The sequence below is a fragment of the Rutidosis leptorrhynchoides genome, chromosome 5 (assembly GCF_046630445.1).
Source record: "Rutidosis leptorrhynchoides isolate AG116_Rl617_1_P2 chromosome 5, CSIRO_AGI_Rlap_v1, whole genome shotgun sequence".
Lineage (NCBI taxonomy): Eukaryota > Viridiplantae > Streptophyta > Magnoliopsida > Asterales > Asteraceae > Rutidosis > Rutidosis leptorrhynchoides.
Window position 1 is genome coordinate 418,779,009 of NC_092337.1, and position 72,089 is coordinate 418,851,097.

The window sequence follows — 72,089 nt, forward strand, 5'->3', positions numbered from 1 at the left end:
TCCGAAAAAGAAATGAGAAAAATGAAGTTACAAGGTATAAAGCTAGACTTGTAGCTCAAGGTTTTTCTCAAAGACCGGGAATTGATTATGAAGAAACTTATTCCCCTGTTATGGATGCAATTACTTTTAGGTACTTAATCAGCCTGGCAGTTTCTAAAAATTTAGAAATGCATCTCATGGATGTTGTGACTGCTTACCTATATGGATCACTTGATAGTGATATATATATGAAGATACCTGAAGGATTTAAGGTACCAGAAGCATCAAATGCAAAACCCAAAGAAATGTATTCGATTAAATTACAAAGATCTTTATATGGGTTAAAACAATCGGGATGTATGTGGTATAACCGATTAAGTGATTACTTGATAAGCAAAGGGTATACAAATAACCTTACTTGTCCTTGTGTTTTCATTAAGAAAACAACATCCGGATATGTGATCATAGCTATTTATGTTGATGATCTAAACATCATAGGTACAAATAAAGAGATCCATGAAGCCATTCAACTTCTAAAGAAAGAATTTGAAATGAAAGATCTCGGAAAAACCAAGTATTGCCTAGGTTTACAAATTGAGCATATGCCTAATGGTTTACTTGTACATCAAACAACATATACTGAAAAGATTCTGAAACGTTTCAATATGGACAAGGCAAAACCATTAAGTACTCCTATGGTTGTTAGATCACTCAATGTTGAAACTGATCCATTTCGTCCATGTGAAGATCATGAAGATATTCTTAGACCAGAAGTACCATATCTTAGTGCAATTGGAGCTCTTATGTATCTTACAAATTGTACAAGACCTGACATTTCTTTTGCAGTTAATTTGTTGGCAAGGTTCAGCTCTTCTCCTACCAAAAGACACTAGAATGGGATCAAACACATATTTCGATGTCTTCAAGGAACTACTGATTTAGGATTATTTTATTCTAACGAATCAAAACAAGATTTGGTTGGTTATGCTGATGCAGGTTATTTATCTGATCCACATAAAGCTAAATCTCAAACTGGATATGTATTCCTAAATGGAGGTACTGCAATATCATGGCGTTCTCAAAAACAAACACTTGTTGCTACATCATCAAATCATGCCGAAGTGATTGCATTACATGAAGCTACTCGGGAATATTTTTGGTTGAGATCAATGAAAAAATCATTACTGATTCTTGTGGACTAGAACGCGATAAAAGTCCAACAATTATCTATGAAGATAATGCAGCTTGCATAGCACAGATGAAAGAAGGGTATATCAAAAGTGACCGAACCAAACACATACCTCCTAGATTCTTCTCATACACTCAAAATCTCATTAAGGACAACGAGATTGAAATGAGATATGTTCAATCCAGCAAAAACTCTGCTGATCTTTTCACGAAAGCACTTCCAACTACTATTTTCAGAACACACGTTCATAACATTGGCATGAGACATGTTCAAAAGATGTAACAACCGAAGCGATGTCTATTTGAGGGGGATTCAACTCCATGCTGCACTCTTTTTCCCTTAGCTAAAGTTTTTCCCACTGGGTTTTCTTTAGCAAGGTTTTTAACGAGGCAGTAACTTACAGTTGATCTTCAACAAACAAAATTGCTATCCAAGGGGGAGTGTTATAATATATAAATATATATATATATATATATATAAATGGATAGTCAATTATTGATACACAAAAGTAATATTATTGTATTACCTAAACTTGTGATATTTTTGCTATAAATAGCCATGAATGCAAGCATTAAACTTGCACCATTTTTCACACTTACAAAGTGTTTCTTTCTTTCTCTCCATTATCATCTTTGTTCTTACACTTCATTATTAGTATTCTTAATCAAGAATCAAATCACTAAAGGTAGTTATAAGCCTACTGAATTATAACATCAAGAATCAAACCACTAAAGGTAGTTATAAGCCTACTGAATTATAACATGTAGTATATTTAACACTAGAAGCATTTCATGTAGACATCAGGTCTTAGAATTAATTATTGCTCATCCTAACTTGTTGTATATCCATTGTAACTTGTATATCCATTGTAAGTGATGTTCTACGTAAAGGTATAACAAAGGGATTGTTAGTGTATATAAATGGGATTTATGTATTTTGTGTTGAAATTAAACTTTTTTATTCAGTTGGTCCCTGTATTAAACATTTAAACCTTTGATTTGTAAAAATTTGCAATCATCATCCATCCATCTAAAATCCATTAAAAATCCGTTAACTCTTGACATATGCATTGCATGTGAGGATAAATTCGTCTTTTTACTCTTTTTCTTAATCTGGGCAGATTCATTTTTTTTCTAAAACATCCTAACCCTAATTAACATGATTTAGGTTAATAAAACAAAAGCGTTATGAGTAAAACTAAACATCTGGTGATGATTGACCCATTTTACTTGTTTCACTGTAAGTTATTTTTTTTTCTGCCCATCTGTTTAATAAAAAAACACAACCCGTATAAACTAATCGACCAATTAAATATATCAAAGCTGCTCCATCTAATAGCGTAACTTTTATAACTGGCCTTTTATGATAATACCATATCCTTTTTCTTGTGTGGATTTTTGCAATTGGGGTTTTAAGGCCGACTTTGTTAGAGTGCAGCAACAACAACAAGAAAGTCAAATTACCATATTTGGTAATTTGACTTTTCGGGATCAGAATTCTAAGTTCATCATTTCCTGTTTGAGACAAGTCACATGTTCAACTAGAAGCCAACTCAACGGATTAAACAACAGCCTTATTTCCTCATCTGTACATGGGGGTTCCAAAAGCATAATTGGATCTATCCCATTATTAGAAGTAGCTGTTATAGGGTGTTCATGTATAAAACACAAACCAGCTGATAGTATTCTCCAATTCAATTTGTATCAAATCAATCAATAATCAATAAAAAGATCAGATTAACATTTCAGATTATCTTTTTATCTTTTAAAACATGGTATCAGAGCTAAAGAAGTGTTGATCCTGGATCAAAATGCCTCTTTTTTGCTTCAATCATTTACCAGAATCATAAGCTGCCATGTCTATGTTTGACGGCAACTCAAAATTAAAGAAGCAAAAGAGCTTCTTAAACAGAACTACCATGTCAAAACTTGACGGCAGTTTTGTTAATCAAACTTTGAAACCTGTTCAATTAAATGTCATGAAGAACAGTTACCTGGAGGCTTTGTGTCACCGGAAACCACCAACTGTTGCCAGCACAGAAAAAATCATAACCAACCACCATCAACCACTTCAAGAACTCAGTTGTGTCTATTGTGGAAAGAAACGACACACAATAATCCAGTGCTTCGAGCTTATCGGTTATCCCAATTGGTGGAATAAACAAGAGCAAGATGGAATGGTGATGGCGGTGGCAGACGTGACCGGCAACAGAAAAGGTAATCCGAATTCCCTGCTTCAACCACATAAATCGACCAAATGGGTGAGGGTCAAACCCTCAAACCCTAATTTAGTTAATCCATGTGTTAAATCGAAAAAGAACCCAAATCTGCTCCCTAAAACCGTTGATTTTCGTTCCCAAAATCGGTTTAATTATTTACAAACAATCGAAGAGATTGAACATATTTTTCCTGTACCCGAATCCATAAAGGAAAAAGGGGTGAAGAGTATTAACCTCAAGAAAAAGAGGTGTAACGATTTAGGGATAAGAGTTTTTGGGAGAAACAATTTGGGGATAAATGATATTGGGAGGAACAAAGGGGACGATACAACATGTATCGGTCAAATGAATTCCAGTCAAAATCTTTTAAAAGAAAAAAGAGATTATTTGGGCTTGAATCCATGGCAAACGAATTTAAAAGAAAAATTAAAAGTCTTGGGCCAAAATACTATTAAAGGAAACAACTTGGGCCAAGATGGGCTGGTTGCTTGTAAAGGAGAACTTAATACAGTTTTTCAGACCCAAAATCATGATATGAACAAAAAAATTAAATCAGGCCAAAACTTTTTTAAAGATGAAATTAAAAACTCCCTGGTTTACCGGAAAAGCTAATATGATTTCAAACAACGTAAAGAATAACTAGTGGATTTTTGACTGTGGTGCTACTCACACCATGACGTTTGAAAAATCGGATTTTTGTTCCACATCAAAACCTCGGGTTAATAATATTCAAACAGCTAACGGGGGCATTGTACAAGTAGAAGGGGGAGGGAAAATCGAGATTACTCCGACTATGAAATTATCCAATTGCTTATATATTCCAACCCTATCTCACAAATTATTATCCGTTAGTCATGTTACAAAAGAATTAAATTGTTCTGTTGTATTACACCCCACTTTCTGTATCCTCTAAGATATCATGACTGGGGTGATCATTGGACGTGGTACCGAACGGGGCGGGTTATACTATGTGAACGAAGTAACTCAACAAGGTACCGTGATGCTTACTCCTGGGACACCTACGAGGGAAGCTTGGTTGTGGCATAGGAGGTTGGGTCACCCATCTGCCGGATACTTACATGCCTTATTTCCAAGTCTTTTTTCGTCAAATGTTACCTTAAATTGTGAAACTTGTGTTTTGGCTAAAAGCCACCGAAGTACTTTTAAACCTAGTAATACAAGAAAAGATGCCCCTTTTGCATTAATTCATTCGGATGTTTGGGGTCCTGCACCAGTCATTGGGGGGAAGAACTTCCGATATTTTGTCTTATTTATGGATGACCATTCACGCATGACATGGATTTATTTTTTAACCCATAAATCAGAAGTGTTTGAAAAATTTTCCCACTTTTATAAAATGATACAAACTCAATTTAACAAAAACATCCAAATCTTGAGGTCCGATAATGGGGGTGAGTTTGTGAATACTTCAATGAAACAATTTTGTGAAAATAAAGGGATTATTCATCAAACATCTTGCGCTCATACTCCCGAACAAAATGGAGTAGCCGAACGGAAAATTGACTACTTTTAGAAATGACAAGAGCGTTATTAATTGAATTCAAAGTTCCGAAGAGTTTTTGGCCCGAAGCCCTTGCTTCCGCTACCTATCTCATCAACCGTTTACCTACCAAAGTTTTGGGCACAAAAACCCCTAAAGATATACTTTCTCAATTCCATACTCTTCCGACTTTATTTAGCATTGAACCTCGCATATTTGTGTGCTCGGTCTTTGTCCATATTCCAAAACATGAGCGTACCAAACTTGATCCATGTGCGGAAAAATGTGTCATGGTAGGCTATGGAATAAACCAAAAAGGATATCGGTGTTACAGTCCCAAAAGACGTCATGTTTTTACCACAATGAACTGTGATTTTGTTGAAACTGAATATTTTTACAATAATGCCCAACTCACGAGTGAGGGGGAGAATGAAAGTACTGACACTCTCAGTTGGATGACATGGGTTCTACCTCAAATACCTGAACCACCTCAAACACAAGAGCCCGAACCAACACAAGACCATGAACCCACAGAAACTACACCAAATCTCGAACCAACACAAGACCATGAACCCATAGAAACTACACCAAATGCCGAACCAACACAAGACCATGAACCCACAGAAACTATCCCACCAAACTACGAGACTACTGAAACCTCCTCGAACGATGAACATCAAACCGATGAGGAACAAAATGACATAAATTCTGATGAAACCACCCAACGATATGTCTTACCTCAAAGAGTCAATAGAGGTATCCCACCTAAACGATACTCACCTGAAAAAGAAGCACAAAGATCCAGATATCCTATGGCTAATATTGAAATGTCCCGTTCATATTGATTATAAACGTTCCATATTAATTGATTTCGTTGCGAGGTTTTGACCTCTATACGAGACGTTTTTCAAAGACTGCATTCATTTTTAAAACAACCATAACCTTTATTTTATCAATAAAGGTTTCAAAAGCATTACGTAGATTATCAAATAATGATAATCTAAAAGATACTGTTTACACACGACCATTACATAATGGTTTACAATAGAAATATATTACATCGACATATGTTTCTTAAATGCAGTTTTTACACAATATCATACAAACATGGACTCCAAATCTTGTCCTTATTTTAGTATTCAATAGCGGAAGCTCTTAGTATTCACCTGAGAATAAACATGCTTTAAACGTTAATAAAAATGTTGGTGAGTTATAGGTTTAACCTATATATATATCAAATCGTAACAATAGACCACAAGATTTCATATTTCAATACACATCCCATACATAGAGATAAAAATCATTCATATGGTGAACACCTGGTAACCGACATTAACAAGATGCATATATAAGAATATCCCCATCATTCCGGGACACCCTTCGGATATGATATAAATTTCGAAGTACTAAAGCATCTGGTACTTTGGATGAGGTTTGTTAGACCCAATAGATCTATCTTTATGATTCGCGTCAATTAGGGTGTCTGTTCCCTAATTCTTAGATTACCAGACTTAATAAAAAGGGGCATATTCGATTTCGATAATTCAACCATAGAATGTAGTTTCACGTACTTGTGTCTATTTTGTAAATCATTTATAAAACCTGCATGTATTCTCATCTCAAAAATATTAGATTTTAAAAGTGGGACTATAACTCACTTTCACAGATTTTTACTTCGTCGGGAAGTAAGACTTGGCCACTGGTCGATTCACGAACCTATAACCAATATGTACATATATATCAAAGTATATTCAAAATATATTTACAACACTTTTAATACATTTTGATGTTTTAAATTTATTAAGTCAGCTGTCCTCGTTAGTAATCTACAACTAGTTGTCCAACGTTAGATGTACAGAAAAAATTGATATATATTATCTTGAATCAATCCACGACCCAGTGTATACATGCCTCAGGCTAGATCACAACTAAAAGTATATATATTTTTGGAATCAACCTCAACCCTGTATAGCTAACTCCCACATTACTGCATATAGAGTGTCTATGGTTGTTCTAAATAATATATACACATGGGTCGATATGATATGTCAAAACATTTGCATACGTGTCTATGGTATCCCAAGATTACATAATATATTAGAATACATGTATAATACAATATAAGTTAGCTAGGATATAATTAATATAGATTCGTTACCAATTTTCACGTTGCTACAACAAGAAAAATTATCCAATATTGTTTTACCCATAACTTCTTCATTTTAAATCCGTTTTGAGTGAATCAAATTGCTATGGTTTCATATTGAATTCTATTTTATGAATCTAAACAGAAAAAGTATAAGTTTATAGTCGGAAATATAAGTTACAAGTCGTTTTTGTAAAGGTAGTCATTTCAGTCGAAAGAACGACGTCTAGATGACCATTTTAGAAAACATACTTCCACTTTGAGTTTAATCATGATTTTTGGATATAGTTTCATGTTCATAAGAAAAATCATTTTCCCAGAAGAACAACTTTTAAATCAAAGTTTATCATAGTTTTTAATTAATTAACCCAAAACAGCCCGCGGTGTTACTACGACGGCGTATGTCCGGTTTTACAGTGTTCTTCGTGTTTCCAGGTTTTAAATCATTAAGTTAGCATATCATATAGATATAGAACATGTGTTTAGTTGATTTTAAAAGTCAAGTTAGAAGGATTAACTTTTGTTTGCGAACAAGTTTAGAATTAACTAAACTATGTTCTAGTGATTACAAGTTTAAACCTTCGAATAAGATAGCTTTATATGTATGAATCGAATGATATTATGAACATCATTACTACCTCAAGTTTTCTGGATAAAGCTACTGGAAATGAGAAAAATGGATCTAGCTTCAAAGGATCCTTGGATGGCTTGAAAGTTCTTGAAGCAGAATCATGACACGAAAACAAGTTCAAGTAAGATTTCCACTCGAAATAAGATTGTTATAGTTATAAAAATTGAATCAAAGTTTGAATATGAGTATTACCTTGTATTAGAAAGATATCTTACTGAAAATAAGAAAGATTTCTTGAGGTTGGATGATCACTCTACAAGATTGGAAGTAAGCTAGCAAACTTGGAAGTATTCTTGATTTTATGAAACTAGAACTTGTAGAATTTATGAAGAACACTTAGAACTTGAAGATAGAACTTGAGAGAGATCAATTAGATGAAGAAAATTGAAGAATGAAAGTGTTTGTAGGTGTTTTTGGTCGTTGGTGTATGGATTAGATATATAGGATATGTAATTTTGTTTTCATGTAAATAAGTCATGAATGATTACTCATATTTTTGTAATTTTATAAGATATTTCATGCTAGTTGCCAAATGATGGTTCTCACATGTGTTAGGTGACTCACATGGGCTGCTAAGAGCTGATCATTGTAGTGTATATACCAATATTACATACATCTAAAAGCTGTGTATTGTACGAGTACGAATACGGGTGCATACGAGTAGAATTGTTGATGAAACTGAACGAGGATGTAATTGTAAGCATTTTTGTTAAGTAGAAGTATTTTGATAAGTGTATTGAAGTCTTTAAAAAGTGTATGAATACATATTAAAACACTACATGTATATACATTTTAACTGAGTCGTTAAGTCATCGTTAGTCGTTACATGTAAGTGTTGTTTTGAAACTTTTAGGTTAACGATCTTGTTAAATGTTGTTAACCCATTGTTTATTAAATCAAATGAGATGTTAAATTATTACATTATCATGATATCATGATGTATTAATATATCTTAATATGATATATATACATTAAATGTCGTTACAACGATAATCGTTACATATATGTCTCGTTTCAAAATCATTAAGTTAGTAGTCTTGTTTTTACATATATAGTTCATTGCTAATATACTTAATGATATGTTTACTTATCATAATATCATGTTTATATATATATCCATATATACGTCATCATATAGATTTTACAAGTTTTAACGTTCGTGAATCGCCGGTCAACTTGGGTGGTCAATTGTCTATATGAAACCTATTTCAATTAATCAAGTCTTAACAAGTTTGATTGCTTAACATGTTGGAAACACTTAATCATGTAAATAACAATTTAATTTAATATATATATATATATATATATATATATATATATATAAACATGGAAAAGTTCGGGTCACTACAGTACCTACCCGTTAAGTAAATTTCGTCCCGAAATTTTAAGCAGTTGGAGGTGTTAATGTATCTTCTGGAAATAAATGCGGGTATTTCTTCTTCATCTGATCTTCTCGTTCCCAGGTGAACTCGGGCCCTCTACGAGCATTCCATCGAACCTTAACAATTGGTATCTTGTTTTGCTTAAGTCTTTTAACCTCACGATCCATTATTTCGACGGGTTCTTCGATGAATTGAAGTTTTTCGTTGATTTGGATTTCATCTAACGGAATAGTGAGATCTTCTTTAGCAAAACATTTCTTCAAATTCGAGACGTGGAAAGTGTTATGTACAGCCGCGAGTTGTTGAGGTAACTCAAGTCGGTAAGCTACTGGTCTGACACGATCAATAATCTTGAATGGTTCAGTATACCTTGGATTTAATTTCCCTCGTTTACCAAATCAAACAACACCTTTCCAAGGTGCAACCTTAAGCATGACCATCTCTCCAATTTCAAATTCTATATCTTTTCTTTTAATGTCGGCGTTGCTCTTTTGTCGACTTTGGGCGGTTTTCAACTGTTGTTAAATTTGAATGATCTTCTCGGTAGTTTCTTGTATTATCTCCGGACCCGTAATCTGTCTATCCCCCACTTCACTCCAACAAATCGGAGACCTGCAATTTCTACCATAAAGTGCTTCAAACGGCGCCATCTCAATGCTTGAATGATAGCTGTTGTTGTAGGAAAATTCTGCTAACGGTAGATGTCGATCCCAACTATTTCTGAAATCAATAACACATGCTCGTAGCATGTCTTCAAGCGTTTGTATCGTCCTTTCGCTCTACCCATCAGTTTGTGGATGATAGGCAGTACTCATGTCTAGACGAGTTCCTAATGCTTGCTGTAATGTCTGCCAGAATCTTGAAATAAATCTGCCATCCCTATCAGAGATAATAGAGATTGGTATTCCATGTCTAGAGACGACTTCCTTCAAATACAGTTGTGCTAAATTCTCCATCTTGTCATCTTCTCTTATTGGCAGGAAGTGTGCTGATTTGGTGAGACGATCAACTATTACCCAAATAGTATCAAAACCACTTGCAGTCCTTGGTAATTTAGTGTTGAAATCCATGGTAATGTTTTCCCATTTCCATTCTGGGATTTCAGGTTGTTGTAGTAGACCTGATGGTTTCTGATGTTCAGCTTTGACCTTAGAACACGTCAAACATTCTCCTACATATTTAGCAATATCGGCTTTCATACCTGGCCACCAAAAATGTTTCTTAAGATCCTTGTACATCTTCCCCGTTCCAGGATGTATTGAGTATCTGGTTTTATGAGCTTCTCTAAGTACCATTTCTCTCATATCTCCAAATTTTGGTACCCAAATTCTTTCAACCCTATACCGGGTTCCGTCTTCCCGAATATTAAGATGCTTCTCCGATCCTTTGGGTATTTCATCCTTTAAATTTTCCTCTTTTAAAACTCCTTGTTGCGCCTCCTTTATTTGAGTAGTAAGGTTAGTGTGAATCATTATATTCATAGATTTTACTCGAATGGGTTCTCTGTCCTTTCTGTTCAAGGCGTCGGCTACCACATTTGCCTTCCCCGGGTGGTAACGAATCTCAAAGTCGTAATCATTCAACAATTCAATCCACCTACGCTGCCTCATATTCAGTTGTTTCTGATTAAATATGTGTTGAAAACTTTTGTGGTCGGTATATATAATACTTTTGACCCCATATAAGTAGTGCCTCCAAATCTTTAATGCAAAAACAACCGCGCCTAATTCCAAATCATGTGTCGTATAATTTTGTTCGTGAATCTTTAATTGTCTAGATGCATAAGCAATCACCTTCGTTTGTTGCATTAATACACAACCGAGACCTTGCTTTTATGCGTCACAATAAATCACAAAATCATCATTCCCTTCAGACAATGACAATATAGGTGCCGTAGTTAGCTTTTTCTTCAATAATTGAAACGCCTTCTCTTGTTCATCCTTCCATTCAAATTTCTTCCCTTTATGCGTTAATGCAGTCAAGGGTTTTGCTATTTTGGAGAAATCTTGGATGAATCTTCTGTAGTAACCAGCCAATCCTAAAAATTGACGTATATGCTTCAGAGTTTTTGGGGTTTCCCACTTTTCAACGGTTTCGATCTTTGCCGGGTCCACCTGGATACCTTCTTTGTTCACTATGTGACCGAGGAATTGAACTTCTTCCAACCAAAATGCACACTTTGAAAACTTAGCATACAGTTTTTCTTTCCTCAATACTTCTAGCACTTTTCTCAAATGTTCTTCATGCTCTTGATCATTCTTTGAGTAAATAAGTATGTCATCGATGAAAACAATGACAAACTTGTCAAGATATGGCCCACACACTCGGTTCATAAGGTCCATGAACACAGCTGGTGCGTTAGTCAATCCAAACGGCATAACCATAAACTCGTAATGACCATAACGCGTCCTAAAAGCAGTTTTTGGAATATCATCCTCCTTTACTCGCATTTGATGATATCCAGAACGTAAATCGATCTTCGAATAAACTGACAAGCCTTGTAGTTGATCAAATAAGTCGTCAATTCTCGGCAGTGGATAACGGTTTTTGATGGTAAGTTTGTTCAACTCTCTGTAGTCAATACACAACCTAAATGTACCATCCTTCTTCTTGACAAACAAAACAGGAGATCCCCATGGTGATGTGCTTGGTCGAATGAAACCACGTTCTAATAGTTCTTGCAGTTGGCTTTGCAGTTCTTTCATCTTACTGGGTGCGAGTCTATAAGGAGCACGAGCTATTGGTGCAGCTCCTAGTACAAGATCTATTTGAAATTCAACAGATCGATGTGGAGGTAGTCCCGGTAATTCTTTCAAAAATACATCGGGAAATTCTTTTGCGACGGGAACATCATTGATGCTCTTTTCTTCAGTTTGTACTTTCTCGACGTGTGCTAGAACAGCATAGTAACCTTTTCTTATCAGTTTTTGTGCCTTCAAATTACTAATAAGATGTAGCTTCGTGTTGCCCTTTTCTCCGTACACCATTAAGGGTTCTCCTTCTTCTCGTACAATGCGAATTGCATTTTTATAACATACGATCTCTGCTTTCACCTTCTTCAGCCAGTCCATGCCAACTATTACATCAAAACTCCCTAACTCTACTGGTATCAAATCAATCTTAAATATTTCGCTACCCAGTTTAATTTCTCGATTCCGGCATATATAATCTGCTGAAATTAATTTACCGTTTGCTAATTCGAGTAAAAATTTACTATCCAACGGCGTCAATGGACAACTTAATTTAGCACAAAAATCTCTACTCATATAGCTTCTATCCGCACCCGAATCAAATAAAACGTAAGCAGATTTATTGTTAATAAGAAACGTACCCGTAACAAGCTCCGGGTCTTTCTGTGCCTCTGCCGCATTAAAATTGAAAACTCTTCCGCGGCCTTGTCCATTCGTGTTCTCCTGTTTTGGGCAATTTCTAATAATGTGGCCTGGTTTTCCACATTTATAACAAACTACATTGGCATAACTTGCTCCGACACTACTTGCTACGCCATTACTCGTTCCGACACCATTTGTTCCTTTCGTTCTGTTAACCCCTGGTCCGTAGACCTCACACTTCACCACGCTATGACCATTTCTTTTACACTTGTTGCAAAATTTGGTGCAGAACCCCGAGTGATACTTTTCACACCTTTGGCATAGCTGCTTCTGATTGTTGTTGTTGTTGCGGTTGTTATTGTTGTTGGGATGATTGTTGTAGTTGTTGTTGTTGTTGTTGTTGTTGTTGTTGTTGTTGTTGTTGTTGTTGTTGTTGGGCCGTTTGTTATAGTTGCAATTGATGTTGCAATTGTTGGGATAGTTGTTGCGATTATTGTTGTAATTGCTGTTGTTGTTGCATTGGTGATTCTTTTCACCGTTTTCCTCCCACTTTCTTTTGACTTGCTTCACATTGGCCTCTTCAGCCGCCTGTTCTTTAATTCTTTCCTCAATCTGGTTTACTAGTTTATGAGCCATTCTACATGCCTGTTGTATGGAGGCGGGCTCGTGTGAACTTATATCTTCTTGGATTCTTTCTGGTAATCCTTTCACAAACGCGTCGATCTTCTCTTCCTCATCTTCGAATGCTCTCGGACACAATAGGCACAATTCTGTGAATCGTCTTTCGTACGTGGTAATATCAAATCCTTGGGTTCGTAACCCTCTAAGTTCTGTCTTGAGCTTATTGACCTCGGTTATGGGACGGTACTTCTCATTCATCAAGTGCTTGAATGCTGACCACGGTAGTGCGTAAGCATCATCTTGTCCCACTTGCTCTAGATAGGTATTCCACCATGTTAACGCAGTACCTGTGAAGGTATGCGTAGCGTACTTCACTTTGTCCTCTTCAGTACACTTACTTATGGCAAATACCGATTCGACCTTCTCGGTCCACCGTTTCAATCCGATCGGTCCTTCGGTTCCATCAAATTCCAAAGGTTTGCAGGCAGTGAATTCTTTGTAGGTGCATCCTACACGATTTCTTGCACCGTTAGCTGCATTGCTAGATTCGGAGTTATTGTTGGTATGTAGCGCAGCCTGTACTGTGGCTATGTTTGCAGCAAGAAAGGTACGAAATTCCTCTTCGCTCATATTCATGGTTTGTCGAGTAGTCGGTGCCATTTCCTTCAAATAGTCAAATGAAACAAGTTAATCATACAGAATATTATGAGTAGTCAATAGTATCTCGTAGCATAATATGAACTCATTTATAAAAGCTTTTTCTTCATATTAGCATTTTATAAGTTTAAATTCGAGTAGTACCTACCCGTTAAGTTCATACTTAGTAGCTTATATACAATTCAACTACTACAATTCTATATGAAAAACTGATTATAATAATATTTCGCGTTCAAACTTTTACACAATATTTTACAAACTTACAATACCGCTTATTTTACATATAGCATGAAATATAGCACACAATAACTTTGATACAAGATAGTTGTGAAGATAATTCTAGCTAGTACACAAGTCGTTCAGTAAAGGCAATAAAGACACGTAATTCATACGTCCAGAAACAAGTCATGCATTCTGGTTTTACTAGGACTACTTCCCATCCTTGGTCTTGTGGAACATAACCGTTATGGCCGTTGATAAGACAACGTGTTGTAACGTCGTCAAAGGGACGAGGGTTACGTAATGTCCAACAGTCCCGTAACAATCTAAAAACCTCATTTCTTACCCCAATTACCGGCTCCGTCACTTGTGGAAATGTTTTATTTAATAGTTGTAGCCCGATGTTCTTGTTCTCACTTTGGTGAGAAGCGAACATTACTAACCCGTAAGCATAACATGCTTCTTTATGTTGCATGTTAACCGCTTTTTCTAAATCACGAAGTCCTATATTCGGATATATTGAGTCAAAATAATTTCTTAACCCGTTGCGTAAAATAGCATTTGGGTTCCCCGCAATATATGCGTCAAAGTAAACACATCGTAACTTATGGATTTCCCAATGTGATATCCCCCATCTTTCGAGCGAAAGCCTTTTATAAACCAAGGCATTCTTGGAACGTTCTTCGAATGTCTTACAAACCGATCTCGCCTTAAATAGTTGTGCCGAGGAATTCTGACCGACTCTAGACAAGATTTCATCAATCATGTCTCCGGGTAGGTCTCTTAAAATATTGGGTTGTCTATCCATTTTGTGTTTTTAAACTGTAAAATAGACAAGAGTTAGATTCATAAAAAAAAAATACTCATTAATACAAGCAATTTTTACATATATCATAAAGCATAAGCACACTATATTACATATATTACACCACACGAATACAACTATCTTATTCCGACTCGCTCATTTCTTCTTCTTCTGTTTTGGTTCGTTTTGCCAAGTTTCTAGGGATATATGATGTTCCCCTAATACGAGCCGTCGTTTTCCACATTGGTTTAGAAAAACCTGGTGGTTTAGAGGTTCCCGGGTTATTGTCACAACTTAAGAAATACGGGTGTTGACGATACATATAAAGTTCATCGGGTTTGGAATCAAATTTCTCTATTTTTATGCCCTTTCCCTTATTGTTCTCTTTTGCCTTATTAAATTGTGTTGGGGTAATTTCTATAACATCATCGGAATCCTTGTCGGGATCCGATTCATCGGAGAATTGGTAATCCTCCCAATACTTTGCTTCCTTGGCGGAAACACCATTGACCATAATTAACTTTGGTCGGTTGGTTGAGGATTTTCTTCTACTTAACCATTTTATTATTTCCCCCACTGGTTCTATTTCTTCTTCCGGTTCCGATTCTTCTTCCGGTTCCGACTCTTCTTCCGGTTCCTCTTCGGGAACTTGTGAATCAGTCCACGAATCATTCCAATTTACATTTGACTCTTCATTATTATTAGGTGAGTCAATGGGATTTATTCTAGAGGTAGACATCTATCACATAATATCAAACAAATTAAGAGATTAATATATCACATAATATTCACATGTTAAAAATATATAGTTTCCAACAAAATTTGTTAAGCAATCATTTTTCAAGTAAACACGGTCGAAGTCCAGACTCACTAATGCATCCTAACAAACTCGATAAGACACACTAATGCAAAATTCTGGTTCTCTAAGACCAACGCTCTGATACCAACTGAAATGTCCCGTTCATATTGATTATAAACGTTCCATATTAATTGATTTCGTTGCGAGATTTTGACCTCTATATGAGGCGTTTTTCAAAGACTTCATTCATTTTTAAAACAACCATAACCTTTATTTTATCAATAAAGGTTTCAAAAGCATTACGTAGATTATCAAATAATGATAATCTAAAATATACTGTTTACACACGACCATTACATAATGGTTTACAATAGAAATATATTACATCGACATATGTTTCTTAAATGCAGTTTTTACACAATATCATACAAATATGGACTCCAAATCTTGTCCTTATTTTAGTATGCAAAAGCGGAAGCTCTTAGTATTCACCTGAGAATAAACATGCTTTAAACGTCAACAAAAATGTTGGTGAGTTATAGGTTTAACCTATATATATATATATATATATATATATATATATATATATATATATATATATATATATATATATATATATATATATATATATATCAAATCGTAACAATAGACCACAAGATTTCATATTTCAATACACATTCCATACATAGAGATAAAAATCATTCATATGGTGAACACCTGGTAACCGACATTAACAAGATGCATATATAAGAATATCCCCATCATTCCGGGACACCCTTCGGATATGATATAAATTTCAAAGTACTAAAGCATCCGATACTTTGGATGGGGTTTGTTAGACCCAATAGATCTATCTTTAGGATTCGCGTCAATTAGGGTGTCTGTTCCCTAATTCTTAGATTACCAGACTTAATAAAAAGGGGCATATTCGATTTCGATAATTCAACCATAGAATGTAGTTTCACGTACTTGTGTCTATTTTGTAAATCATTTATAAAACCTGCATGTATTCTCATCCAAAAAATATTAGATTTTAAAAGTGGGACTATAACTCACTTTCACAGATTTTTACTTCGTCGGGAAGTAAGAGTTGGCCACTGGTCGATTCACGAACCTATAACAAATATGTACATATATATCAAAGTATATTCAAAATATATTTACAACACTTTTAATACATTTTGATGTTTTAAGTTTATTAAGTCAGCTGTCCTCGTTAGTAACCTACAACTAGTTGTCCAACGTTAGATGTACAGAAAAAAATTGATATATATTATCTTGAATCAATCTACGACCCAGTGTATACACGTCTCAGGCTAGATCACAACTCAAAGTATATATATATTTTTGGAATCAACTTCAACCCTGTATAGCTAACTCCCACATTACTGCATATAGAGTGTCTATGGTTGTTCCAAATAATATATACACATGGGTCGATATGATATGTCAAAACATTTGCATACGTGTCTATGGTATCCCAAGATTACATAATATATTAGAATACATGTATAATACAATATAAGTTAGCTAGGATATGATTAATATAGATTTGTTACCAATTTTCACGTTGCTACAACAAGAAAAATTATCCAATCTTGTTTTACCCATAACTTCTTCATTTTAAATCCGTTTTGAGTGAATCAAATTGCTATGGTTTCATATTGAACTCTATTTTATGAATCTAAATAGAAAAATTATAGGTTTATAGTCAGAAATATAAGTTACAAGTCATTTTTGTAAAGGTAGTCATTTCAGTCGAAAGAACGACGTCTAGATGACCATTTTAGAAAACATACTTCCACTCTGAGTTTAATAATGATTTTTGGATATAGTTTCATGTTCATAAGAAAAATCATTTTCCCAGAAGAACAACTTTTAAATCAAAGTTTATCATAGTTTTTAATTAACTAACCCAAAACAGCCCGCGGTGTTACTACGACGGCGTATGTCCGGTTTTACAGTGTTCTTCGTGTTTCCAGGTTTTAAATCATTAAGTTAGCATATCATATAGATAAATAACATGTGTTTAGTTGATTTTAAAATTCAAGTTAGAAGGATTAACTTTTGTTTGCGAACAAGTTTAGAATTAACTAAACTATGTTCTAGTGATTACAAGTTTAAACCTTCGAATAAGATAGCTTTATATGTATGAATCGAATGATGTTATGAACATCATTACTACCTCAAGTTTTCTGGATAAAGCTACTGGAAATGAGAAAAATGGATCTAGCTTCAAAGGATCCTTGGATGGCTTGAAAGTTCTTGAAGCAGAATCATGACACGAAAACAAGTTCAAGTAAGATTTCCACTCGAAATAAGATTGTTATAGTTATAGAAATTGAATCAAAGTTTGAATATGAGTATTACCTTGTATTAAAAAGATATCTTACTGAAAATAAGAAAGATTTCTTGAGGATGGATGATCACTCTACAAGATTGGAAGTAAGCTAGCAAACTTGGAAGTATTCTTGATTTTATGAAACTAGAACTTGTAGAATTTATGAAGAACACTTAGAACTTGAAGATAGAACTTGAGAGAGATCAATTAGATGAAGAAAATTGAAGAATGAAAGTGTTTGTAGGTGTTTTTGGTCGTTGGTGTATGGATTAGATATGTAGGATATGTAATTTTGTTTTCATGTAAATAAGTCATGAATGATTACTCATATTTTTGTAATTTTATGAGATATTTCATGCTAGTTGCCAAATGATGGTTCCCACATGTGTTAGGTGACTCACATGGGCTGCTAAGAGCTGATCATTGGAGTGTATATACCAATAGTACATACATCTAAAAGCTGTGTATTGTACGAGTACGAATACAGGTGCATACGAGTAGAATTGTTGATGAAACTGAACGAGGATGTAATTGTAAGCATTTTTGTTAAGTAGAAGTATTTTGATAAGTGTATTGAAGTCTTTCAAAAGTGTATGAATACATATTAAAACACTACATGTATATACATTTTAACTGAGTCGTTAAGTCATCGTTAGTCGTTACATGTAAGTGTTGTTTTGAAACCTTTAGGTTAACGATCTTGTTAAATGTTGTTAACCCATTGTTTATTAAATCAAATGAGATGTTAAATTATTACATTATCATGATATCATGATGTATTAATATATCTTAATATGATATATATACATTAAATGTCGTTACAACGATAATCGTTACATATATGTCTCGTTTCAAAATTATTAAATTAGTAGTCTTGTTTTTACATATATAGTTCATTGCTAATATACTTAATGATATGTTTACTTATCATAATATCATGTTAACTATATATATATATATATATATATATATATATATATATATATATATATATATATATATATATTTGTCATCATATAGTTTTTACAAGTTTTAACGTTCGTGAATCGCCGGTCAACTTGGGTGGTCAATTGTCTATATGAAACCTATTTCAATTAATCAAGTCTTAACAAGTTTGATTGCTTAACATGTTGGAAACACTTAATCATGTAAATAACAATTTCATTTAATATATATATAAACATGGAAAAGTTGGGGCACTACAAATATAGCACATGGAAATCTGTCAAAAGAAGCTCATCAATTTAATTCCGCAATTTACTCTGAAAATATTCCAACTTCCGTTGAACAAGCTCAAAAATCAAAAAACTGGAAAGAAGCAATGGAGGTTGAAATGAAAGCCTTGAATGAAAATAACACGTGGGAAAAATGTGTCATGCCTGAAGGGAAGAAACCAGTGGCATGTCGATGGGTATTTACGATAAAATATAAGCCAGATGGAAATATTGAAAGATATAAAGCTCGACTGGTTGCGAAAGGATACACTCAGACATATGGGATTGATTACTCCGAAACCTTCTCACCTGTTTCGAAGATTGATACCATTAGAGTTCTCTTTTCTATCGCTGCAAATGAAGATTGGCCACTTCATCAATTTGATGTGAAGAATGCTTTTCTACATGGCAAATTAAAGGAAGAAGTCTATATGGAAGCACCACCGGGATTCACTGACAACTTCAAAAACAGGGAAGTTTGTCGACTTAAAAAGGCTTTATATGGGTTAAAACAATCCCCACGGGCTTGGTTTGGGAGATTTACGTTATTTATGAAAAAATACGATTTCAAACAAAGTAACTCGGATCATACTCTCTTCTTTAAACGAAAAGGAAAGTTAATTATATGTTTAATCATTTATGTTGATGATATGATAATAACTGGAAATGATAAAGTGGAAATTTCTAACTTAAAAATTAACTTATTTAAAGAATTTGAAATGAAAGACTTGGGCAGAGCTGAAATATTTTTTGGGGATTGAGGTATTACGATCCCAACAGGGAATATTTATCTGTCAAAAGAAGTATGTTCTTGATTTTCTTGCAGAAACAGGTATGATTGATTGCAAATCAGCTGATACTCCAATGATTCCAAACCAGAAGCTATATATGGAAGATGAAGCTGATCTTGCTGATAAAGGGCAATACCAAAGGATGGTGGGAAAACTCATCTATCTTGCTCATACTCGACCTAATATAGCACATGCAGTTGGAGTTGTGAGTCAATTCATGCATCGACCACAGGTTCATCATATGGAAGCTGTAACGAGAATCATCAGATATTTGAAGAAAACAGCGGATCATGGAGTTGTTTTCAAAAGAAATGGACATCTAAGAACTCAAATATACACGGATGCAAGTTGGGCTGGTGAGAAAGGAGATAGAAAATCTACATCTGGATTCTTCTCATTAGTCGGGGGCAATCTTGTGGCATGGAAAAGTAAGAAACAAAAAGTTGTCTCACTTTCAAGTGCCGAATCAGAATTTAGAGGAATAGCCAAAGGAGTAGTCGAAGCACTATAGATCCGAAAACTTTTGACAGAAATTGGGTTCCCTCCAAAAGAAGTCATTCAAATCTTATGCGACAACGAAGCCGCCATTGGCATTTCAGAAAATCCAGTTCAACACGACAGAACTAAGCATGTTGAAATCGACAGACATTTTATTAGAGAAAAGTTAGATGCCGAAATTATCTCTCTTCCATCAATCAGATCAGAAGATCAGGTAGCCGACATCCTCACCAAATCAGTCAACGGAAGACTCTTCAGCGAAGTTCTCGGCAAGTTGAACATTAGAAACCTCACTATTCAACTTGATGGGGAGCGTTAGAGTGCAGCAACAACAACAACAAGAAAGTCAAATTACCATATTTGGTAATTTGACTTTTCAGGATCAGAATTCTAAGTTCATCATTTCCTGTTTGAGACAAGTCACATGTTCAACTAGAAGCCAACTCAACGGATTAAACAACAGCCTTATTTCCTCATCTGTACATGGGGTTCCAAAAGCATAATTGGATCCATCTCATTATTAGAAGTAGCTGTTATAGGGTGTTCATGTATAAAACACAAACCAGCTGATAGTATTCTCCAATTCAATTTGTATCAAATCAATCAATAATCAATAAAAAGATCAGATTAACATTTCAGATTATCTTTTTATCTTTTAAAACAGACTTGAACGTTGAATCAGCGGAGTAGCCTTCAGGAGATGACGAAGAAGATGGTTAAAAAGACGGTTTTACTCTTACATGCATTACACATGTCAAGACTTAATGGACTAATTTAACAGAAGTTTGAAGGAGGGATGCTGATTACAAATTTTTGAAAAACAAAAAATTCTAAAAGTAAAAAAAACCTGAGGGACGCTGTTAGCAATATGGGGTATAATACATGGACCAACATAGCAAAAAAGCTATGAAATTATGCTAATTTTATGTCGGTATTCAAGAAAGGTAATATGTACAGAGCTTTTTCACGCGTTTTTTTTTTTCTTCTTTTCCTCAATGGAGAGTTTAGCTTTACACATGTAGAGTCACGGGACACCACCATTATGGAATTTTATGTAGAAAATACTCTTTAAGATTGTATAGGACACCACTAAATTTAACTACTCGAATCACATATATTTTTCGAATTTGTAGTGTTTGAAAGCAATGACCACTAAAATAACATTTAAATATAACTAACACTGACAAAAAAAAATAAAAAAATAAATGGGGATTGCATTGAATTATGAACATGAAATCAACACTGCTTTTCCTCCTTGTTTGGCTGGTTTGGCCCGTGTTCATTTGTGTCTTCTCTCCTTCGTTGGTTTCTTTGTGTGTTCTCTCCTTTGTTGGTTTCATCTTGCTCCAAAATTTAGAAGTGTTAATACTTTAAAGTAATACTCCGTATATTATTTGGTGCCAAATAAAATACCTAGCGTACCTTAAAAATTATTTTAGGTGTTTCGTAACAGGTTGGACATTTTAGGAGAATTGATATTCTAAAATACATACGAGTTTAAGAAAAATATATATAACATAACTACAAATTTCCTTCCACCCATTTTAGTTCTTAACATCAAGTGGAAACAAATTTTGTGTGCTTTTAGTTCACCAACTTGAAATCAACAAAATCAAAATCAAGCCATCAAATTTTTGGTGTTCATCATCCGTTTATCAAGCCCTAGTGAGAGTTTCACCTCCATCTCAAAATCGAATGCAATGGGCTACTGATGATTTTTTTGGATGTGTAATCTAAATATATTTGTTAGAACTGTAATAGGTAAAGCTTCAAGTTGAATTGTCTGGTCATCTTTTTAAATCATATCAGGGAGTTAGACATGTGATTTCCCAAAGATAGTTACGATTTTTTTTTTTTAGTTATGAAATACCTTTGACTCCATATAGTGCTACTGATAGTCGTCACAAAACACTTAGTAGTAAAGGCATAACAAAGGTTCGCTGCAATGAAGCCGAAAGTCTGGCGGCGATAACCTAACATTTTCATTTATCCAAAAAGAACATCTTCAACTCGGGGAGAACATAGTTATAATGATAGTCATCATAAACCACTTAGAAGTAAAAGCATGGCAAAAGTTACAAGACACCAAAAGTAAGAACCACGAACAATTGCAATAAAGTCGAGGTCTGATGATGATAACCTAACATTTTCAAAAAAATAAAAAACATTAATCCAACACGCATAAACATCTTCAAGTTGGCACCAATCCCACTAGTGGCCACCATCTTTAAGTTGGCATGATCTGCATAAAATTGGGTTAGATCAACGAAATAACTCTAAAAATGCATGAAATCAACATTCAAATAAATAGAATAAAACTGAAAGCAGCTAAGTAGGCAGAGTTTAATCACACAAGTAACATGTTCAAAAACTGAAAGCAGCTAAGTAGGCAGAGTTTAATCAACAGTTAGTTGGGGATCACCCAGGGGGACTTAACCACCCCCACGATATTCTCCCACAATTGATATACCCGCCCCCCAACTGCGTGCCCAGGAGAAATTGTGTGGTTAATATGTAGCCAACGAGGGTCGAACTCCTGACCTCCCCTAAAGGAGGCAGACCACCAACCGCTGGACCACATCACAACTTCATCATATAACTAAATTATGATTTCTATAAAGGACAAACAAGCTAAGTCTGTAGGTAAACCATACCGAACTCCTCCAGTCCTGTTTAAGCCTATAAACAAAATTAAGTGTTTCAACTAAAACAGTATAACCTGATCATCTAGCCACCTGTAGCAACTATGTACAGACAGAGTCAAATATGGAATCACTAACTTACAAGTGTTGAAGAAGATGATGATGGTTGTGAGGGCAGAGAATGTTTGAAGCTGGAAACATCTTCAGATGTTGAAGACTCATTTTTCCTAATTACATCACCAATTTTTTTAATAAAAATTTTATGTGAGGCCGTACGAGCAATCAACGCTTGTACTTGTTCAAGCGGGCGAGAGTAGCGTGCTTCCATTTGATTCCTCTGTCGTTTAGGCAACCTATCTAATAAACATCTGACATGCTCCTCCTTTGAAATCAAGGGTTCGAGATCGTCAATTTCTTGATCAAACATGTCACTCCATTCTCCAAAACTAGCCCTAAACCGTGCCATTAATCTAGCCACAATCTCCACCGTTTGACCCCTCTCGGATTCAATTTGAAACATTTTTTTCTTGGTCCAAAATTGTATATCATCCACAAGGTTCTCAACAACTGCTTTTGTCTTATCGATAGCCCGAATTCTCTCAAAAATTATATTGTCCTGCTCTAAAGATGCTTGTAGTTCCTTCATAACATCTTCAATGTCTGAAACTAGTTTGGCCTTTTTCTTCTCCTTATCCTCTTTGTTTTTCATTGCTTGCGTAGGTAGTTCCTGCAAGCAAATTTACAAGATTATCACTTGCTCTATCCAATATTTATAACTCACATCAAATCCACTCTCTCTTTGAACCAAAATAATCAAAATCAAATACTAATAGAAAGGGTATAGTTAAGACATGAGAAATCTGCTCGTCTTTATTTAGTAATGTGAAAAAGAATGATAACTTTAGTTCATCATCTGCCACAACAAAGATAACTTTGGTCCCAGTTAAGTTTTATAAATGTAAATAAGTGGGGCGAGTGAAAAAAATGGCAGTAGATCTCTATCTAAAAAACAAAGATAACCTCATGCAACTACCCAACATTAAAATGTGATAAGACAAAAGGTCCATTAAAACAGTCTATTATTCAAATGGATTCATACAGTTGGCATTTAGTCTACAACCTATAAGATGCTAGGAGCTGTTAATTAACAGGAGAACCACTTTTTCAGATGTCAACCAACAAACAAGAGGCAACAAATAATAAGTTTCAAGTTGTAATAAGAAATCCAGAGTCTCAACATTAAGATGCTAAAGACTACAATAATAATACATAGAATATAGTAGTTGTCAGAATAACTGAACCTTGAGTATCAAATCACAGACTTTAATAAAATCGATACGTGAAAAGTATAAATAAATAAAATACCAAACTAATGTAAATACCTTCATGATGAATGTGGCGTTTGGAGAGTTACTCAAGCAAGAAATTTCTAGCTTCAGTTGACATTTTAATATCGCAGGTATCCCTCGTGCTAGAGTCTATATTCAACCTAATCAAGTTGCTAAAAGGCGAAGGCTGAGCAGATAGTAACTCCGGGAATGAGGAAATACACTGCACATATAAATAGAGGTAATTTATTTATTAATATATATTAATAAAAATACACAACAATGATGTATACCTTCACTCCTATTAAAAACTTTACGCATTAAAGAAGATATTTCAGGGCATCTGGTCATTTGAAAATAGACCTTAAAAGGCATGTTCAGAAATTACCAAATCAGTTATGACACGGTCAGTCAAAAGCAACTCTATTTACTTATGCTAATAAGACAATGGTGACAGATTGTCACGTAAGAATAATCAGACAATTAACATATCACTATAGCTGATACTACATCATTGTACCTCAACAATGTCCAAGTTAAGTGTAAGAAATCTGGCACTACAGAGCTGTTGAAGCACGTTAATAATACCACGAGCTTTTTCCTCCTTATACGCCATTTTCGGACAATACATGTGCAAAATGAAAGTCACTTTGTTCACAGAATGGAAATGGTTTTTAAGCCACTTTGGAATACTATAACCTTGGTAGTAGAATGATGAAAGTCCAGATGGAATGATCAAGTCCTTCATGTCGCAATCATTTATAGTGATAGTATCAAGTTGAGGTGCAACCACATTAATAACAATCGAGTCTTCGCCTTTAATAAGTTTGAGATTAGAAAGTCGAGGTGTAATAATGTCAACAACCTTAGCCTTGACCTTAAAACTTTCTAAAGTGAGATTTTGTAAGTTCACACATTTGGTGAAAAGATCAATGGATTCACGTCGATCATCACACAGAGAAATATCATCAAGAAACAAAGTCGTTAATGCTGGAAAATCCCATGGTGTTTTGGGTGTAAGGCAAGGCGTAAAAAAGTAGGTTCTGAATGTGAGATTCTTAAGAGTCTGAGAGCTAAAGAGACAAGGAGGAAATTCATGGTGCTTCGTGGGACTACTAACAACAGTTATTTGTTGAACATTGTGAGAAAAAGCATAACTTACAATCTTTCTCACAAAAACTTGAGTAGCTGCTCCATTAAATCTTAGATTTACAGAGGAAACTTCTACTTGATGGTTGCGTTGAGACAAAACATGTTTCACGAATTTTGCAAACTTGGGTAAAGTTTTAAATTCGTTACTTGAAAAGTTGAGACAGGGCATAAATGTCCATATAAGCTTCCATCTTAGAGACAACAATAAACACGTTTGAACAATAAATTTAGTGTCAAAGCGAGAGAGGATTTGATGAATGAGCTCAAGGGGCAGGCTGCTTAATCTATCTTCATCGAGCGTTACTCTAACATTAGAATGGTCAAAGTCCATTTACTCGATATAACAAGTGGACAACCTGCAGTTCACAATGTATAAATTCATATCAATCACTTGGATGACAAAAATATGACTACTATTGATGAAAATGCAAACAAATCCAACAAAATATGTAACACAAGTCAGCATACAGCAACAATCGTGCACTTGAATATTGCTACAAATACAATTACTGTTGGTCTTATCATCAGATGTCCTCCCTCAGGAGAACAAAACTATTTTTTTGTTCTAACATCGAGAAACATCAATACATTATACTCACTTTTGTAGGTGTTGTTAAGTAATACACCTCTATTTGTAAACTTCAACACTCTTTTTGCAAGCTAATAATGGACTGTAGTATATAGCAACCACATACCTCATTAACCTCACTGTCGTGAGGATACTGTAGTTATTGTCGTATTTAATATATAGCAAACAAAATTAAGAATATCAAGTGACATAATTATTCTGTTTTATATAACCGTGGTCATGTTATTGCAAGGATCATACGAGTAAATAAATGCCCCAAGTGAGTTACGCGTATTATATTTTACCACTAAGGTATATCATATATCATATTATCATCCTTAATGATAAGAAAATTAATCAACAGAGGTAAAAGAGTAACAAAATGCCTTAAAAAAACTCAATATCTATGTAGCTTAAAAACTCGATAACAATCATTCAAGTACTGATAAAATGATGATTAGTACACGATGGTAACCCTAAGCATTTCAAATGTATATAATATCGAAAAGAATGCCAATTTCTATGTCGTAGAGTAATTAAGCAGATGTAGAATTGATGAACTAATGCACGGTTTGAGAAGAAATTACAAGTGGAATGAAATGGCGATTTAAAGGTTAATCGTGGCTTAATTATAGGTCATCCGGCTAACAAAGAAAAATGGTAACTGCAGTTGATTTACCCGCCTCTTATTTTTCTTTTTGAACAAATCCCGCCGTCGGTTAATCGGGTTGATAACAAGATCGACACAATACGGGTCGGGTTGTGACTTTAAATTGGGTTTGAGACTTAAGATTCGATTAGCGTTGTTTGGTTAGTTGGAACAAGTTCTCAACAAAATTCTAGAAATGATAATTAGCACGAAATTAACTATTGTACGTTTTTGGTAAAGAGAAATGTATATGTATATTTTACAATTGCTAAATTATTATTAATTAGTTGTACAAGTAACTGAGTAATAATTGCTCCTTAATTCAAATTCAAATAAGCAGTATAAAATATGAGAAATGCTAATGACAATCTTTAGTGTTGTCATTAAAAAGTTTTTTAATGCAGAAAGAATTGTACATATGTAAGTTAGAGGGTAATTTTTTTCATGGAAATATATACTTATTGAAAATGTACAATGAAAACATGTGTCTAAATTTCTTAATGACACGCCTTAGTTTTGTCATTAACATTTTCCATAAAATATTTGAGAATTGCTAATGTGCTCAACTATGAACAGCGGGGTTGGTAATAAAGTAAGGTCTACTTCCAACGTGGGGTCATGAGTTCGAATTAACAAAATTGAAAAAATTAATTTCGTCGTGGTCACGGAGACTCATCCACGATGACTTCGGGCTGCCATGAAGCAAGTAGCCTCCTCGAGTTTAGTATTGTTCGCAAAACGAGTCGGAAACCAATGTATACAAAAAAAATGTCTCTATAGCAAACAATAAAAAAAGGTAAAAGGTAGAATATTTCCGTGTTTCGGCCCGAGCCCCGAGATGGCGAGTAATCCGACAACATACTTTGGTGTATGCAGCCCAGCAGGATTACCCTTCTGTTTCCAACCCTTCTCTGGCCATCACGAATATTCGTTATAAACAATATTCAAACTTGAAACCTCTTGCAAGGAACTCAGAGCACCAACCACTAGGCTATCTTGTAATGGTTTATGGCAAACATTAACCAACATCTAATAAAGTCGAATTTATTTTTGAACTTTGTTAACGATTTGCCTTATGGATGTCGTTAATATGTATTAAATTATTGTAAATGGCGGTTATTAATTAGTTTTATTTTAACAATTATCCAAATGTACAACATCCACAAGCGTGTTAGCGACAATTCTTTGAGTTGTCGTTAGCAAAACCAATTTTTCTTATATATTATTATTTGCATTGAATACAAATTATTTCAATCTAATATCTACGACCACTTAAGGACCCAAACCACCTAACACCGCCATTATCGTCGATCAAACACCACCAGAACTCCGACAACAAACCAAAACATATGAACCCAACAACTACCATCGAAACCAAAATCTAAATCTATAGAATGAAATCACCCCAAACCCAACCACGAAGTAGTGAACCCAAACAACCATTTGAAAAACCTAACAACCGTGACATTTACCCGTCGAGAGATCACTCACACGCCTGGGAAGAGAACTTTTGGGGGTGGACTAGCCGAAAAGTAAACCACCAAAAATCCACAGATGTAGAAACAACAAACGCATAAGTTCAAACATTTACAAACCGACCACGCAGTTGTGACCAAACCCATAAACTATTTGATGAAACTAACCACCGTGACATTTCTTGGCCGGGACATCACTCACATAGCCAGGAGTTGAACATGTAAGGGTGGAATCGCCTGGAAAAGCAACCCTCCAAAAAGCCACGACAACATAGCAACAAACACCGTAGCTTGGGTGAAAGTGAAAACATTGACAAGCCTAGAAGTAAGTAATAAGGACAGGGAAAAGTTTGGAGGGTGAAGGTGAAAACATTAACAAGCCTAGAAGTTGGCGATTTTTCATCTTCAGATTCAGACTTGTAGAAGGTTTTGGCTCAGGTGTTCGGCTAGCTCGGGATTTCATGTTTCATTTTATTGGGTTGGCCTTCACTCATGTTACAATTTTTTCGCTTGGTTGGCATTAGTTTAGTTAGACCAGTTGACTATTTAGGGTGTGTTAGTTTAGTTAGACCAGTCGACCATTTAGGGTGTGGTTTGTATTTTGTAATACTATGTCTACGCTGTATTGTAAAATAGGGTGTGCGTGATGATAATCTTTTCATGTTGCATTTTTTTTTTACTTATTGCCAAGGACATCATAAAATTGCTAATGATAGTCCTCGTAAAACACTAGTAAATAAAGGCATATCAAAAGTTACACGAAGAGTATAATAAAGTCAAGGTCATGGTGATGAAAACCTAACATTTGCATGAAAACTAATTAAATGACAACTAATTAAATGACCCGTGAAATCACGGGTTATGTTAAGAAAATACTAAAAACTGACAATTTATATATAATGTATGTATACAATCAATATACAAATAACTTTGCAACTTGATTCATTTGTTGAAGCTTTCCATGCTTTCATCTACATGGACAATAGATAGAAGACATGTGATAGGAATGAAATAGATAGAAGACAATCATACCATCAAAATCGCTAATCATCTATCAAATCTAAAACTTGCTCATATTGTATTATCACATAAACTTGTAAATCATCAAGAATAAGTTCATAGATATTTACATTACTTCGATCCATCATCAAAATCACTCCATAAAATTACATACTCCCTGATATTTAAATGACTTTTTTGTTCCGTTGGTCCTTCAATTATACACGAAATTGCAATCCGAGTCCCTCAAGTTTTTTTTTGGGTTTTCGAGTCCTTAAAATTGCAAAATTTTGCAATCCGAGTCCCTCCGTCTAACTTCCGTCTAAATTGACCGTTAACCTTTGACATGTGCCATGCATGTGAGGATAAAATCGTCTTTTTACACTTTTCTTTGACTTTTTTGCTTCGTTGGTCCTTCGTTTATACATAAAATTGCAATCCGAGTCCCTCAACTTTTTAATTCGAATTTTTATCTGTTTTTTTATCTTTAATTCATACTTTTTATCTTTGATTCGACTTTTTATCATCATCATCTCTCATCTTCTTCTTCTAACTTTCTTTGGCGCTTCGCATCGCCGTCAAGGAATGGGTAGGGTTTGTCCGATTTAAAACGCTTGTTAGTTCATGTTCTTCGTCATCTTGTTTGTTCACCATCGTCATCATCTTCATCGAATCATCGTCAAATCATCATCGACAGATCTGAAGTTCGTTCGGATTCGAAATCAGGAAGAAATTTTTTTTTCCTAGGTGGTTGTTCGTCATCATCTTATGTTCTAGGTAAGAAATTAAGTGTTAAGCATCAAATTAGTCGCAATTTGATTTGTTGTGTTAAAAAGCTTGGAATATGTGATTGAACATGTTCTTGCGATTTTATCAATTTAATGGTTATTTTCAGCTAAAGTTAAGTTGTTTTGAATTCATTAAAGGTTATAGAATTGGTTAGATTCATAAGTTCGTTTGGACTTAAGGTTTAAATTTAAGATTCAAATCGATTTTCTGAGTTTTGGTTCATGTGTTTATCGATGTTCAAACTACCGGGATTTTAATTTTAAGGTGAAGAAGACCAAGTGCCATTTTAATTTAAGGTGAAGAAGACCAAGTACCAACGCAATGTTTCATGCTTAGTCAACGAATCCATATGCCGTTCTAAAATTTCAATTATGTAATACTCCATAATTCTTAGTAAACATATCATAATTTGATCTGATGAGTATGAATTAAAGATGACTAGACGAGTATGAATTAATGATAAAAAGTCGAACAAAGATAAAAGTATGAATTAAAGATAAAAAAACAGATAAAAAGTCGAATTAAAAAGTTGAGGGACTCGGATTGCAATTTTGTGTATAAACGAAGGACCAACGAAGCAAAAAAGTCAAAGAAAAGAGTAAAAAGACGATTTTACCCTCACATGCATGGCACATGTCAAAGGTTAACGGTCAATTTAGATGGAAGTTAGACGGAGGGACTCAGATTGCAAAATTTTGTAATTTTAAGGACTCGAAATTCCAAAAAAAAAAAACTTGAGGGACTCGAATTGCAATTTCGTGTATAATTGAAGGACCAACGGAACAAAAAAGTCTATTTAAATATACATTTTTTAGTGTTTACATATACATGGCAGATAGCTATTTTTGTTTAATGAAACGATAAATTAAATATTCACTAAGAACAGATATAGGAGCTGAAGTGCATTACTGTCAGTCTATCACTATGCATACATGTTACTTCGTATTAGTTATAGGAGCAAACCACATAAGCATCACATGGATATCTCCTTTGGTAGATTGCTTAATATTTAACAATGCATCTTCTTTTTATTTGTTAATATTTCATGTAAAGCTTCTTCATTTCACATGGATATATCCGTTTGTAGGCTGCATGAAATTGGACAATATAAACAACCAAATTGGCTTCGAGAATAAACCCAAGCACCTCCAAACACTCATTTAAGTTTTTATAGAGGAAAAAATATATATTCAAACGTATACACACAATATGCTTGTGAAAGGTGTTGGGAAATTACGGTCTCACTAATTCCCACCACCCAGCCCAACAATAATAGTAAAGAAATAAAAACAATACACAACACAAGATTTAACGTGGAAACTCCAAAACAGGAGATAAACCACCGGCCCCCAAAGAGAGAAATACACTATATCACAAATTGTTACAATGATATAGACGACTCTCTTAAGCCAACTACACTCTCCAAAATATTTAACTAATACAACTCTCAAACAAGGGTAAGAAAGAAAGAAATAATCAAATACTTAAAGTGTATTGATTGGTGCAATTTGGAATGAAGACTTAGCCCCTCTTATATAACCAAGTCACTCACCCCTCACATCTTCCTCCCACCAATGTGGGATAAACATATCTTCTACTAGCCAAAATAAACCAACAAATCTCCACCTTTTGGATAGAAGAAGATAACCATGCTTCCACATTGCAAGGATAACCGATGTAGACGCTTCCTTGACGACAACTTCAAGATCCTCATCTTCATGCCGTTGACATTATCTCCCAAGAGACAAAACTTGCATCTTCATCGAACATTGTCTAAACCGACAATCATTGTCATCACAGACAATCATAACTCTTAACAAGAATTATCATACTCCACCATTAAGAGTATAGCACTTAGAATATCATATTCCAAGCATTTCACCTCGGCACATGTTGTTGAACAACCAGCTGAAACTTTATGGTGCAACTTCCTTGTTTGGCTTTCCCGAAAGTCCCATCAGCTACAACATCAGTTTCCACCACACAGCCTGCATCAACGCCAAACCAATGCCCATGTGTAATTGTGGAACCGCTAACGAACATCCCTTTCCACGGTGGCGCGGACACACCATGAGGATGACGTGACTTCAGAGGAATTCGTCACTCTCCGTAACAACGGAGACAATGTTAGCGTCTTTGGAGCCATTTGCCGGATTAGCTCCACCGGGACAATTAACCCTTACATGTCCAGTCATTCCGCACTTCCAGCATGTCAGATTCTTTCTAGAGTTTCTCTTCTGCCTATCCGAACACAACACTATCGTATCTCCTGATGACGAGACCCCGTTACCTTCCAGTCTTTTCTCCTCGGATAGGAGCTTGCTAGTAACGTCTTCAAACTTCAGAGTTTTCTTCCCATACATCAAAATAGGTTTCATGTGTTCATAAGACGATGATAAAGATAATATCAACCTCAAAGCTTTATCTTCATCATCCGTTTTAACTCCAATAGCCTCCAGTTCTGAAACAATACCGTTAAGAATACTTAGATGATCTGAAATCTTTGAACCCCCATCCATACGCAGAGTATGAAATTGTTCTTTAAGACACAACCGATTTGAGATGCCCTTGCCCTGGTACAACTGCTCTAGTTTAACCCAAAGCTCCTTTGCCGTTGATAACCCGTGCACATTTGCAAGCACGTTCTTTGCAAGACACAAACGAATCGCACTTGCTGCCCTCAAATCCATATCATCCCATTCTTCTTCATCGAACTTACTGCTAGAATCACTGCCAGGAACAAGGGTGGGTTTACCCTTCAAAGCCTTGTGTAAACCGGACTGATTCAACACATCCTTGACTTGAACCTGCCATAAGCCAAAATTGATCATCCCATCAAATTTCTCTACATCAAACCTCATTGGACTGAACTTCGACATCGTATCCGTATCCTATAGACAACAACTTTCTCTGATTTTGCTCACGTTTCGAATAGCCAAAAGATGTAGCAGGTAGCCAGGACCCTTTAAATCGGAAATCCACAACTAGGCCACTAACAAATCCAACTATTACTACGAATCAGAAAAAATATTGTCTAACCAGATACCCTATACGATCAATAGAACTCGTTTCTGATGTGGACGATCCACTCCCGTGGCAACCACAGAGCATACTCCGACTCCTATAACCGAGACCTCCGTCAAACCTGACGCTCTGATACCAGTTGTTGGAAAATTACGGTCTCACTAATTCCCACCACCCAGCCCAACAATAATAGTAAAGAAATAAAAACAATACACAACACAAGATTTAACGTGGAAACTCCAAAACAGGAGAAAAACCACCGGCCCCCAAAGAGAGAAATACACTATATCACAAATTGTTACAATGATATAGACGACTCTCTTAAGCCAACTACACTCTCCAAAATATTTAACTAATACAACTCTCAAACAAGGGTAAGAAAGAAAGAAATAATCAAATACTTAAAGTGTATTGATTGGTGCAATTTGGAATGAAGACTTAGCCCCTCTTATATAACCAAGTCACTCACCCCTCACATCTTCCTCCCACCAATGTGGGATAAACATATCTTCTACTAGCCAAAATAAACCAACAAAAGGTACCTAAAAAAACATACCAAGGTAGTAAATGAGTTTGGATTTAATGTGCAATAGTAAATTTGTATAAGTAAAACTCCAACCTTCAATACATTGTAATTGTGTCCATATTGACAAATGAAAAGAATTAAAGCTGATTTATGAATTATGTACTGCAAACTAATCAATTAACTACTGAGTACTATTATTGCAAGAATATTATATATCTCTGTACTTGTAATAATTATTAGAACCTCAACACAACAATATTCCGAAGTAAGAGATTTAAAACTACAGTATAAGATAATGAGACTGCTATTACATTTGAACAAAACGAAGATAAAAAGAGTAGTTAGATAATGAGACATCTGTCACAACAAATTTGGGTCAAAAGCTATATCTTAGTATAGGTCTATGAATCTTTGGTTTCTTGAAACAACCTTAACAAAGATAGATAGGTAAGACTAAAAGAATCTCTATCGTGACAATACTCTTTGAAGTCGATCTATAGGGACTGGTGGACTCATTAATGCCAACATTTTAATAAGAGCACCTAAAATGGTCATATGACTATGCACCAAAAACAACATACTTGTTCTTTGAAGTTGAATACTGGACACAAATATTGAAACTAAATTAAAAAATATATGCTAGATAATAAACTTGATCATACTACAATAGCAACAGATAAGACTACTTTTAAAATGAAAGAAGGCCAGTTCGACTTTTAGTAGAAAGGAATGCATTTTATGGAGATTAATGCTTTAATCTTTATATAAAATTACCCGAAATGAAGTTTGAAATAGCATACCTTTTGTTCTATGTCGTATTGCATAAGACTACTTTTATGAGGTAATGTAAATACTAACTCCAAACATCAAATTCTTGTTTGACATTTCATCGAACACATTGTGTGCATCCAATAATCCTTCACGCTTCTACGAATACATATAAGAACGATGAACATAAAATCTTTCTACATCTTACAGCTTTCACCAATAAACCAAACTTAAATAACAAAACTATTCATTGAACAAAAAATGGGTGAGATACATAATCAAACTGTTAACTAAAAAACTTTACCAAAACTTAAACAAATCAGAACGATCAGCAAAAACATCTAATATACATGTATTGTTGTTACAGAACCGTGATTAATCGAATTAGGCGTGAATCGCTACAAAAGCAAGCAATTCACGCAATGAAAAACCCTGAATTGTAATGTTGTTATTGTAAAAACGGATGTTTTAGATTGCACATTTACATGAAACATAAAACATGATAATAATAATAATATCTCCTATATCATTATTAGTGAATCTAAAAATCGTACGAAAAAAAAAATAAAAATACCTGATATTGTTATTGAATTGCTAGCGCTAGAAAAATGCAGATGCTTGTATGGGAAAGTAGAATGGAAATACGATCATGAATTTCTGTTACAGATGCGTTTAAGGTGATTAAATCAGTTACTCTATTTACAGTTCATATTCTGTAATTTTATATTTGCTTTATACATTTTTTTTTTTTAAAGGAATTTTCTAATATTAGCCCTTAGGGAACTAACTTTCAATTAACTTTAACTAATTTATATAAAATAAATAAATAAATTATGTTAAAACTACCCCACGTTCACATAAAGTCAATACAGTTTTATTTTCCTTTATTTCTTGGATATAAAATATAAATAAACTACTCCGGATACATTTAAAAAATGGCTTTACTAATTTCTTTGATAAAAACTGCTGTGTACAAATTAAAAAAATCTATCTACTCTTCCATTGACAAAATTAGAACAAAATCTATGTTACTCCATAATTTCAAGATCGATTAGAAAAACTTGATATAAAACAATTTTAGTTGATTCTTCACATATATAACACACATCGGTTTGATTATCTATGTTTTATAGAAACTCATCTTTTTAGATTTTATAGAGATATTGATATGATATTGAATTGTGTATACTGAACGTGTATTCACTCTTTGTATGGAGATTATTTTAATACTCAAATCAATAAACCGTGTAATGTTTGGTTAAAGTCTTATACCACGTATAGATGCACAAACCGGATTCGGACAAAAAAAAACCGGATTTTTTTGTCCGGATTTTTCGGAACCGGTTCCGGATCCGGTTCTCGGCGTCGGATTTTTTTCGGATTTTTTTCCGGAACCGGTTCTTTTTCGGATCTCGATCGGATTTTTTCGGATTTTTCTTGGACTAGGATTCGATTTTGCGAATTATATTTTTACCGGTTCTATTTTTTTAACGTTTGACAACAATAATATAATCGGTATAAAGAAAAGTTATAATGCTCAACTGCTTAACACAATAGATAATATAAATAACAATATTCGAACAATACAATTATATAAATAACACTTTTATTCGAACGATACAATAATAAAAATAAAAACACTTTTATTCGAACAATACAATTATAATTAATACATTTCGAGCTTCGGCATGGCCATCACCCAATAATGTATTAAGACTAAAGTATATCGAGCTTCGGCATGGCCATCACCCGTTATACTTTAGTCGTCAAATGACCCAAATGTGTTATCTTGTTGAGCGCGTTGAGGATGGTGCCTTCGATCGTAGTCTTCAAAAGCGGGTCATCAACTAGAGAAAGGTAAGCTTGTTGGTAACCCGATACATTCATTTCGGTTTGGTCCATATCAAACGGTTCATAGTCACCTTCATCCACTTCGTTTAGTTCATTGTCGGAATTCTCTTCGGTTGTTGTAGGTGATAATCCCGCTAAATTTTCTTCAAACTCTATACATTCTTCAATGTCGTTATATAACGGACCTTCTAATGAAGTTTGATCTTGTATCCTATCTACCCCATCCAAATAATCTTTCAAACATACACATACTTTCACAGCTTGGGGGGTAAGTCTTGACCTTCTTTCCGATATAATTCGACCACTCAAAGAAAAGGCCGATTCGGAAGCTACGGTTGAAGCTTGAACGGTAAATAAGTCACGAGCCATAATGCTTAATATTGGATATGTGTCTTGTTTTGTTTCCCACCATTTTAAAATGTCAAGGTTGTTAAATTGTTCTTCACTCATGTTTAGTGCAAAGTTTGCCATCTTATAATTTCCCAACTCGCTTGTGGGTGCCGATGTTCGTGCGCGTTTGGAAGCGTCTTCACGTACCAAGTTAAAAAGACTTATTTTGAGGTCTCGGCTCCTTCGAGAAGATGATCCGGGTTGGTCAACAATTGGGTTTGATTGTCGACCATATTTTGTTGCATAAATACCAAACGTATTCTCAAAAACATCATTAAAAGCGTGTACTTGGTTCAAAAGGTAGTTGGGTTCGGCATCAAAAACACCATGCACACAATCAAAGTTGGTATATATTGTTGTCATCAATCGTTCAACCCCATTAAAATTTAATCGTGGGTCAAGTGCGGCCGCACATAAAAATACCTTCGGTATCTCTCCAAAATATTTTTTTAGTTTTTTTCTTATATGAAAAATCGCTTGTCTAAAAATAACATTATTTGAGTTCGCAAATTCGCATATTTTTCCGTCATTATATAAAATTGTTCTAAAACTAGTACGCTAGTTGGGTAATAAACACCCGATAACATTGTTGATGCCTCTTTAAAAACTTGTAAAAAACTTGTTAATGATTCCAAGTCATCCCATTCGTCGTCACTAATTGGTTCGGAAAATCCCTTTCTAAGTAGTTTTCTATTAAAAGCGATTAACGTTTCTTTTTGACGTAAAATATTTTCGAACATTAAACAAGTAGAATTCCATCTTGTATTATTATCAAAATAAGGACCTAACCAAGTGCCATGACAATCTTTAACAAAAGCCTTATAGTTATGATGTCGTGCGTTGCTCGTACGATAAATCGTTACTAATAATCTTCTAAATTTTTCTTTTAATGAAGAACAAAAAGTTAAACAATCTTGAACTCAAAAGTTTATAATATGAGCAACATAACGTGTATGAATAAATGCACCATTTAAAATCGGTCTAAGTGCAATTTTTAACTCACTCATGGCCGCATCATTATTAGATGCATTATCTAGCGAAATTGTAAAAACTTTATCGATTAAATTATATTCTTCTAAAGTGTCTTGTAACGCTTTTTTTATATTATTACCGTTATGTGGATAACCAAATATTTTAAAATCGATAACACGTTTCATTAAAAGCCACGAATCGGGATTAAACCAATGAGCGGTAACGGCTAAATAAGAATTTGCCGTTCCATGTGGTGCGCTCCAAACATTACAAGTTATAGAAACCCTATGTTTATATGTTCGAAAACCTTCAATTATTTCAGTTTTAGCTTTTTTCCATAATTTAAAGGCGTCACGTCTTAAGGTAGAACGACTTACATTGCTATATCGCGGTTGTAGTCGATTCCGAATTAGCTCCGTAAGCCTTGGATTGTCGAAGTGGTTGAAAGGAAGCGCTTGTTGAATGACAAACCTTGACAAATCTTGCCGAAGAGCTTCGGCATCGTATTCAAAAATCGAACCATCGGCCCGCATTGTTTGTTGTCTCGGGTCTTGCCTTGCACTACAACTTTTGTCAAGATGTTTTCTTAACGTTGTGTTACCCGAAACACTCATGAACTTCATACATTGTGTACAACGAGCTTTTTCCGCACCATCCTTCATTACACACAACTCGAATTTGAACCAAACGTCCCCTTTTCGCTTTGTTTCTTTTTTGTAATCAATATCGGCCGTAGTGTAGCCTTGTGAAGATGTTCCAACGGAAGCGGAACTGGAAACGGAAGCTTGTGAATTATCCATTATGGGATAATTAGACTATAGATTAGAGAATATTTAGTGATTTAGAAATAAATATGAGAATGTTTGTTGGTGCATTTTCAACCAAGGCATTACCATGTATTTATAATGGACTTTGTGGGGTTAAAATGGTATAAAAAAAAACTCAAAAAACTGCAAAAAAAGGCTGAAACTGCAAAAAAAAAAAAAAAAAAAACGGCTAGTTTTTTGAAAATCCGGATCCAAACCGGATCGGATAAAATCCGGTTTATATCCGGAAAAAATCCGGTTTTCTTGAAAAACTGGATCCGGGTGGAACCGGATCGGATCTCGGATCCGGATCCGGTTTTTGCTGTGTCCGGTTTTTCTTGGATCCGGTTCCGGATCGGGTCACCGGATCGGATCTGGATCCGGTTTTTTTGCCCATCTATAATACCACGGTTATCAAAATAAGAAAACAGAAAAGTCAATTTAATTTATTGTAAAACCGCCACAAGTAGTTAATTATAGATTGAAAGTTAACCCCTTAAGGATAGTCCTAAGAGCGAACATTAGAAAAATCCTTTTTTTTATTTTAGTTTATGACATCATACGGACGTCTAAGATTTTATCTTTTTTATTTTGATTTTTTTTAAGGTTGAAAAATGTTTATTTATTACATCATCATTTTAGAGATTTAATAGAAGTTATAGATATTAATATCAATATCAATTAATCTAATGAGGCCTAACGTCTTCAAGATGACATTATCTTTAGCAGCCACCATCAGTAAGCATGATCTTCATAGATTGGGTTAATACAACTCGAAAATAACAATAAAACTGTACAAAATCAATCATTCATATAGATTGAGCGAAACTAAAAGAAGCCAAGTTTGCAGTCACAGGAGCAACAAAATCAAAGACGCGTGCTGTAAGTACACTAGTTTTTTTATACAACTTTAAACTGTGTAATAGTGTTAAAATATAAAAATTTGGAGGTCATCACATTTAAGTTCATGATATTCCCCAAATTATTGTTGATGCTTTGCAACTTGACTAACTTCTATGTGCATCAACTGAAATTAGAAAATACAAATTGAATAGAAAGAATGAGACAGTTATGTAATTGAGATACATTCTATAAAAAAAAGCAAAATGGTTGATAGTTAGATGAATGAATAAGCAGGCAAGTCGTTGTATAGAAGAATAGTTACCTCAAGGCATTGGGTTGATACTTGAGGTAGAGGGTGTAGGAGCCTGACATTAATTAATTAATTAATTAAACATGTTGAAAAGCCATATTTCAAATTAAAACTATTATATGTGAAAATTGAGGTCCCATTTGGTTATGAATGGGTCGAATTTCGTTAATTATTTCCAGTATAGAATAGAATGTTATAGAGAAAAGGAGAAAGGAATCAGACTGGTTGAAATATGGAATCAAAAAACTTACAATTGTTGAAGAAGATGAAGATGTGTGTTGTGACAGAGGATGTTTGGTGCCGGAAACATCTTCAATAATTTTAGTTACAAAATCAGTATATGAGACATGCCGAGAATTCAGTGATTCTTCTAGTGCTACTACTATATCAAGCTGGATATATTGTGCTTCCATCTGTTCCCTATGTCTTTTAGGCAAGCTACACAATAAACATCTGACCTGCTTCGACTTTGAAATCAAGGGTTTGACATCGTTAACTGCTTGCCTAAACATATCCATAAAATCTCTCAGGCTCGCCCAAAATTGTGCCATCAATCTAGCCTCTATTAGGCCACCCCTCTCAGATTCCATTTGAGTCTTTTTTTTGTTGGTCCATATTTTTTGTATATCATATAGAAGGTTCATGATAACTACTTTTATCTCAATAATTATAGCGTCCTGCTCAAGTGATGCTTGTAGTCCCTTCATTAGATCTTCAATGTCTGCCTTTATCTGCTCCTTCACCTCTTTCTCTTTCATTGCTTCTGTAGGTTGTTCCTGCATGCAACCAAATATACAACGATATTACTACATCCATCCAAAAATTACAACCAAAAATATATCAAGAGTAAACACTGGGATGTCAATAGCAAAAGGAGGGTTAAGCCTACATCATTGTATCTGGTCAAGTGAAAATAAAATAAATTGAGATAATGGATCCAGCTAACTACACAGACAGTGCTAAGTATTATTATTGCTAATTAAAATCTCTCTAGTCTACATCATTTTATTTCATCATTTGCCACAACAATAATAAACCTCCTGGCGTCCAGTTATGAGAATGTAAAATAAGTGAAGCAAGCGAAAAAGGGGTAACTTGAAATATAAATAAAATACCAAACTGATGAAAGTACCTTCACGATGAATGTGGCAGTTGGGGAGTTCTCTAAAAAGAACTTTCTAGCTTCAGCAGATATTTTAACCTTGCATGCATCCCTTGTGCCACACTCTACTTTCAAGCTAATCAAGTTGCTAAAGGGCGAAGGCTGACCAGATAGTAAATCCGGGAATGAGGAAATACACTGCACATGTAAAGATTATTTATTTATGCATATAAAGTTTATTTATACACAAAAATAAACAAGTTGTATATCCATTGACCTATCAAAGACTTTAGGCATCAAAACCACAGCACGAGTGGTAATGAAAACCAACCATTATATATGAATATGGAAATAATTATGCATACGTATCTACTTTATTTCCGTTAAATTGTAATTACCAACTCGAGTTAAATATGCCAGGAAAAGTGTGTCAGACTGTCATGTAAGAATAATCAGAGAATTAAAACGTCATGATAGCTGATACTAGATCAACGTACCTCAACAATGTCTAAGTTAAGCGCAAGAAATTTGGCACTACGCAACTCTTGAAGCATGTTAACAATACCACGAGCATCTTCCTGCAAATATGGCTGATTTGGACAATATATAGACAAACTGACAGTTACTTTGTTCACAGAATGAAAACACCCTTTAAACCACTGTGAAGGATCGTAACCTTTGTAGTAGAATGACGAAAATCCTGATGGAATATTCAATTCCTTAATTGAGCAATCAATTATAGTGAGATTCTCAAGTCGAGGTGCAATCACTTTGATAGCATTTGAGTCTATGTCATTAATAAGTCTAAGTCTGAGATCAGAAAGTCGGGGGGTAATAATGTCAAAAACCTTAGCCTTGACTGTAATTCTTTCTAAAGTGAGGTTCCGTAAGTTGACACACTTGGAGAAAAGATCAACATATTCACGTTCATCATCACACAACGAAATATCATCTAGATACAAAGTCGTTAAAGCTGGAAAATCCCATGGTGTTTTCGGTGTAAGGCAACGCTCAAAAGTAAAAGTTCTAAAGGTGAGATGCTCAAGAGTGTGAGAGCTAAAGAGGCAAGGAGAAATTTCATGGTGTGCCTCGGGACTACTACTATCAACAGTTAGTTCTTGGACACTTGCTCCAGTGAAATCTACTGTATGGTTGCGATGAGACAGAACATGTTTCACGAATTCTGCAAACTTGGGTAATGTTTTGAAATCTCCACTTGAAAACATGAGACAGGGCATCGATGTCCAGATAAGCTTCCATCTTGGAGACAACAACAAACACGTTTGAACCACAAATTTAGTGTCAAAGTCAGATAGGATTTGATGAATAAGCTCATGAGGCAAGCTGCTCAATCTATCTTCATCCAGCGCTGCTCTAAACTGTATTTGATTGATTTTACTCGTATTTATTCAAATCCAGCATCGGTTATTCGGGTTGATAACAAAATCATCACAATACGGGTCTGGTTGGGAGTATACATTGGCATTGTTTGTTGAGTGATCCTGACACTTTTTTTTTTAATCACTTTTTTTTTTTACAGGGCAACTACCGGCTTTGCGAGTAGTCCGAAGTTATTGCAGGCGAACCTCCATGGTCATGAGAGAGAATAACTTTATGAATGGCAGGAAGCGAACCCTTGACCTCCACATTGGAAGGTCAGGGTCTTACCATGCCACCACCACCCTCATGGTTATATAATACTCTTATATGATTAGAACTTTTTGCCATACTTATAATTAAATTAATAATACAAGTTCTTGATTAATCTATGAGTATAATTATGAATTATAAAACAAAAATGTGTATCGATTAAAAATTAGTGTGTGATGATCAACTCCTTTATACGATAGATGCGATAAATTATTATAAGAGATAAATTAGTCAAATTCAAATCCAAAATAAATCTAAAATGTGAATGGATAAAACTTTTTTTGCGAGGATCACTTCCCTTCAGTTTTGTGTAAATAGTTTATAACTAAATATCTTATTAGTGTTTTTTTATTTGAAATAAGTTCAATAAATCCGTAGAAATGATAAGTGGTATTGTACAATATTAACTTTAACTGATGTAATTTATTTTAGGTTAATTAATATAATTTATTTTAAGTAGATGTATATTTTGTTTATGTGAACTTATTTTTCAAACTTCTTTTCCTAAGGTTGTGTCGAGTTCATACACGGATCAACCAGATAATACTTGATGTGTGTTTTCTACACCTAGTTAAATTATCCCTATATACTAATCATCAAAGTCACTACTATCCCTCTACAATTACTGTTTCATTCGTCCTTGATTGTCCTTTCACAATATTTTCGAGGCTAACTTGGTCATTCTGCATACAAACTCAGCATCATATTCACGTTTTTTTTATTAGAACTAAACCTAATAATTAATTTCACACAAATAAGCAACTATCTCAATCGTATGTAGCTAGCACATATAAGTTCATGTTTGTCCACATAGAGTAGTTGTTTAGAATTTAAAAGACTAATAATTATCCTAAAGAATAAGTTGTAAAATGAGGGTTTTGATTAACTAAATACGAAATAAAATAAACAAATAAATAGATGGACGAAGCAGTGTTGACTCAGATGATTTACCAATGACGTAGATTGTTCTTTTAATTAAAACTGGATAAATTGTCTGATAAATTATAACCCAAACATTCAAAATTAACTAACTCACATTAGTCCCATTCAAACAATTAAACCATAAATGATTAAACTATTGTGATTTAATCTAGGTTAAACTCACATAAAACTTTAATTACACCGATGACTCGGAGTAACTACACGACTGTGTTATCGAATTACCAATTAATCACCATTCACACTCACATGTTAATGTCTAGATCTCCTAAGAGTTGGAGTATGACCTGTTTATCACTAATAAACTCACGTAAACTAGCCAACAAATTATGTAATTAAAGTAAAGTAATTGATTCACACAATAATGGATCTTTTGATTAAACACGGTAATCATAAACCTATAAGATTGAGCTATTAAGATTTGATCCGGATTAAAATTACTTAAAATCCTAACTACAAAGATCACTCAATGTAATTACACAATTATGATGTCAAACTATCATTCAATCACCGCATGAACACTTAATTCAATCACTTGAAATCAAATACCTACACGTCTAGATCACTTATTACATTGAAGTACACATTATCTATCACTATTTATCTCACAATAACTAGTTGATAACATGCATAATTGAATTAAAGTAGCAAGCATGCATAACAATGGGTCTATGACCAAACTTAATAAAACTAAATCAATCAAACATTAAATCCAAATATAGGGGAACAATCCAACAATCAAAAGCAAGTACATCTGAGCAAACACTAAAGGGTTTTAGCCTAACATGCTAGAAAAATCAACCAAACAAGAGATAACAAAAGTATTCATGTTTAAAATCACTAATAAAGATGAATAAACAATTGTACCAATGATAAAGATGAATAAACCACTAACTTGGATGAATAGCCCTCTTAAAAATGATAAGATAGGGTTTAAAACCCCTAAAATCACCTGGAAATCGCCCAAAATTGGATAGAATTCGTAATCTCCAAAACTAAAACGATTGCTGAAATTTATAGATGTGGTATGGTCGACACAAGCTCGTGATCGCGAGCCTCTATGTGATTCCACCCTCGCGATCGCGAAACCTGCAGATTTTTGGGTTTCACGGTCGCTTTTCCATTTTTCGGTTCGCGAACTTGCCTCCGACTTCATTCTCGCGATTGGGGACCCAATTCTATCAATAACGAAATCTAAAACGACTTTTTACGCTTGAAAACTCACTCTAATTTTTGGCGTTAACCCCGGTTCGAACCTGAACTTATACTCGATATTTTAGTTCAGAAACACTCGAAAATCACCATAAACAAGCAAATAACACCATGATACAAATAGGCGTAAATCTTCAACTATAATTATCATAAAATCTTCATTATAAGGCATGAAACTAACCGAAATATAACCCGATATTGCGAGATAATATAGTGTAAACTAAGCAATATCAAACTCTCACACACTTGAACCTTGCTTGTCCTCAAGTAAGTCTATCATCAAATAATATCAAACAATGCAAGAATAAACACACTAGAAGCGTGTATTCAACAATAATAAAACTAAGATGCACCAATATTATCATCATGAACAAGTAAAATCAATATGTGTGATCTTCAACAAGCATTTGCAAGGTTCAAGTCTTCAAGTGTATAATCATCAATGAGCACATGACAAGAAAACTCGGTACACATTGCATACTACATTCTAGTTATAAAACAATAAGCATTACCATCAATTCTAGCGTGAAACTCAGTTAAACCGGTGGGTGTGCCAAGATGGCTATCCCCAGGTTCGGGACAACGACACTCATCAAGTGCCCCAGCGACCACGCCGGTGACTCTCGGAGCAGGGTGAACACTTGAAGGAAGGTCATAGAAATTAAGTCCCACGTAACTTATATTGAAATTAAATTATTTGAAGGTATATATCTACATGACGTATCTCACATTTCAGTTGATCACCTCAAGTTTTGAAATTATCACATTCTGTGAGAACATAATCAGAACTCGAGATGTTGAATCAAAGTCGAGATTTTCAGTTGCTACTCTTCTTCACTCGATCGAAACCCATGTTCTTTTGTTTTGTTCCGATTCCTTCCATATTTCATTTAAATCATCACATTGTCTCATAAAACATGGAATTCATTATCTTATACATTAAGTATCGAAAATCCTTGAATTTGACCCACTAACAATAAAACGAGACCGATATTGCCTTTTATTGAACGTGTAAAACATGTACAAATTGGGCAATATTAGTGGACGATTCTCTTGGTGGATCAGATGTTTGTTCGATCTTGGCTGGCATTTTGCTATGGGGTGCAAGAGTGGTGATTGTAAGGTAGTTGCAGGTTCATGTTCTGAATTTTCGATATGGTTATGAAGAATTTTGAAGCGACTAAAATGTAACGACCCTTCAAAATCGTCATTGACGGCGCCGTCAACTCAGGTCCCGTAACGTGGTCATAGTCCCTAAATGAGACACGTTTGACCAAAAATATGTCGCATTCATTTGAAACGTGTATGACTTGCAAAGTTTTATGATACCAAATGGTTCGACAAGAAGTTTAAGTTTACAAAAGTTATAAAGTATAATTGAAATAACTTGCGACATAATATAAGTTGAAAATCAAGAATGCTATCAATAGCGTATGCATGTAAACATTAAGTTTAAATCCCAAGGTGCTATCACTAGCGTATGCATGTATGCTTAACTCCAAGCAAGTAATCAAAGTGTGCGGAAGCATGTATCAAGTAGCCAAGTATGAACCTGAGAAACATATAGTAAACTGTCAACAAAAAATGTTGGTGAAATCATAGGTGTATTTGTAAACGTTGTTTTTGAGCCACAAGATTTTGTATAGTTGATTATCCAAATCGTTTGCATTCCAAAAGTACGTTCGCGAGCACCCAATTAACTGTTTTGTACCCTGTTACGTAGTGTTAGAACATACACTATACCCGAAAATATATTCCATCCGCTAACGGTAGCGAACCGTCCGAATGAGGGCTCGTCAAGCCCATGTGATCAGATAACATAAGTTCACGTTTACACCCTGCAAGTGTAACTAATGATAATTGAATTGAGGCTTTTTGTTCTAACTCGCTGTGGAATGTTTGTGTGACGTCCTCCAGATAGGGCCTGGAAGAATAACGTCACTAAATATATCAAATCACAGTTGTATAAACGAGAACGACTCTATATGAGACGTTTTATTGAGTTTTGCAGCGGAAGATAAATAGATTACATTGTATTTAATGAACAACGCATTAAATGCCTTTTAATTGATATGATATGAAATGAAGACTCCAAGCATGGCAAGCAATCATCATCAAAGCAGTAGATATACAGCGAAAGCAATATTTAAGTACATGAGAATAAACATGCTTAAAAAGTCAACACTAGGTTGAGTGAGTTTATAGGTTTGTCATAAATAATGATTTCAGTAATAGTGTTAGACCACAAGATTTTTGTTCATAAGCTTGGCCTCGCAGGGACCAATTAGTAGATCTCGCAGATCCAAAAGTTGTTCATAAAGTTGGTCTCGCAGGGACCAAAAAAGTAGATCACGCAGATCCAAAAGTTATTCATAAGTTTGGTCTCACAAGGACCAATTAGTAGATCACGCAGATCCAAAAGTTGTTCATAAGCTTGGTCTCACATGGACCAATTAGTAGATCACGCAGATCCAAAAGTTGTTCATAAGCTTGGTCTCGCAGGGACCAATTAGTAGATCACGCAGATCCAAAAGTTGTTCATAAACTTGGTCTCACATGGACCAATTAGTAGATCAAGCAGATCCAAAAGTTGTTCAAAGTTTGCCCCAAAGACAAGTTGTGTTTATACTTGTTGGTTAGGAATTTAGTCGGACATAGCCGGGTATAGCATAGTTTAAAGTTAGTACTTGTGTCTAGCGTGTAAAGCAGTTATAAAAGTTGTGCATGTATTCTCAGCCCAAAAATGTAAAGAGTAAATAGGAATCAAATAAACTCACACAAAATCAGTTTTAGTATCTGTATTCATTTCATAAAACAGTTATAAAAGTAGCGCATGTATTCTCAGCCCAAAAATGTAAAGAGTAAAAGGGAATCAAATAAACTCACGAAAAATCAGTTTTAGTATTTGTATTCGTTTCATAAAAACAGTTATAAAAGTTGTGCATGTATTCTCAGCCCAAAAATGTAAAGAGTAAAAGGGATCTATAAACTCACCTTAAATAGCAGTTGAAGTATTCCTTGAAAGGAATAAAACGAATGGAAATAAGTAACCGGGATCTCAACCTAGAGATAGAATGTACGATCAGATGTTATCTAATAGACATAAGTATGGTAACTATACCAATGATAATGGTTTTCTGAAAGAAATTCCATTTTCGGAAAGGTTACTATCTATGGAAAGTTTCCACTTTTAGTAAGTTTCCATGTTTAGTAAGTTAGTGTTGAATACTAGTGAGTTGTTCTTAATAAGTCCACCACTTATTAAGTGTGTAAGTGACTAAGTGTTGTTCACTTAGTGAGTGTATGATTACTATAGTCGGGTTTGATATTGTGCACCATACCCAAACATCTATGCCACCGCCTAGTCACTTGAATGATCTATTTTTACCGGTTGGCCCGGGATTTCTCGACCAAAATCTAAGTTTGGCATTCGAAATCCACAAGCGTCCCATAGTGGTACCAACGATCACCCTAGGCCTTAAGTAGCGTTGAGGTTCATATATAGTGCACGTTATCTTGATTATAACCTTGGTGATAAAAATGATAGTAATAATAATAATAATTGAAAATGGAAACATCACTCACGTATCAATATTGTGACTCAATATTGCAGGAAAAAGTACGCAGATGTAACGGACATTACAAATGCTATGTTGACCTCACGAACAATACCCATAACCTCCATAGCTATAACCCATACTTTCCTTAGCTCTATCCCGCTCATAAAACCCATTTTGAAATGACCCGCTCATGACTTCGTCGTAGTATTTTATGTATAGATAATAATATGTTATAATTCAGTAGGCTTATAACTACCTTTAGTGGTTTGATTCTTGATTAAGAATACTAATAATGAAGTGTAAGAACAAAGATGATAATGGAGAGAAAGAAAGAAACACTTTGTAAGTGTGAGAAATGGTGCAAGTTTAATGCTTACATTCATGAGTATTTATAGCCTAAAATTTCAATATAAAAATACATACTTTATGTACCAAAATTGACTATATGTATACTAGTTTATAATTTTATTTTTAGTCAACATAAGGATGTACTAGTTTATACTTTCCTTCTTTTTTTAGGTAATATAAGGATGTATTGGTTTAGGATTTTTTTTAGTCTCATTATTATTATTATTATTATTATTATTATTATTATTATTATTATTATTATTATTATTATTATTATTATTATTATTATTATTATTATTATTATTACTACATGATAAGTATTATTTTCTTTTTACTGATTCATTACATTGAAATATATATATATATATATATATATATATATATATATATATATATATATTCATTTCGAAATATATATTTGAAATATTTATTTAATATTTAGTTTTTCAAAATCAATTATATTTTAAAGTTTATTTTAAAATCATTTAAATAATATAAATTATTATAACACGTAACGTTTTTAATTACATATATATATATATATATATATATATATATATATATATATATATATATATACATAAAATTGTTCATGAATCGTCGGAATCATATAAAAGTTAGGTTTAAATTTAGTCGAAAATTTCCGGGTTGTTATAGTACATACCCGTTAAAAGAAATTTCGTCCCGAAATTTAGTTGTTGCCATCAATCGGCGTTGTTTGTAAATAGGTGAGGATATTTTTAATACGTCATTCTTTATCATCAAACTTTTGGCCATTAAAACCATCTATAGCTTTTGCTGCTTCGTCAGCATTCTCAAGGTTAACGAATCTGAATCATTGATTATCAATCCGAGATGGTTTCAAGAAATTTTATTTTTAGATGATTAAACGCTGATTGTAATCGTCAACAGATTTAATGGTTGACGAATAGGCGTTGTTGATTTCAAAAGTAATGAATGATAATTTCGTTGGTTTGATGTGATAATTCATCATAGAATACGAATGAATATAATTTATGAATGTAGTGATCTATAGGAAGATAACACCTGCTAAAGCTTTACTTGGATTCTGATATGTCAAAATCAGAATATGTAATTGAATTTGTATGAGAATGGTTGTTCCTTAGTGAACAGATACATATGTGGATGTAAGTAGTATAGTTACTGATTATTGAATCAGAATTAGAGAATGTACAATGTAACATATTAATGTGAGATATAAGTATTTCTCGGGTTTTACCTACCCGTTAAAATATTTTCACAATTAACAGTTTGTACAAAAGGATTTTTAATCACCATCTTTATGAAGATATGCGTTCATATATATATATTCTTGAGATGTAATCATGGTTTTAATGAGTTAATATAATATTAAACTCATTTGATTTGCGGTTGGAATGAGAATAAATAATCTCCAAAACTTGAGAGTACATAATCGTCGCGGAATATTTCTTTAATGAAGTTATGAATCAATACTTTATCGTTCATTGTTATTGATATACCTCGGTATATGATGTTGATGCTCGTGAAATTCTTGTGAAATTCACAAGGCACGAATGATGTTTTCTAGAAAGTTTCGAGTACTTCGAAAATGGAAGTGTAAAATCAACCATGTATTTGAATAATACATTTGTTTATTATGAAATAAAGTTTATTGTACTGAAGTAGTAATTAACGATTGTTAAGTCATTAACGAAAGATGTTCATCATAGCATATTAGTGATATGAATTAACCAAGTAGTACATACTAGTTAAGATTCATACGTAATAGCTTAGTACGAAAAGATTTATTATTGTTCCAATCCATATATATGAATTATACATATATAATTCTTCAGGAAGAATGAGTCAATACATCATAACTGATTATTACTAATATTCCTTGGTATCTATGGGGCGTATTGATGTTGATATCTGAGGTACTGAGTGTGATGTTGAGGCGTGGGATGCGGATGTTGTTGTTGGTGAAGCTGATGCTGTTGGTGGTGATGCTGATGGTGCTTACAGTGCTGGTTATGCTGCTGGTGCTGTTGCTAGTGCTGCTGATGCTTATAGATTTTGCACCATATTCTCCAGAGCCACTATTCGAGTGCGAAGCTCGTTGACTTCTTCTCTTACTCCGGGATGATTGGCGGTTCGGACAAGTGGATGAATAAGATATAGAATTCTAGATAATATATACTCGTGACGGGATATCCTGGAAATGAGGGTGAAAATGGTGTTTCGGATCGGTTCCCCGGTAAGTGCTTCAGGTTCTTCGCCAATAGGACAATGTGGTGGGTGAAAAGGATCACCTTCTTCACTTCTCCATTGATTAAGTCGACTACGAACCCATCCCCAATTCATCCAGAAAAGATGATGACTAATTGGTTGGTTCGTTCCGGTTACGCTGCTATTGGAGCTCGAGGAATCAGATGAGAAATCCATATTATGTGATCGGATAAGGGTTTCGATATGAGATGAGTTGTTGAATACTGAATGATATATTTGTCTCCTTGAATATGTGTATATAGCAAAAGATTTACGTAATTTACGGCGAAAATTTAGGAAAAGTGTTAGACAAAGTATATTAAGATAGATATGATAAGATATAATAAGATATGATGTGTCTATACTCCAATAATGGCAGTATGACGTGTCGAGATCATAAAATGATAAGTATGTAATCTGATAATCTTTCGATTAAAGACTTTCAATTCGTATACTGTGATAACCCAATGACATTTTTCGGTTCGCAAACTGATGCATATAGGCATAAGGCATATAGGTATGTGATATAACAGGGAGTTTTATACGTTTGAGTATGAATAGTAACGAATATAGAAGTTTCAAAAATCATGGATAATATTTCAGGTAATACATATGTAATACACAAAACCATGATAAATGACATAGGAATGTCAAGAATTTCTGAAATCATGGTGTTGCATTTAAATGCGGTGGCGTAATTGGATAGCACTTTAGGAAAGTTGTAACGACCCGACTTTTTCGAGTTGTTTTTGTGCTTTATGATTTTTGCGAAACTGCGTATTTGTGCGTACTGTGCTACTTTATACTCTAGAATCTTTATACACATGGCTTACTTTCATTTATGTGTTAAAACGTGCCTTTAAGTACGTAGGATACTTGACTTAATCACCGGATGCCTTTATGACCGTTAGTGTCACTTGACGTTACGAATAAACTGCGTACTGCATACACGTTTAACTTTTGTCGTAATCGGAATATTATGACTACGAAATCTTAATTATTATTTTATAATAATAATTACTTGGGTTTTTGGATGCTTAATTACACGTAGTAATTTACTTATGCTTACTAGTTAGTCTTGTTGGACTTTCTACCTTGTTGGGCCTTATCCCACCCTATACTAGTTAGTGGATAATTTAATTACCCCAATTATTAATAGCTAGTGACCCATTATTATGTAAGACAAATGCCCATTTATTAGAGGGAACATGCTAGCATTTATGTCAAGTATTATCCTTAATGTTGCATGAGATCCTAACATAAGCACCAACTTTAGACAACCATTAACCAAAAAGCAAAAGTTGGTCTCCCTTGTCCCCCCTCCAAAATCACGGCCAAACCCCCCTCCCCTCACCTCATTCACCTATAAATACAAGCCTTATTCCATCCATTTTACACTTGCTTTCATTTGTAATTTACACACACTCCCTCTCTAATTCTTTCTCTATTCTTTCTCTCTCTAAAAAGTGTAAGTATTGATTTTTCTTCTTCTTCTTTCCTCTCTCTCTCTCATGAATTCATCATCATCATCATCATCATCATCATCATCATCATCATGGGTCTAGCTTTTTAGCTTTGATCTTGATTATATCTTGTAGATTCAAACTTGGATTTGAATCCTTCAAGAACATGGAAGATTCAAGCTTTCTAGCTTTGAATCTTCACCTACTTTGTAGATCTATATCTTTTAACTTTAATCTTGCTATTTTGTTATAAAGATTCAAATTTGTGTTTGTAATCTTCATGTAACTTAAAGATCCAAGCTTTATGCTTCAAGATCTTCAAGAACAACCAAGATGCAAGCTTTCTAGCTTGAATCTTCATATCTTTTGTTAGATCTAAGTTTTCTAACTTATGAACTCATTATTTTGTTATAAAGATCAAAACTTGTGTTTATGGTCTTCATATAACTTAAAGATCTAAGCTTTATGCTTCAAGTTCTTCAAGAACACTAAAGGTTCAAGCTTTCTAGCTTTGTGACCTTATAACTTGTGTGAAAAGGATCCAAGCTCTCTAGCTTAGGGTTTCATCACTTCATTTGACTTAGATTATGTTCATACTTGCTTGATTGAAGTAAAGTTTATAGCATTAGTTGTAAATGTAACTTGTAATTGTGTTAAGACTAAGGATATGATGTAACCTTGGTTCATCATCCATCTAAAACTCTTAAATGAGTTATGTTCTTACTTGTGTGATGACCCGGGAATTTCCGACCAAATTTAAACTTAATCTTTATATATTTCCGACACGATAAGCAAAAATCTGTAATGTTGAGTCTCGAAAGTTTTGAAACCTATAGTCATGTAATCGAATACCCTTTGACTGTGCCCGACGATTCACGAACAATTGTTACAAATAAATATAAATATAAAATTTGAATTGGATTATATTTATTATTAATGTTATTATTCTTCATTAATAATATATGATTATCTATATATCTATAAATTTTGACTCCAAGTGTCATAAATAAGTCCATTAACCCACTTCATTTACTATTGTTTTTTTTATCCACTATAACCACTTAACCATATGGTAAAAGTTTTTAATATTTTATTATTCTATATCTAATCTATATTTATATCTATATCTATCTTTTTATATTGAGTCATAGATCAGTAAATGAAGCTAATAAATTATGGTAGTCTAAAGAACACACAATATGTCAATTAAATACGTGATCAATAAAGGGAGTCTAAAAGTTGTAAGGAAGCACAAGAGACTCGAATTCCTCTTAGATTATATAAACCAATTTTTTCTTTTCATTTTGTTTTAGCTTTTATTTCTCTATGTAATGTAATATGTAATATCTTATTATACAAATACGATCATATTTCTTATCTTGAAAAGCAACCACCATAATGAGATACCATAGTTGTGCATGAACTTGCTGGTAGCCTGGTACTTCATATCATTTTGTAATTTTTGTTGCGTACATATTTTCTCTGTTCAGTTTAAAAATTATATTATTTCAGTTAGATTGCATAGTCAACCATCACAAAATGTGTTATGCTTTTGTTTACTAATTATACGTCTGCAACTTTCTTTAGTTAACAGGGAAAGCGATAGCCTCAATAATATTTTTGATCAAGACAAGCTGAAAAGAATGTTGAAGCAGGGGATTCAATGTCTGATGGAACAGTTCAGGTTGTTGGCTAGAGGCCTCTCTTTTACATTTCATTTAATTTGTAGGTTCCTGTTAATGAACATTTTCAAATCATCAATTATTTTCTTCAAACAATTACATATTATTTTGGTCTGTTTGCAATAGCAAATTTTAGTTTTTAATTATTACTACTCTGCATTTATAGCAACATTCATAACAAGATTTGTAGTGGTGGTGGAATTGGAAAATTATAGTATATCTTTCATATGTTGTTTGATAGTAATAATTATCGAAATAACTGAGCTAGCACAAATGGTTATAAAGTAGCGGATGCTGAGGCATATTACATCTGTTATCTGCATTGCATCGTGTTAAGTTTTATATTTGAGTTTTATAAATGTTTGTTTTATTAGTCATATACCATGTCAATTCTTTTATTTGAGTTCCGTAATCATTAAATGATATTGGGTTCTCTTAAACATTTATTGATTTCATTGACGTTGAACTATGTAACTAACGTTTTATTATCAGCTATATCTCTAAGAAGCTTCGTCATTAATGTTTGGGATTACTTAATAATTCACTAATCTCATTAACAGAATCTTCGTTGTAATGTTTTTGACCCCTCACTAATCATCTAAGTGTGATAATGTTTAACCATGTAATCATTACATAGTTTTCGTTACCTTCAACAAATCATCAAATACAAACACGGTAGGTTTTCCAAATGGGTAAACATACGACATGGGGTAAGGGATTAAATTAGTGTTAAAAATTGCATTTCAGCCCATTTCTCCCATGTTAGAGATATAGCATGTCTGTCACATGAGGGTTCATTTGTTACGGGTGTTTTCATTTGAAATTCATATATTCTCATTATGTCAACTAAGTCGGCCATCATGACATCATAACCACAGGTGTCTTAGATACAGGTTAGCTAGCCTCTTTGTAATTATATTTTGAAAAGGCCGTGATACTTTATTTTTTGTAATGATTTTATTTTAACCCACTTTTTATGACTCTATGAACTATATGCATGGTGGCAACCGCACTCTTAAAGCCCAAATGAATGACTAGGGTTTAACTTCAAATCTTCAATCGTTGTCTTACACTATGTTATACTCCATATGTATTTATCGTCATTGTCTATTTATCTTACAGTTTTGGTTCAATGTTCGGTTATTGAGCATAGGCATATAGCCACTCCTACCAACACGACGATATAACTACAACAACAACAACATGGTTTCACAACGCTCCTTTGACAACATGTAACAAAATATCCAAATCTTTAATCTACAATTAGATTATTAAAACGTGAGACAAATCGTGCAACGCACGGGCATTGCCCACTAGTAACTAGTATTATTACTAGTATCATTAATAAGACTATTATTATCATAAGTAGTGTTAATATTAGTAATATTATTGTTATCATTATTATTATTATGGTTATTATTATATTATTAAACTTATTAAAGTTATAAACTTTATGATTATTAGTACCATTTTTATTTATTATTATTATTATATTTATTATTACTAGAAATATTAATATTATTATCAATATTATTATTTCTATTACTAATACTATTATGATTAGTAATACTATTATTATTCTCTATCATTTTGATTTTTTTAACTAATAATATTATTATTATTATTAATATAATTAATATTATTATAAATTCTTAATATTAGTATTTAATATAAATAAAAATTTCATGAGATCACTTTTTGTTTGAAGTCTCAATCGAGACTGTGCTTGATTGATTCCACAAATCAAATTCTTGTACGAACCAGGATATCAGACATCAACATAAAACAAATCCTTCACTACTAGTGACTAGTAACTAAGTATTGATCGAAGGATTGATAAAGTGATTGATACTTGTTTTGTTTTACTTACACTTTAAAACTCTTCAAGTACGTACATAATTTACATACACAAAGAGAGGGGATATAGATAGATTAATGATAACAAATAACACCACTCCAACACCATCGTAATACATCTTCATCCCTTCATACTTCTGACGTGCACCACAACTCCAAAACCATAAGCCATTAGCACACCAATGATCACCTTCTTAAAGGTTGGACGACTACCACCATCGAACCACTATCATCATCACCACTTTAAACTCGAAATCATGATCACAAAACTGCTAGAATAATTCGGTTAAACCGAGACTCATACGTACTCCAAAAGCTCACCTCCAACTGCTATAATACTCCTTTTTTGATCAAAGACCCAAACGCCACCATCTCCACTGTTTCAGTCCCTGTATTACGGACTGAGCACATGATCTCAATCCACATCAACTGCTATTCCCGCTGCTCTATATCTGTTTCTATCTCTGTTCATCTTCGAAACTCTCAATCAAAACATCATTATATTCGCTGCTATTAGTTTATGTCTTCCTGTTTATATTTCAGCCATCAAAAACCACCATCTGTTACTACTACCTGTTGCTATTCCAACTGTTATTGTTATTCGAAAACTACCAATCAAACCATCACCTTCTTTTCGATCTACTGGTTCTACTGCTATTCCTTTCTGTCTAGCAATCCAAACACCATCTTCATAAAACCGCCATCACCTTTGTCTTTCTTCTTCTCTTCGATTAAACCACCACTGAAAACCACAGCTATATTTTTTTTTTTCTGATTCTTCTTCTTCGTAACAGACTAAACCAACCCAGCTAAATCACAACTGCAGCTACAATATTTCTGTTTTAATTAATATATATATAAAATGAATAAAGTTGAGGACATGGCGAGCAGCTGTAAAGTCGATGATATTTATAAAGTAACATCAATTTTGGCAGGTAATCTTTCTAATATAATAAAGGATAATGGATGATAATGATTGATGATGAATATATTGGATGATGACAAGATGATGATGATAAACGATATTGGGGATCGAGAAAGAAGAGGTAGACCCGCCATCCTTTTCTTTATCTTTTTTTTTCTCTGCTACAATTCCTTTGTGTCTTGTTTGCTTCCATCGAACAGCAACTCAGATCAAAGAAGCCTTAAGTTGTTAAGTGGATCTAGGATTTTAGATTGTTGGGCCATTGTGAATTCAGTTGGGCTAAAATAATAATGGACCAAGCTTTTGCGGATTAAAAACGTACATAAGGTTTAAGATACAAGTTAATTCAGAAATTAGTAAATGGAGCATATGGTTAAGGGTGTTTGTGGGTGAGCGGGAGGTTACGGGTTCGAGCCTGGGCGCGGGCAGCTTTATTTTTTTTGGGAAAATCATTGTGAGGTAGTTTTTCTCACTATTATTATTTATTATCATTATTATTATTATTATTATCATTATTATTATTATTATTATTATTATTATTATTATTATTATTATTAAATGTTAGGAATATTAGGATTTTATTATTATTATTATTATCATTAGGTATTAAAATTATAATTATTATTAGTATTATCATTATTAATAAAACTATTACTATGGTCAGTATTAGTAAACCATTATTATCAAAACTATTTTTTTTTATATATAATTATTATGTACATAAAGTAAACAGATTATATATGCCATAATTATATTAACATTTCATATAACCATATATCAAACATTGTATTATTTCTCTTATAAATACTTTCGTATAACAAACTACTGATTTTAAAAAATAATATTAATCATACATATCACTATATGAATATACATACTAATATAACTAATTGAATAGATATTAATCATTTTAAATATAAATATATATAAAATAAATATATATAACATGTAATATAAAATATAATATAAGTATATTTTTTTTTTAAATGGAATTTAGTATAAATCCTATATTACTACAAATAGATAAATAATATATATTAATAAACTAAAATTAGGTGATTTCCAGTATATGTTTTAATATATATACAAATGATATAGGTTCGTGAATCCAAGGCTAACCCTGCATTGTTCAGTTGTTAAATATCGTAATATGTATTTTTACTACAAAATACATTAGGTGAGTTTCATTATTCCCTTTTACTCATTACATTTTTGGGCTGAGAATACATGCACTGTTTTAATAACTGTTTTACAATATTTATATGTGTGAGTTTCATTAATCCCTTTTTAAATGCTTTCGCAATATATATTTTGGGACTGAGAATACATGCGCTGCTTTTATAACTGTTTTACGAAATAGACACAAGTACTTAAAACTACATTCTATGGCTGGATTATTAAACTGAATATGCCCCTTTTTATTAAAGTCTGGTAATCTAAGAATTAGGAAACAGACACCCTAATTGACGCGAACTCTAAAGATAGATCTATCGGGCTCAACAAGCCCCATCCAAAGTACCGGATGCTTTAGTACTTCGAAATTTATATCATGTCCGAAGGAGGATCCCGGAATGATGGGGATATTCTTATATGCATATTGTGAATGTCGGTTACCAGGTGTTCAATCCATATGAATGATATTTTTGTCTCTATGTATGGGACGTATGATTATGAGAAATGGAAGTATGAAATCTTGTGGTCTATTAAAATTATGAAATGATTCTTTATGATAAACTAATGAACTCACCAGCCTTTTGGTTGACACTTTAAAGCATGTTTATTCTCAGGTACGAAAGAAATCTTTCGCTGTGCATTTGCTCATATTAGAGATATTACTTGGAGTCATTCATGACATATTTCAAAAGATGTTGCATTCGAGTCGTTGAGTTCATCAAGATTATTATTAAGTCAATTATATTTGGATATATTATGAAATGCTTTACATGCCTGTCAACTGTCGATGTAACGAAAGTTTGTCTTTTAAAAACGAATGCAATGTTTGTAAAATTTATCATATATAGGTCAATTACCTCGCGATATAATCAACTGTTGTGAATCGTTTGTAATCGATATGGACTTCGTCCGGATGGATTAGGACGGGTCTCTACAGTTGGTATCAGAGCGGTGGTCTTAGCGAACCAGGTCTTGCATTAGCGTACCTAACTGATAGTCGTTAGGATGCATTAGTGAGTCTGGACTTCGACCGTGTCTGCATGTCAAAAGTTTTGCTTATCATTTTTATCGAAAAACATTTGCTTATCATCCTTAGGAAATTACCTACTCATTATTCTTAGTCTAGACACGTTTTACTGCATTGACTGCATGAATAGTGTATAGACAAAATTCATATCTTAGCGTATCTGCTACTTCATATCTTAGCGTATCTGTTACTGTAACTTTGCCTGAAAACTTCCGTAGATTCCTCCGTAACTTATGGGATTTTAGTATTATATATGCATATGTAAATTATGTATTGCAGGGTACAAATCTACATCCTATAATCTATTTCTTATCGAAAATCCTTCATCTGATCGTACGAGATGAATCCTGTAACCAGTTCGAGTCCCTCAGATTCCGATAGCTATTCCAATAGTTATTCCGACAGCTATTCCGACATAGATGTTCACCTAAGCTCTGAAAACAGCATCATCAGCATGAATCAACCAATCAGCCATTATCAATTCATCTGATGGGTTCGTAGTTGACTTAATTAATGGAAACGCGCAGAAGGCAATCCCTTCCATCAACCGAATTCACCTCTTGATAATGAACCTGAAGCGTTTACCGGCGAACCTGTTCGAGACACCATTTTCAGTCTCATTTCCAGGGTAACTCGACAAGATCATATTCTATCCACAATTCTGAACCTTATTCATCTGCTCGTTCCGACCGACAATCATCCTGGAGTAATAAGTCAACGAACTTCGCGCTCGAATAATCAATTCGGAGAATATGGTGCAAAATGTACCAGCTTCAGCAACATCACCGGCACCAACAGTACAATCAATAACAGCACCAGTACCATCAACAATCCATGCTTCAATATCATCATGTGTACTTTGAGTATGATCTTTGTTCGACATGTCGAATATGTAATCTCTAAAGTTTTAAAGATTATTTATTGTAGTTCCAACCGAAAAGCAAATGGGTTTAATATTATATTAACTCATTAAATCCATGAATACATCTGAAGAAAATATATATGTATATATGTTTTCATAAAGATTGTAATTAAAAATTCTCTTGTACAAACTGTTAATGGTGAAAATATTTTAACGGGTAGGTAATACCCGAGGACTATTTAAATTTCACATTAATAAGTTACATTGTACGTTCTTCGAATCTGTTTCAACAGTCATATACTACCCTACTTACATCCACCGATATACAAATCCGTTCACCACAGAATAACCATATTCATCCAATTACATATTTGGATTTTGACCTATCAGAATCCAACAAGTGGCATAATGAAGAAATAATGGACACAATAAAAATTGATTAGAAACAGATTAATTAACAATATGAAATTCTATTAAGAATCCACGCTAACAAAATCCTAGCTAACTGTTCCTAGCTTACTGTTAATTCCGTATTACCATTTAATTATCGCAATTTATTTATCACAGTTTATTTATCGCAATTTACATTCTCGCAATTTTATTTATCATCATTTAATTTCTGTTATTTATTTTACGCACTTTAAATATCGGGACACGTATACAAGGTTTTGACATATCATATCGACGCATCTATATATATTATTTGGAATCACCATAGACACTCTATATGCAGTAATGATCGAGTTCTCTATACAGGGTTGAGGTTGATTCTCAAATAATATATATACTTTGAGTTGTGATCGAGTCTGAGACATGTACACGGGTCATGATATTTAGTAATTAATTCGAATATTAGATATTAAACTATATATAAATTATTAGACTGTTAACTGTGGACTATCGACTGTGGACTAATAACATTGGGCAATTAAAATGAATTAAAAATATTGATTATAATATATGAAACTAAACAATTCTTCAAGTTTTCCACTTGATTTCATTTTAAACCTCATTTGTATCTTGACGATTGCCATCTGCGTTCAAACCTTTCAAAATTCTTGAAAACACCTCAATCGAGAGGATGAACCAACCGCACCTAATTCATGGAAGAAAAGATTGATGCGTATAGTTATGCACCTGAGAAACTCTCGGCAACTGAGTAAAAGTTTAACACGTAGCTGCGTCAGATCCTTTGGCATTTATTAGCAAAAATAATTTTTGCGATCCCTTTTCAAAGTAGCCAATTTTGTCACAGCTTCAGCAAATCAACTTCGACTTTTCGTTCGAAACAACCTTATTATCACCTTGATTTATATGTATGTTCTTTTATTGTTACCGGGAAACTTTTTATATTCCACCATATTACCGTCAGCGTTTAATCATCTAAAAACACAATTTTCTTGAAATCACCTTGGATCGATAACCAATGATTCAAATATGGTAGCAGTAAATGTAGAGGAATCGGCAATCAGTAATTTGAAAACTCACATCATATCTACATCAACAGTTATATGTATAACATTTACCTTTTAGAATAATGATCTTCCATTCTGAAATTTTGAAAAGCACCCAGCCTACGAATTAATACATTGAACTTTGAAAAAGTTGAATGAAGCAGCAGAAACTGTAGAAAATCGTAAACGACCTTAACCGTCGAAAGTTTGACGATAAAGAATGGAGTATTGAAAACACTCAATAGAAAATTTAGTACCGAAAAGCGGATTATGCGAAACTATGAAGGAAGCCGTGGACAAATCACAAAGAATAAGTTTGACTTCAAAGAATCCAAATGATTCTGTTTCTGATGAAATCTTTAGTGAATACCTTCCTTCCAAATCTAAACCCTTACGGATAAATCTTCTTCATCACCTATCGATATTAGAAATTCCAAAATATCATCGTATCTTTCATTATAAATATCCTCCATATTTCTGAAAATATTTTTATAACTATTCTTATCTGAAATCATTAATCTCTTCGTGCTATCAGTATTACATCATATAGAAACTGTTAGTTTCTATATTCTATAAACTTTCGAGTTTAAAATATGAATGTTTTTGAAGTAGTGTTGGGAACTGATGCATGAGTTAGTATAATATAATGACACTTGATCAACATGATTATATTACGGTAAGTCATGCTGAGTTTCTAATGAAATGTGATGATTCACAGTACCATCATCATGTGCCATGTTACACGACTCTTACATTCTATCTAATCTCCAAACATATCAAGAATATATCTTCTTGATAGTTCTTTTTTTTTTCTTTTCTTTGAATCCTGGTAATTTAACCAACCAAGATCGTGCTATAACAATCTCCCTCGTAGAACATTAGTCATGTTAATTCGAAACTCCATACCTACGAATTTTGGACCATTACTTGTAGTACTTAGAGTCGAGAAGAGAATAAAAAGGCAAAGAGCTCAGAGTTATAAAAGAAAATATAAATCTCGACAACAACACATAAATTAAAAACCGTGCATATCAATACGTATTGCCACGTAAAGGAACGGGAGAATTAAAATTACTATAACCCCAAGATAATAGTAGAAGTAAATAGATTCTTCTGGCGGCAGCGAAAGAGAAGAATGACAGATATGAAAGTTAGGAGTATATCAAGGATCAGAACGGGATGGAGCATATTGATGAATACTTTAAGGTATGAGTTGAGGGAGAAAGAATAGAAGGTGTGAGTTGTGGAAAATAAGGAAACGAAGGGAGTAGATTTATAGTGAAATATCCGGCAGAGCAATCGAAATAGATCATCGCATTTAACCAAAGAGGATTCTAATTTCCTTAAGAATGAAATCTTATTACGAAGATTTCCTCTAAATTCCTTGAATTCCGGAAATCAACCCTATCTACGTCAAAAGATATGACGAAACTTTATTTTCTCATTTCACTCTTTTGTGATAACTTCACTCGTACACTTCACACGATCGAATCGTTTTATCTATATTAATCAATAATGATAAAACTCTAGGTATCAACTCATATTCGTCATGAAAACATTTTTATAGTTAGCCATGACGACCTCGATCAAATTTCGGGACGAAATTTCTTTAACGGGTAGGTACTGTGATGACCCGGGAATTTCCGGCCAAATTTAAACTTAATCTTTATATATTTCCGACACGATAAGCAAAAATCTGTAATGTTGAGTCTCGAAAGTTTTGAAACCTATAGTCATGTAATCGAATACCCTTTGACTGTGCCTGACGATTCACGAACAATTGTTACAAATAAATATAAATATAAAATTTGAATTGGATTATATTTATTATTAATGTTATTATTCTTCATTAATAATATATGATTATAACTAGTATTATTACTAGTATCATTAATAAGACTATTATTATCATAAGTAGTGTTAATATTAGTAATATTATTGTTATCATTATTATTATTATGGTTATTATTATTAAACTTATTAAAGTTATAAACTTTATGATTATTAGTACCATTTTTATTTATTATTATTATATTTATTATTACTAGAAATATTAATATTATTATCAATATTATTATTTCTATTACTAATACTATTCTGATTAGTAATACTATTATTATTCTCTATCATTTTTATTTTTTTTAACTAATAATATTATTATTATTATTAATATAATTAATATTATTATAAATTCTTAATATTAGTATTTAATATAAATAAAAATTTCATGAGATCACTTTCTGTTTGAAGTCTCAATCGAGACTGTGCTTGATTGATTCCACAAATCAAATTCTTGTACGAACCAGGATATCAGACATCAACATAAAACAAATCCTTCACTGCTAGTGACTAGTAACTAAGTATTGATTGAAGGATTGATAAAGTGATTGATACTTGTTTTGTTTTACTTACACTTTAAAACTCTTCAAGTAATATGTACGTACATAATTTACATACACAAAGAGAGGGGATATAGATAGATTAATGATAACAAATAACACCACTCCAACACCATCGTAATACATCTTCATCCCTTCATACTTCTGACGTGCACCACAACTCCAAAACCATAAGCCATTAGCACACCCATGATCACCTTCTTAAAGGTTGGATGACTACCACCATCGAACCAATATCATCATCACCACTTTAAACTCGTAATCATGATCACAAAATGGCTAGAATAATTCGGTTAAACCGAGACTCATACGTACTCCAAAAGCTCACCTCCAACTGCTATAATACTCCTTTTTTGATCAAAGACCCAAACGCCACCATCTCCACTATTTCAGTCCCTGTATTACGGACTGAGCACATGATCTCAATCCACATCAACTGCTATTCCCGCTGCTCTATATCTATTTCTATCTCTGTTCATCTTCGAAACTCTCAATCAAAACATCATTATATTCGCTGCTATTAGTTTCTGTCTTCCTGTTTATATTTCAGCCATCAAAAACCACCATCTGTTACTACTACCTGTTGCAATTCCAACTGTTATTGTTATTCGAAAACTACCAATCAAACCATCACCTGCTTTTCGATCTACTGGTTCTACTGCTATTCCTTTCTGTCTAGCAATCCAAACACCATCTTCATAAAACCGCCATCACCTTTGTCTTTCTTCTTCTCTTCGATTAAACCACCACTGAAAACCACAGCTATATTTTTTTTCTGATTCTTCTTCTTCGTAACAGACTAAACTAACCCAGCTAAATCACAACTGCAGCTACAATATTTCTGTTTTAATTAATATATATAAAACGAATAAAGTTGAGGACATGGCGAGCAGCTGTAAAGTCAATGATATTTATAAAGTAACATCAATTTTGGCTGGTAATCTTTCTAATATAATAAAGGATAATGGATGATAATGATTGATGATGAATATATTGGATGATGACAAGATGATGATGATAAACGATATTGGGGATCGAGAAAGAAGATGTAGACCCGCCATCCTTTTCTTTTTCTTTTTTTTTTCTCTGCTACAATTCCTTTGTGTCTTGTTTGCTTCCATCGAACAGCAACTCAGATCAAAGAAGCCTTAAGTTGTTAAGTGGACCTAGGATTTTAGATTGTTGGGCCATTGTGAATTCTGTTGGGCCAAAATAATAATGGACCAAGCTTTTGCGGATTAAAAACGTACATAAGGTTTAAGATACAAGTTAATTCAGAAATTAGTAAATGGAGCATATGGTTAAGGGTGTTTGTGGGTAAGCGGGAGGTCACGGGTTCGAGCCTGGGCGCGGGCAGCTTTATTTTTTTTGGGAAAATCATTGTGAGGTAGTTTTTCTCACTATTATTATTTATTATCATTATTATTATTATTATCATTATCATTATTATTATTATTATTATTATTATTATTATTATTATTATTATTATTATTATTATTATTATTATTATTATTATTATTATTATTATTATTAAATGTTAGGAATATTAGGATTTTATTATTATTATTATTATCATTAGGTATTAAAATTATAATTATTATTAGTATTATCATTATTAATAAAACTATTACTATGGTCAGTATTAGTAAACCATTATTATCAAAACTATTTTTTTATATATAATTATTATGTACATAAAGTAAACAGATTATATATGCCATAATTATATTAACATTTCATATAACCATATATCAAACATTGTATTATTTCTCTTATAAATACTTTCGTATAACAAACTACTGCTTTTTAAAAAATAATATTAATCATACATATCACTATATGAATATACATACTAATATAACTAATTGAACAGATATTAATCATTTTAAATATAAATATATATAAAATAAATATATATAACATGTAATATAAAATATAATATAAGTATATTTTTTTTTAAATGGAATTTAGTATAAATCCTATATTACTACAAATAGATAAATAATATATATTAATAAACTAAAATTAGGTGATTTCCAGTATCTGTTTTAATATATATACAAATGATATAGGTTCGTGAATCCAAGGCTAACCCTGCATTGTTCAGTTGTTAAATATCGTAATATGTATTTTTACTACAAAATACATTAGGTGAGTTTCATTATTCCCTTTTACTCATTACATTTTTGGGCTGAGAATACATGCACTATTTTAATAACTGTTTTACAATATTTATATGTGTGAGTTTCATTAATCCCTTTTTAAATGCTTTCGCAATATATATTTTGGGACTGAGAATACATGCGCTGCTTTTATAACTGTTTTACGAAATAGACACAAGTACTTAAAACTACATTCTATGGCTGGATTATTAAACTGAATATGCCCCTTTTTATTAAAGTCTGGTAATCTAAGAATTAGGGAACAGACACCCTAATTGACGCGAACTCTAAAGATAGATCTATCGGGCCCAACAAGCCCCATCCAAAGTATCGTATGCTTTAGTACTTCGAAATTTATATCATGTCCGAAGGAGGATCCCGGAATGATGGGGATATTCTTATATGCATATTGTGAATGTCGGTTACCAGGTGTTCAATCCATATGAATGATATTTTTGTCTCTATGTATGGGACGTATGATTATGAGAAATGGAAGTATGAAATCTTGTGGTCTATTAAAATTATGAAATGATTCTTTATGATAAACTAATGAACTCACCAACCTTTTGGTTGACACTTTAAAGCATGTTTATTCTCAGGTACGAAAGAAATCTTCCGCTGTGCATTTTCTCATATTAGAGATATTACTTGGAGTCATTCATGACATATTTCAAAAGATGTTGCATTCGAGTCTTTGAGTTCATCAAGATTATTATTAAGTCAATTATATTTGGATATATTATGAAATGCTTTACATGCCTGTCAACTGTCGATGTAACGAAAGTTTGTCTTTTAAAAACGAATGCAATGTTTGTAAAATTTATCATATAGAGGTCAATTACCTCGCGATGTAATCAACTGTTGTGAATCGTTTGTAATCGATATGGACTTCGTCCGGATGGATTAGGACGGGTCTCTACAACTTGGTCTTAACATATTGTGAGTTGATGGTAGAATCTTGGTCAAGGTGATGCTCACCCATTAACGAGTTGTACACTTAAAGCTACAAGCATCAAGGATGAGAACCGTGATGAGCATCAAACACTAAGAACCCCACCGGAGCACCTTGCTTACTATTTTCAGGATCTGATCAGACCACCTGGGCTACTGTAAAATTGATTTTCAGTCAGTTTGGTTCGAGTAGATGATTTTCCCTTTAGACCTCGTCTTAATCCGAGTTACGGTTTAGGATCTATGGCCTTCCGAAAGTCACTACACCCTATTAACGTTGTGCTGAAATTTCTGACATACTCTCACATAAACCATCACCACGGTCAAATGAAGACGAGTTTGGTTCTGGAAATTGGTCAGAAATAGAGGACTTCTATACGGAGCCATAGCCACTGATTACGCGTCTTTTCGATTTACGTAGAGGTCGTAGCAGCTGACCGAAGTCAGCCTATTGTTTCAATCTCTATTCTTGTCAAACTTACTTAGCTTTTATGATGATGAATGATGATGATGAATGATGATGATGATGACACTTAAACTAATTTTATGCACTATTAGAACTTATGAGGATAACATACTGACCTAGTAATCTTTGACTTAGGTTGATGACCTTTCGGACCGACTTACTACTTGCATACTTTCATTATCGACTTTACCGCTCTTATTACTGTGAGTTATAGTATCCCTTTTTTACTTTAACTATTTTGGAACTGAGAATACATGCGCTTTTACGTTTTACATACTAGGCACGAGTACTTAAACTTTATATATGTGTGGGTTATACAACGGCATAAACTTTCCCCTTAGCTCGGTAACGTTTAGTCATTGGTTTTTGAACCGGTGAACGTGAATCTTAGATATGGATCCATAGGGTTTGACATCCCCACTCATGCTAGTCGCGCTAGCATTTAACGGTTGTTTAATACTTCGTAAACTTACGCACTCGCCAAGTGTACTCTTAGGGGGTTATAAACGTTAAGTTAGTTACCAAGTGTCCACGGTTAAACATATACTTTTCATACTGTTTTTGAACACTGAAATCTCGTGGCCTACCTTACATTACTGTTACAACTTAAACTATAGCTCACCAACATTATTGTTGACGTTTTTAAGCATGTTTTCTCAGGTGCTTAGAGGTTTGTTGCTTCCGCTATTTAGATTTTCCGTCTTGGTGTTAAACTTGCTGTTAATGACCTGCTGTGCTAGAATTCCGCTGCATTACTTAGAGATGTCTCAATCATGGAACTTTTCTTTTGCATTCGTAGTTTATGTTATTTTCAAATAATGACTTCTTTTATGAATGTAAAACTGGTTTTCAAATAGCATGTAGTATTCGACCGTGTAAAGATCCTGTTGTTGACGAATCGTACACGATGGTTTTGTACGGGGCGTCACATTTGGTATCAGAGCATTGGTTGTAGGGAATTAGGTTGCATTAGTGAGTCTAGACCGGGCCAAGTAGGATTCACTAATAGGACTAATCTACAACTTGCTAGTTTACTTGTTTCCACGAAACTTACTGCATGCTGCTGCTTACTTTTACTGCTATATGACGTATACTGCTACTTGATTTTCACTACTGCATGACATTATCTGCTTTCGATTGCATGATACTTCTGTACGATTTGCTATTATTGCCATGCTATTTACTGCTATAGATGATCTAGACTGTCGTAGTTATTTTGCCTAATACGTGCTTGCTTTATGACTTACTGACATGGAAAAAGTTATTTTTCCCTGTTCAGATGTCGGATGTCCCGCCCGTTATCACCTCGCCTGCCATTGTTGCCGATTCACAGATCCAGTCATCGACACCCTCCAGTGACTCTGGCGCTTCGTCCTCTGGAGCCAGTGGCCATGCACCCGACCCAGTGATCACCTCAGACGGACACGAGGATCCACCGGAGATTCCAGCTCCACTCATTCCAGGACCCTCGGAGCCACAGCACTGTAACAACCCAACCCATATGCAATCGAAATATGCAAATAAAAATATATATATATATATATATATATATATATATATATATATATATATATATATATATATATATATATATATATATATATATATATATATATTTTTGTACAGCATAGTGGCGCGGCGCACCACTGACCTGCGTGGCGCGCCAAAACGGCCTGTCCAACTTTTCCTTTTTTGTGAAAAAGATCGCCCACTTCCCGACATATTTAGACGAAACGCTTTTAACAACATATTCCAATATGTAAAACTAACACGATTTAAACATAAAATAAGTTTTACAAAGCGGGGCCCACATCGGCCCGAATTACGAGTTTAATATATAACGTAAGTTTCGACCGCAAAAAGTTTAAATACCAAACGACACTAAGAGCATGGTGTTTGGGGTTAAACTACTCAAGTCTCGGTCAAACTCCAAAAGCTAACATATCCAAAAAGCGTCCCCCAACAACAAGCGGGAATCTCTAATCCAAAATAACGCCCTTACCTTTATCCACGCCGGAGCCTATAAAAAAGATAAACAACGAGAGAGTAAGCAAAGCTTAGTGAATGCAATAATTATACATACACATATCTAATCTATATACTTGCATTCACTTACACAATACCGGATTTAAGCTAGTAATTCAACAACTATGCAACCATCATGCACAAACCAATTTCCGCAATACATAACGAGCTAGCGACAACAATAGCATATAGTCCAAAATTAAATATGCTAATACCCTATTCACACATCCATGGTTAACCAATCGTAAGAGGAATGGTACTCAAGCTTTCCACCGGCGTTCATAACAACCGTTAGTGTACAACACATATATCACTAATCCTTGGACAACACATATCCGTTTACAAAATCGTTAGTGTACAACACATATATCACTAAATTGGACAACACATATCCATTTATACAATCGTTAGTGTACAACACATATAGCACTAACTTGGACAACACATATCCACTCATACAAATAAACACATCATATACGTACATGTATACTTATTCCACTCACCTTACGCCTTCGGTGAATCAATAACCCAAGCTTGAAACTTCAAGGTAACGCACCTATACAATGTACATATAATCAATCATTCATTTAAGTTGGTCAAACTCACAACACTCACCATTACTAGGTCATTTTGACCCATTCGGACACTTAACCCTAAGATTGGGTCATCTTTTGCCAAAACCCTAACATTAGACAAGTTAGGTCTTAAAACACATTTCAACCCAAGGTTTATGCATTACTCACCAACATTAACTAACTTAGGTCCATCTTGACCCATTTGACCAATTTAAGGTCAACACACCCAATTCGGGTCATCCACTAACCCACACAACACCCATTTACTTATATATATGTGTGCTAGTAATTAACTAACCTATTTAAGTTCATAGACATCAATTAAAACTTTGAAAACCCTAGGTTAGTCATCTTTGAGTCTCATGACCCAAATTCACTCAAAACCCCCAAATCTCTAACAAATGGGTTTTAAGTTCAACATTAACCCAAACCCTAACCCTTAACAAAATTAAATAAGGAAATCAAGATTAGAGCATACCACTACAACCAAAACGTAGCTAGAGGATAGATGAACAACTTTAAAGCTTGCACATAGTCCCGAAATCGGCTTCTTCTTCCTTGATTTGAGTTCTCTCACTCTAGAAAACCCTTTCTCTCACTAATTTAATTTGGAAGAGGTGAAGTAGATGAAAATGGTGTTATGAGGCTCACCAAACTGAATCTAGAGCCTTAAAGTCGGCCCTTTAGTGAATTTACCAATTTGCCCTCAAAATATCTAATTTAAAAGAGAGGAATCTGTCACAGACTATCGGCGCGGCGCGCCAACACCCTGCGCGGCGCACAAAACCCCCAGATCAGAATCTGTCCCCTTTTTAAATATGTACAACAAAACCCCACTTCAAGTATCTTAATTACACTTATGTACACTATAAATAATCGGGTCTTACAACTCTCCCCCACTTGAATCGGGGCGCGTTCTCGCGATCCAAGCCGCATGACAAGAGGGAAGATAAACCAACACAAATTCTTCGGGCTCCCAAGTAAACTCAGAACCTTTACTATGACGCCATTGGACTTTAAAAGTCCTAACCTCTTTATGTCTCAACCTTTTGACCTTCTCATCAGGTATGGCAATTGGTTCCTCAATATACTCCAACTTATTATTTAGCTCAATCTCTTCTAATGGCACCCAAGAGGAATCATCCGCAAGACACTTACGGAGATGGGAAACATGAAATGTATTATAGATCCCCGCAAACTCTTCAGGTAATTCCAAACGATACGCGATTTCACCAACATGGACTAAAACTTTAAATGGCCCAATAAACCAAGGAGCTAACTTTCCCCATTTTTGGAATCGAATAATACCTTTCCATGGTGAAACCTTGAGCATAACCATGTCACCTTCTTGAAATTCAATCATTCGTCTACGTTTATCGGCATACGACTTTTGTCTATCTTGAGCCTTCTTCAAATGATCCCGAATAATATCAATCTTGTTATTCATTTCTAAGACCAAATCGGTACTCCCGATTTATTTTTGACCAACATCACCCCAACAAATCGGAGTTCGACACCTCCGCCCATAAAGCATCTCGTAAGGTGGCATCCCAATACTAGTATGATAACTATTATTGTACAAGAATTCCACCAAAGGTAAGTGCTCATCCCAACTACCACCGAAATCAATAATACACGCCCGTAACATATCCTCCAATGTTTGATTCGTACGTTCGGTTTGACCGTCCATTTGAGGATGGTACGCCGTGCTCAATTTCAATTGTGTACCCATATCTTCATGAAACTTTTCCCAAAACCGAGATGTGAAACGGGTATCTCGATCCGAAATAATAGATATAGGAACCCCATGTCGCGAGACCACCTCCATGATAAATAACTTAGCCAAGGCCTCCGACGATATTGCTTCTTTAATGGGAAGAAACAAAGCACTTTTCGTTATCCTATCAACTATCACCCAAATCGAATCAAATTGGGTTCTAGCCGTTTTAGGCAACTTTGTAATGAAATCCATGGTAATGTGCTCCCATTTCCACTTCGGAATTTTTAACGGTTGTAACTTACCATACGGCTTTTGGTGTTCGGCTTTAACTTGCAAACACGTGATGCATTGCTCAACATACTTCACAACATCACGTTTCATGCCCGGACACCAATAATCCTTCCTCAAATCATGATACATTTTCGTCGCGCCCGGATGAATGGAATACTTTGACTTATGTGCTTTATCAAGTAGCACCCGCCGGTAATCACTCATCTTAGGCACCCACACCCTTCCTTGAAAAGACAACAAACCACGCGAACCCATAGTAATGAATTCCAATTGCCCCACAATTCGTTCCGCATGCTTGTTGTGAACGTAAGCCTCTATTTGAGTCACACCAAGTTTTTCAAGAAAATCGTTAGTAATAATCATACGTAACAATCCCAATCGTAACGCTGGGTGGTGACTCTTTCGACTTAACGCATCCGCGACCACATTCACCTTGCCCGGATGATAAAGTATTTCACAATCATAATCTTTTACCACATCCATCCACCTACGCTGGCGATAATTCAAATCTTGTTGATTGAAGAGGTGTTTCAAACTCTTATGATCCGAATAAATCGTACTCTTGACACCATACAAGCAAT

The 72,089-nt window shown here is 34.0% G+C and overlaps 3 protein-coding genes across 3 annotated transcripts; all 3 read right to left on the reverse strand.

Annotated features, from left to right (window-relative positions):
• Positions 1-22,308: 22,308 nt before the first annotated feature.
• LOC139849988 (uncharacterized) lies at positions 22,309-24,073 on the reverse strand. The gene is made up of 3 exons (XM_071839591.1): positions 24,065-24,073; positions 23,108-23,692; positions 22,309-22,565 (listed from the first exon to the last, which is right to left on the reverse strand). The coding sequence occupies exons 1-3, from the start codon at positions 24,071-24,073 to the stop codon at positions 22,551-22,553; spliced, it is 609 nt and encodes a 202-aa protein (XP_071695692.1). The 3' UTR covers positions 22,309-22,550.
• Positions 24,074-24,365: 292 nt separating this feature from the next.
• LOC139848008 (F-box/LRR-repeat protein 25-like) lies at positions 24,366-25,790 on the reverse strand. The gene is made up of 2 exons (XM_071837746.1): positions 24,814-25,790; positions 24,366-24,516 (listed from the first exon to the last, which is right to left on the reverse strand). The coding sequence occupies exons 1-2, from the start codon at positions 25,774-25,776 to the stop codon at positions 24,376-24,378; spliced, it is 1,104 nt and encodes a 367-aa protein (XP_071693847.1). The 5' UTR covers positions 25,777-25,790; the 3' UTR covers positions 24,366-24,375.
• Positions 25,791-39,676: 13,886 nt separating this feature from the next.
• On the reverse strand, positions 39,677-42,245 carry LOC139849990 (F-box/FBD/LRR-repeat protein At5g56420-like). Its single transcript, XM_071839592.1, has 4 exons — positions 42,186-42,245; positions 41,015-41,896; positions 40,548-40,715; positions 39,677-40,178 (listed from the first exon to the last, which is right to left on the reverse strand). Exons 1-4 carry the CDS (start codon positions 42,243-42,245, stop codon positions 40,170-40,172), a joined length of 1,119 nt encoding a protein of 372 aa, XP_071695693.1. The 3' UTR covers positions 39,677-40,169.
• Positions 42,246-72,089: the final 29,844 nt, after the last annotated feature.

Coding starts and splice junctions, on each gene's coding strand:
- LOC139848008 (XM_071837746.1), bottom strand. CDS start 25,776: ATGGACTTTGACCATTCTAATGTTAGAGTAACGCTCGATGAAGATAGA. Junction 24,517..24,813: donor TTAACTTGGACATTGTTGAG/GTACAATGATGT, acceptor TTATATGTGCAG/TGTATTTCCTCATTCCCGGA.
- LOC139849990 (XM_071839592.1), bottom strand. CDS start 42,245: ATGGCAAAAAGTTCTAATCATATAAGAGTATTATATAACCATGAGGGT. Junction 41,897..42,185: donor ATGAGGGTGGTGGTGGCATG/GTAAGACCCTGA, acceptor AATCAAATACAG/TTTAGAGCAGCGCTGGATGA. Junction 40,716..41,014: donor TTAACTTAGACATTGTTGAG/GTACGTTGATCT, acceptor TTACATGTGCAG/TGTATTTCCTCATTCCCGGA.